Below are 72,089 nucleotides of genomic sequence, written 5' to 3'. Positions count from 1 at the left end.
TATGCACTTAGTAACACTCTTAGGAAAAACGTCCTTTGCCTTCACCTGATTGCCAAAAGAATCCACAATATAAAAAGATTAAGATCCCTGTCCTAAATCCATGTTATATCAACTTTTTTTTAGTTTATTGATTCAACATTTTTCAACTTTTTGATAAGAAGAAAAATTTTATTTGTCAGAAATTTTATTGTCAAACTAGAGGTTGGACCAGCTGATGTCTTGGATTCATCCCAGCCCTGAGAATCTATGATTCTATGAAAATCCTTTGGGAAAATGAGGGGTGAAAAGTTTTTCCCCAGAAATTTTCCAGGCCTTCACATCTCTTCCTCCTGTGTGTGACCTTCACCTCATTAGTCAGCACCCCATTCTAGCCAACTTGCTAACTGAGCTAACTTGCCATGAAATAAATAGAATGTAGAAGCAGGGAGGGACATTTGAGGGCAAAGGTGCAGAGATGCTTGCCTTTTGCTGACCACTCTAAAAGCACATAATGAACCTATATTTAACCAAAAAAATACAAAGAACAAAACACACAAACGATACAAAAGTAAGCACAAAAAGTCAGCCACAGGAATCCAAAAAGCAAAACATGCAAAATGAAAGGGGGGAAGGAGGGAGAGAGAGAGAGAGGGAGGGAGGGAGAAAGAGAGAGAGATAGGGAGGTAGGGAGAGGGGGGGAAGAGAGAGAGAGAGAAAAAGAGAGAGAGAGAGAGAAAAAGAGAGAGAGAGAGAGAGAGAGAGAGAGAGAGAGAGAATGAATGAATGAATGAATGAGATACAGTCCCATTTTGTCTTCCCCTGTCAGAATCTTTCTTCAAGACTGGCTCAGGTAACATTTCCTAGATGCCCTCAGGGTATTTGTGCTCTTTCTCCCTCCTGAGTTTACCTTGTATTATACTTTTTGGGGGCACATGTTGGGTCCCCATAGTAGGAAGTGACCTCCAAAAAAGAAAGTGAACTCCTTGAAGACAGGGGCTGAGGGCAAATTCTTAATTTGCATGCTTGTTAAATTTTTCAAGGGAAAAGGAGGGGTGGGGGTGGGGAACTTGTGTCCTCGAAGCCACATGTGGTCTTCTAGGTCATCAAGTGCAGCCCTTTGACTGGATCCAAACTTCACAGAACAAATCCCCTTAATAAAATGATTTGCTCTATAAAACTTGGACTCAGTCAAAAGGCCACACCCAAGGACCTAGAAGCCTTGAGGCTGCAGGTTCCCCACCCCTGACAGGATCATAAGAAACATGGGGGAAACTTTTAGCTGGGGGTATGAGAGTGGCTTAAGGAAGGCTTCATGGAAGAGGTGGCACTTAAGCTGGGAAAAAAGGGTTGAGTTCCAAATATGGTAGATGACTTGGCAGTATACAAAAATGAGAGAGGATGGGATTGGCTTGAGAAACATCTAGTCATCTAATTTGGCTAGAACATATAGAATTCATGAAAGGAGAGTAGAATAAAATGAGATTAGGAAGATAAGTTGGCGCCACATTGTTAATCTTAAATGCCAGGCAAAGGAGTTTGTATTTCATGTTGTAGGCAATGGGGAGTCACTGAAGCCTTTTGAGCAGTAACCAGGAAGTTTTTGAGGAGTGATGTACTTAGGCCTGCATATTAGGACTATTAATTTAGCACCTGGCTGAAGAATTGATTGGAGAGAGATGGGAGAAAAAAAGAGTCTAGTTAAGAGGCTATCTAATATTTAAAGCAAGAGGTAGTAAAGATGTGAAGTAGAATGGTAGCAGTGAGAATTGGAAGGAAGGAATGGTTACAACAGTATTGTGGAAGTAGAATCAATAGGACTTGGCAACTGTTTGAATATTAGAAGTATAATAGAAAAAAAAACAGTGGAGTAGTGGGTAGTACTGGCCTTGGAATCAGGAAGATCTGAGTTCAGATCTAGCCTCAGACACTTACTACCTATGTGACCCTGGGCAAGTCACTTAACCCTACTTACCTTAGTTCTTCATCTGTAAAATGAACTAGAGAGGGAAATGACAAACCACTCCAGCATTTCTGTGAAGAAAAGCCCAAATGGGGTCCTGTAAAGAGTCGGACTCAACTGAAATGATGGAACAACAACAATACGAAAAAAAACAAAAAAAATCAGAGCAATGAATGTGGCATGAAATCCATCACTCAACTGACAGAGAACTAACTAAAAGTTCAATCCAGTTTCATCTGATCAGATTCAGATCTTCTGAGTCAGCCTAGCGTCAACAGAAGTGCACATGCATAACCATTCTTATCACCAAATGAAACCATCTTATTAGTTCCAAATAATTCATGCATCACTGTATGTGTTTGTGTGGTTCTAATCTTACATAGTCATGTTTGAATTTCAGATTCACAACTATAAATAAATATAAACATACAAATATATAATACAAATACATAAAGAAAACAAAGGTCTTATCTCATTCCTACTTCCTTGTGTCTTCTGAAGTCCCAAAGCAGACTCCTACAGTGACTCATGCTTCAAGTGTGATACAGTCAGAAGACAGCTCCCAACTGAACCATGATAACACCTCCTTAAAGCCTATAATCAAAAATGATTAATTATTATGAGCAGTAGTTAGATCATAGATCTTCATTTGGGGCCTGCTGAGCAGCTCAAGGATGCCCTTGATGGCAGCACCAAGGTTGGGGGCAAAGGACGAGCTGGAACCTGGAAAGAGGTTATCAGCGTGAATTGATCGGCAAAGAGGACCATAACTATATTCCTTCTAACTACTGGATTGGGATTTGTATCTTTCTTTATTTGAAAGGTAAAAGGGATAACTTACTATTAGAATGACAGTAATTTGTAATTATATTCTTCTCTCTTCTACATTAGTAATTACATTTTTCTTAAGAACAATGACAACATCGTAGTATTTACAAAACTAGAGAAACTGCCCACTCCTGAGATGGAAATCTACCATCACACCTCAGGTGAAGTCAATGGTTCTCAAAAATTTAAGTTTATACACTTTTCCAAATTCAACAGTAATTCAACTCTACTTACTCCCCTTTCAAAGAACCCAAAGTCTTAAAAAAATCACACCAACATTTTCATTGATTCATGAACTCTTTTATTTGAAATGCTACAAAAGCTAGGCGATTCTTATTCTTTACTATCAGTTCCATCAGTCTGTTGCCTGCAGCATGAACCCAGAGAAGTTTCAGCTACAATATAAAGTTGTGCAAAACATAAAATACTCTGGCAAACCTTCTGTTTGCCAAGCATTTGCTACTTCTGGATCCTTCCTTGTAATATGCCCATAGGTTTCTGTGTCTTTCGCCTTGAAGCCAGCTCACAGCAGCAGGTGAACCAGGGAAAAGTGGAAAGGATACTTCTTAAGCAGGGTCAGGCAGTAAATCTGGTTAGTCTGACATTTCCTTAAAGAAAAAAAAGGCCAATCCATGGTACATAAAGGAACCAGGACCTAGGCTGTGTGCCCAGGTGTGTCCAGATGCTTGAGCATTTTTTTTTATTTTCCCCCTTAAGCAAATTCTGCCATTGGATTGGTGGGAAGGCAGTCAGGAAGAAATGTGGGAACACAGATTTAGAAGTGGAACGGACCCTAGAGGCTACCAAGCCCAACTTCTTTATTTTACAATTGAGAAAAATGAAGCACAGAGAGGTACAGTAGCTTGCCCACGCTCACACAGAAAGTGTCTGAAATTGGATTTGAACTCAGGTAGAAAGGCCTGGATTAAAGCTATATCTCTGACATATATTGAGTGTATGAACCTGAGCATGTTTCTTAACCTCTCAGTGTCACCCAAAACTATGGGACTGTAAGTTGCACACTTGTTGAAATTTTCGTTCATTTGTGGAGAGAATCTCCCTATTGGGAGTTTCCAATACTAATAAAATGGTAGGTCTGGACAAAAAAAAAAACCCAAACCCAACTCCAACTTCAAACCTATAGGTAATGATTAAGGAATAATTGTTACTAGGTAAATATGAAGTCTCTCTAGATCTCTTTTAGGCATGCCCTCTTGAAACTCTAGTGTTCCATGCTTGTAGTCCAGGTAGCTGCTACCAGCTGAGGTGGTAGTCTAGAAATTGGGCTTTTTTTCAGATATAAAGAGAATGGACATTGAATTAAATTCAATAAGCATATTTTAATACCTACTATGTGGCAGGCACTGTGCCAAGTCATGAGGTTACAAAAAAAAAAGATGAGACATAAACCAAAATGCCTTTTTGTCATGGGAAGGTCTCAAGCCATTTTGGCTCGGAGGAATCTGGAAGTATCTGTATTTCTGGGCTTGCTTCATCTCTGCCTACATTTGTTGCCAGCACCAGAGAGGCATGAACACTTACCAGTCTACTTTCTCCTGATACCAGATCTTTAATTGAGTATTTATCCTCTCACCTTAGCTAAAACCTCATCTGCTTAGTCCTCTAAGTTCTCAAGGGATGTGAAGTCCCCAAGGAGATAACTTTACATGGCTTCCTTCTCTGAGCTAAACTAAACTAAGCTGAACTAAAACCTCCCACCCAGAGGAGATTGTGCAGCATCAGACTATCATTTTTTCTCTCTGCCGTTTTCATCATCCTTTCTTTCTATCTGGTAACCTCCCTTTAGCTACTGGCTTGTTCCCTGCTGCCTTCAAACATACCCAGCTCTGATACTGCTTACCTGGCTTCCATTTCCTGACTCTACCTTGATTACTGAATTCTGGGTACTCTCTTCAGGTTGAACCAGTCGCTCATATGCCCTTCTCTTCTCCTCTCCTAGACTCATTGTGGCTTCTAGCTTTGGCAGGATGACACAAAGGATGAAAGAGACATCTTTGCCACTGTCAGAGGAGGTGGGGGGAGACATTAAGGCATGCCATAGTCCATGAGCTCTTTTGCATGTCTTTGTGCTTGGACTTAGATTCCAACCCCATGGCATCAGGCTACTGAGAAATGAATGACTGAAATCTCCATGTCTGATCTTTCAATATCTCTTCATAAAATGCTTCTCCTGGTGAACAGAATTGAGCGTTGCCACCCATTGACGTCATGGTCATGTATCTTTGTCCAGACATAAATAATCTGGGATTTCATCCATGTGGGAACTTCCCCTACTGTCCCAGATCCCAAACTATCTATAATTTAGAAAGTAGCCTGAGACTCAGAGACTCTGTGACTTCTCTAATAGTCATGTACTTTTGAAATGTGAGGTGTGGGATTTGAACCCAGTTCTCTCTGAACTCAGGTCTAGGTGATATCTGCTGTATTCACTAAACCATACTGTCTCTCACAGTGTATATTTGTACTTTGATGTAATGCCATAGCTTCATCCATCAGTGAAATCACCTATGACCTCAGTGATAGCATCTGGTAGAAAGTACTGTAAGATATTAGATGTAGAGCTGGAAGGACTACAAGAAGTCCTCTGTTCAACTCATTGTACATATGAGGAAATGGAGGCTCAGAGTTTTAACCTTCCTAATCTATTCAGTTGCTAAGTCTCATGGGCTCTACCTCCTTAGCCCCTTTCTCTCCACTTACATAGCCACTCCTCTACTTTATGCCCTCTCCTCTTGCCTAGCCTCTTTCAATAGCTTATTAATTAGTATCCCCAACCTAAAGTCTTTCTCCATTCCAATCCACCCTCCTTATAGTGGCCATATTGATATGACTAAAGAGCAAGTCTGACCATTTTGCTGCTTGTGGCTTTTCTTTGTCTTTAGGTTAAAATTCAAATTCCTTTGACATTTAAAACCCTTTATAATCTGATTCCAGTCTATCTTTCCAGACTGATTTCACATTTTTCCCCTTCATGTGATCTTCACTGCAGCCAAACTACCCTACCCGAAACTCCCCCAACGTGAAATTCCCATCTCTCTTCGTGCCTTTTACAGGGACTCTCCTCCCTGCTTGGAATGAATGCACTCTCTCCTCACTCCTGCCTCTTGGAATGCCCAGTTCCCTCCAAGGCTAAGTTTGATGGCCACCTTCTTCAAGATGCCTTCTAATTCCCTAAGTTATTGATACCATCCCCATCTCTTTGCATTTCTTTTCTGCATATTCTTTATATACTTACGTGCAAAAATCTTGCATCCCTTCAGTAGAATGGAAACTCCTTGAGGGCAGGGACTGCCTCATTTTGTGTGTGTGTGTGTGTGTGTGTGTGTGTGTGTCTGTCTGTCTGTCTGTCTGTCCTGCACCTAGCATAAACAACTGATAAATACTTGTTGACTGACTGATTGAAACAAGTTGCCAAGGTCATGCAGATAGCGTGAGAAGAAATCAGAACTTAAACCCAGATCTTAAACCAGAACTTAAATCAGAACTTAAACCATTCCCAGTCCAGTTCAGATTAAGTCAGTGATAGGAACAAGATGGTCAGCTAGGTGGTACAGTGGATACAGTGCCAGGCCTGGAGTCACAAGACCTGAGTTGAAATGTGGCCTCAAACACTTAATAGTTGTGTGACCCTGGGCAAGTTGATTAACCCTTTCTATCTCTGTTTCCTCATCTGTAAAATGAGCTGGAGAAAGAAATGACAAACCACTCTAATATCTTTTCCAAGAAAACCACAAAAGAGGTCACAAAGAGTCAACAGGGATGGAAAAAAAAATTATAAGGAACAACAACAACAAGGAATGAGATGAATGAGAATCAGTGAAGTAGTGCCATTATGAGGGTGAAAATAATTCCTACCTGAAACATCATGCCCGACTAACTCAGCTTTCAAAATGTAAATAAGTTCAAAAAGGATCAGGTCATCCAGGGATAATACATCTATAAGTTATTTATATCTGTAACTTGTGAGGACATCGTGGGGGAAAACTTCCACAGTATCCCACAAAACCACCTTTGGTTGTTTCTATCTGAAACAGAATGCTAAACAGTATGGACCATGGTTCCAAGCCCAGAACTGCATTTCTCATCTTTTTTTTTTTTTTTCACATTTCTGCCTCCTAGGTGATAAGATGGTGATGAGCTGTTCTTTTTTCTCCCTTCCTTATTCATTTGGCAGAGAGAAAAAGAAACTGTTATTTAGTGGGCTGGTCCTTTTAAGAGCCAGTAGAAAAATGTTAAGTGTTGAGGGGGTGGACTTTAGCTCTAAGGTCCCTTTCAGGGCAAAAGTTCTATGATTCTGATTCTGTGATAGGTATTTATTCCTTCTTTAAGTGGTATTTATTTAAATGCAGATATTCTGATTTCCTGTGCAGAGCTTTTAAGCTACACTTTTCAATTTAAATGTTAATACGAGGGTAAACTCCAAAATCGAAATTTTTCCATAAGGAAGAACTGACTTTTCTGATTCTAATGTCTTTCCTTTCTCTACCCTTCCCCATGAACTTCTCTTTTCAGCTCATTTTCCTCTTCTTTCCTAAATAGTCTCCTTTTGGGGAAAAAAAGGATTAAGAACAATACATTTTTTTAACTCTAAAATTAAAATGTTTAATGTTGGCACTCATGAAAGAAAGATGTGGAGCCAAATCCAGGAATTGATCAGCTAGGAGTTCATGCCTTTGTTTCCAGCTTTTGCTAGCCCAGCCAAAGTCATCATTCTCAATTGCTTAGTGAGGGAGTTATTCTTATAATAATTCTATGGTTACCATACATAGTAATCCTACCAGAGCCAGGGAGCTGGATTTTTTTTTTCTAAAATGAGAAGATTTTTTGACTCTTCAATATGCATACATGTTGGCCATAACATAGAATCTTCAATATATAAATGGATCTCTGTTCTTATTTATGTGGGTACCCTTAACCATAGTGAAGATCAAAACCCATCCATATACATCATTCTGAGTGACTCCTGTCCACATCTTACTATTTTTCTTGTATAGAGGATCTGTGCCAGAGTGGCATAAGACCTACCCAAGGTTACCTCTCCTTCTGACTGAATGACCAACCCATTTCCCTTTTCTAATCATACATCTCTCTGATGACAGCTTGTATGCCACTTCATTTACATCAATTCATTTTTTGTGATATGTTCTAGTCTATCTACACTGCCTAGGAGCCTCTTAAAGTAGCCTCAGAGGTTGAATCCTTAGAGTCTATGGTATTATACGTGTTGTGGCCATATAGTCTCAACCAAAGATCATTGAGATTAAAAAGATGGAATTTTGTTTCAGCAAGAAGCTTAGGGTGATTATCAAGAAAGTACTACAGGACTTCTAATGCCAAGAGGGCGGAGTGAGGAAGGAACCCTCTGAAGCCGGCTGAAATTCCCCTCCAAACAACTAGAAAAACACCTCAGAATTGATCTAGGAACAGGAAAGCAGCTTAGTAGCAAGCAGGAAAGGTTGGTCTCACTGGAGTAGGAGGGGAGAGAGGTCCCAGAGCAGCAGCAGCCACAGACAGCCTCACAGCAGAGAACCTGCAGCAAGGGCCCAAGACCTGCCCTCCTGTAAATCAGCAGCCTCCTAGGCAAGTGAGCAGTCTGAGCAGTATAGCAAGGCTCCACCCCAGTGATGCCACCCCCAGCACAAACTACCAGCAAGGCCCTAACCCCATTGCTGACCAGTAGTGAAGCCCCCACCCCAGGGCCGGCCACCCCTGGGGCCTGCCAGGAGAGAGACCCTGTTTCTATAGCAACCCAGCAGAAAGGCCCCATCTCTGAGGCAGGCCTGCAGTTAAACCCCACACCTGGGGAAGCCAACAGGGAGGCTCCACCCCCAATATAAGCAAAAAGGGTAATCTACCCTCCTATGAAAGCAAGCAGCTAAGCCTTGAAGTCCAGTGAGAGCCAGCAGTAAGACTGTGAGATCTAGTACAAAAAGCCTGGGACAGTGCAGGACCAGAGCCCAACTCTCACATAAAAACACCAAGTCACAAAAATGGTTAAAAAAATGAGCAAAAAAAACAAAAAAAAAAAGAACTTGGCTGTAGAAAATTATTAAAGTGACAGTGAGGATCAAGGCATAAGCTTAAGAGAGAACAATAGTGTCAAAATGGCTGCGTGTGAAGGCTCAAAGAAAAATGCAATTTGGTCTCAAGCCCAAAAAAAATGTTGGAAAAGCTTAAAAAGGATTTTAAACAGCAAATTAGAAAAGTAGAAGAAAAATTGGGAAAAGAAATGAGAGTAAAGCAAGATAATCTTGAAAAAAAAGTCAAAAGCAAAGGAAAAGATATGCAGAAATTTACCAAGGAAAATAACTCCCTAAAAAATAGAATTACCAAAAGGAAAAAGAAATACAAAAGTTCACCGAAGAAAATAATTCTTTAAAAATTAGAATTGAGCAAGTGCAAGCTAATTACTATATGAGATATCAAGAGACAATAAAACAAAATTTTAAAAGTAAAAATAATAGAAGAAAATGTGAAATTTTTCATTGAAAAACAACTGACCTAGAGAATAGATCCAGGAGAGATAATATACAAATTATTGGATTACCTAAAAGCCATGAAAAAAAGAAAAAGCCTGGACAAATCTTTCAAGAAATTATCAAAGAAAACTGCCCTGATATATTAGAACCAGAGGGCAAAAAAGTAATTGAAAGAATGAATCCACCAATTGCTGCCTGAAAGAGATCCCAAAATGAAAATTCCCAGGAACATCATAGCCAAATTCCAGATTTCACAGATCAAGAAGAAAGTACTGCAAGCAGCCAAAAAGAAAAAATTCAGATATTGTGGAGCTACAGTCAGGATTACACAGTATTTGGCAGTTTACACATTAAAGAACCAGAGAGCTTGGAATATGATATACCAGAAGGCAAAGGAGTTAGGATTACAATCAAGAATTACCAACTCAGCAAAATTGAATATAATCTTTCAGGGGAGAAAACAAATATTTAATGAAATAGAGGACTTTCAAGCATTCCCAATTAAAAAACCAGAGCTGAAAAAAAATTTGACCTCCAAATACAAGACTCAAGAGAAACACTAAAAAAGTAAAAAAAAGAAACAAGAAAGAGAAAATATAAGAAATTCAGTACGGTTAAACTGTTTATATTTCTACATGGCATGATAATATTTGTAATTCTTAAGAACTTTATTACTGTAAGAGCAATTAGAAGGATTATATATAGACAGAGGGTGTGGATATAAGGTAACTTTGATGGGGTGATACCCCCCCAAAAATAAAGGGGTGAGAAAAAATGCACTGGAAGAAAGAGGAGGGAAATTAAATAAGGTAAATTATCTGACATAAAAAAGGCATGAATGAGATATTGTAGTAGAGGGGTAATGGAGAAGCTTAAAGTTTACTCTCATCAAAATTGTCTTAAAGAAGGAATAGCATACATGCTCAGTTGGATACAGAAATCTACCTTACCCTATAAGGAAGTAAAAAGGGACAGAGGGGGAAGGAGGAACGGATACATGTGAATGGGATGAAGTTACCCTTAAAATGGAAGCAGATAACAGAATGGATTAAAAACCAGAATCCTACAATATTTTGTTTACAAGAAACACATTTGAGGCAGAGAGAGACACACAGGATAAAGGTAAGGGGCTGGAGCAGAATTTATTATGCTTTAGCTGAAGCAAAGAAAGCAGGGTCAGCAATCATTGATCTCAGACAAAGCAGAAGCAAAAGTAGATCTAAATAAAAGAAAAGGAAGGAAACTATATCTTGTTGAAAAGTTATATAGACAATGAAGTCATAGTAATACTAAACATATATGTACCAAATGTGATAGCATCAATTTTTTTGAAGAAGAAGTTGAATGAGTTACAGGAGGAAATAGATAATAAAACTACACCAGTGGGGGACCTCAACTTTCCCCTCTCAGAACTAGATAAATCTAACCAAAAAATAAACAAGAAAAAAGTTAAGGAAGTGAGTAAAATTCTGAAAAGTTTACATATGGTAGATCTCTGGAGAAAATTGAATGGGAATAGAAAGAAATATACCTTTTCCACAGCAATACATGGCACCTATACAAAAATTGACCATGCATTAGGACATAAAAACCTCAAAGCCAAATGCAGAAAAGCAGAAATAGTAAATGCGTCCTTTTCAGATCATAATGCAATAAATATTATATTCAATAATGGACAATGGAAAGAGAGATTAAAATTTAATTGGGAATTAAATAATCTAATCCTAAAAAATAAGTGGGTCAAAGAACAAATCATAGAAACAATCAATAATTTCATTAAACAAAATAACAACGAGACAACATACCAAAATTTGTGAGATGCTGGCAGAGCAATACTTAGGGGAAATTTTATATCTCTGATTGCTTACATCAATAAAATAGAGAAAAAACAGATCAATGAATTGGACAAGCAACTAAAAAAACTCAAAAAAGAACAAATTAAAAATCCCCAATGAAACACCAAATTGGAAATCCTGAAAGTCAAAGGAAAGATTAATAAAATTGAAAGTAAGAAAAGCATTGAACTAATAAAGAAAACTAGAAGCTGGTTTTATGGGAGGAAAACCCCAATAAAATAGATAAACCATTGGTTAATTTCATTTTCAAAAAAAGAAAGAGGAAAACCAAAGTACTAGTTTCAAAAATGAAAGGGGCAAATTCACCACCAATGGAGAAGAAATTAAGACAATTTTAGGAGCTATTTTGCCCAATTATATGTCAATAAATTTGACAGTCTAAATGAAATGGATTAATATTTACAAAAAAATAAATTGCCCACATTAACAGAAGACAAAATAAAACACTTAGCCTAATCTTAGAAAAAGAAATTGAACAAGCCATCAATGAACTTCCTAAGAAAAAATCCCCAAGACCAGATGGATTCACAAGTGAATTCTATCAAACATTTAAAGAACAATTAATCCCAATACTATATAAACTATTTGGGAAAAAAAGGCAAAGGAGTCCTACTAAATTTTTTTGACAACACAAATATGGTGCTGATACCTAAACCAGGAAGAGCCAAAACTTTTGGCTCTTGGCTTGGAAAATTATCGACCAACTCCCCTAATGAATATTGATGCAAAAACTTTAAATAAAATACTAGCAGAGAAAGTACAGCAGTATGTCACAAAGATCATACACTATTATCAGGTGGGATTTATACCAGGAATGCAGGACTGGTTCAATATTAGGAAAACTATCAGCATAGTTGAGTACATCAACAGCAAAACCAACAGAAATCATATAATTATCTCAATTGATGTAGAAAAAGCCTTTGACAAAACAGGAGAGAGGATGGGAATAAATAGATCTTTCTTTAAAATGATAAGTAATATATATCTAAAACCATCAGCAAGCATTGTCTGTAAAGAGGAGAAGCTAGAAGCCTTCCCAATACAATCAGGAGTGAAGCAAGGATGCTCATTATCACCTCTATCATTTAATATTGTACTAGAAATGTTAGCTATAGCAATAAGAGAAAAAACAAATTAAAGCAATTAGAATAAGCAATGAGGAAACAAAACTATCACTTTTTGCAGATGATATGATGCTATACTTAGAAAATCCTAGAGAATCAACTAAAAAACTACTTGAAATTACTAATGATTTTAGCAAAGTTGCAGGATATAAAATAAACCCACATAAATAATCAGCATTTCTATATATTATCAACAAAGTCCAGTAATGAGAGATAAAAAGAGAAATTCCATTTAAAATAACTGTAGACAATATAAAAAGCTTGGGAGTCTACCTGCCAAGACAAACCCAGGAACTATATAAACACAACTATAAAACTTTTCACACAAATTAAGTCAGCTCTAAACAATTGGAAAAATATTAATTGCTCATGGGTAGGGCAAGCCATATAATGAAAATGACAATTATACCTAAATTAATCTATTTATTCAGTGTCATACCAATCAAACTATCAAAAAATTATTTTATAGAACTAGAAAAAATAATAAAAATTTTATTTGGAAGAACAAAAGCTCAAGGATATCAAGGGAATCAATAGGGGAAAAAGTGCAAAAGAAAGTGGCCTAGCCATACTACATTTCAAATTGTATTATAAAGTGGTAATTACTAAAACAATCTGGTACAGGCTAAGAAATAGAGTGGTACATTGGTGGAATAGATTAGGTACAAATTACGTTATAGTAAATAACCACAGTAATCTATTATATGATAAACCCAAAGACCCAAGCTTTTGAAACAGAAACTCATTTTTTTTGACAAAAACTGCTGGGAAATTGGAAGACAGTATGGCAGAAACTAGGTATAGACCAACATTTCACACTTTATACCAAGGTAAGGTCAAAATGGGAACATAATTTACACTTACAGGGTGATATCATAAGCAAATTAAGAGAGCATGCACTAGTTTGTCACATTTATGGATAAGGGAAGAATTTAGGCCCAAAGAAGATATGGAGAGCATTATAAAATGTAAAACAAATAATTTTGATTATATAAAATTAAAAATGTTTGCACAATCAAAACCAATGCAACCAAAATTATAAGGAAAGCAGAAAATTGGGGGGGAGGTGGAATTTGCAACAAGTATCTCTGATAAAGACCTCATTTCTCAAATATATAGAAAACTGAGTCAAATTTCTAAAAATACAAGTCATTCCCCAATTGATAAATGGTCAAAGGATATGAACATGTGGTTTTCAGACAAAGAAATCAAAGCTATCTATAGTCATATGAAAAAAATGCTCTAAATCACTATTGATTAGAGAAATAAAAATTAAAACAACTCTGAGGTACCACCTCACACCTATCAGATTGGCTAATATGACAAAAAAGGAAAATGTTGGATGTTGGAAGGAATACAGGAAAACTGGGATACTAATGCACTGTTGGTGGAGTTGTGAACTGATCCAACCATTCTGGAAAGCAATTTGGAACTATGTCCAAGGGGCTATAAAACTGTGCATACCTTTTGATCTAGGAATACCACTGCTAGGTCAGTATCCCAAAGACATCCAAAAAGGGGGAAAGGACCTATTTATACAAAAACATTTATAATAGCTCTTCTTGTGGTGGCTAAGAATTGGAAATCAAGGGGATGCCTATCAATTGAGGAATGGCTAAGCAAGTTGTGGTATATGATTGTAATGGAATATTATTGTGCAATAAGAAATGGCAAGCAGGATAATTTCAGAAAAACCTGGAAAGAACTGACGCATAGTGAAGTGAACAGAACCAGGAGAACACTGTACATAGTAACAATAATATTGTTCGATGAAGAACTGTGAATGACTTAACTATTCTCAGCAATACAATGATTTAATACAATCCCAAAGGACTCATGGTGAAGCATACTATCTGCCTCCAGAGAAAGAACTGATATTATTTGAATACAGACAGAAGCATGCTTTAAAAAAAAAACTAACACACAATTCTTCAAATGCAATCCAGACCTTTCTTCCACATATTCAATTCTGGTCCCAGTTCATTGCCCATCTTCAGTTTTTGGTCCAGGATGTGTGTGTGTGTGTGTGTGTGTGTGTGTGTGTGTATTCTTGGACCAGCTCTAGAACTAGCTATTCATCTAAGTCTATACCATATGACTCTTTATTCAGTTGGTTTTTCCTGTGTGGACAGTTTGACTGAACCCTTTAGAATGATTTTGTATCTAATATAGGAGGTTCTGCAGTACTTTGGAGCCTGATGCAATCAATACAATAGCATCTACGAACAACCATCTGGAGGATACAACAACAACTGGTATTTATGTAGAGAACAATTGTGAAGGGGCTATGAGGTAATAAAAGATAATTGCGTTAAAGTGTATGTATGATACCATAGATATTCACTGAAGCCCAAAGTCCTACTAAGAGTATCTCTTAATTTCATTTAGTGTCTTAAGTAGAAGGTTAAGTTCAAATAGGAGCTTGTTACATGCCCAGTCTGCTTCATGTTCCATGCCATGTTATGTGCCTAGTCTGCTTCGATGCTGACCAGCTTTTCTTGCAGTAGAGCTGCTCCAATGATATCTACTGTCCTCCTCTCTGCTGAGTTCTTTCTGCTTGGCCCATTGCTACAGACTCCAATTTTGTCTCTGCTCCTCCCTACTGCCTTCAGGTCCATAATAGAATGGACACAGATTCAGGACACTGGGATTCTAGTTTTCGTTCTGCCGCTTACTAGCTGTCTGACTTGAATTACTCATTTCACTTGTTTAGGCTTCCTTTTCCTCATTTGTAAAATGAGATGGGATTAAAGTCTAAAATTTTATTTTTTATTGCTATCTTTTTTTTTACAGCACCATTTCTGAAAGTATACCCTCCCCTCACCTACCCCATAGGCCATCCTTTGTAGTAATAAATAAATGAATGAATGAATGAATGAATGAATGAATGTAAATGAAATAATTCAGCAAAACCAGCACATCAGAGTCTGACAGCTTATGCCAGATTCTCCACTCGTAGTCCCCCATGTCTTCAAAGTAGGGAGGCAGGGGCATATTTTCATCTTTCTTCAGGGCCAAGCTTGCTGTGGGGTTGGGCCCTAGATGACCTCTAAGATTCTTTCCAGTTCTAAAATTCTGCAATTCTGCTTTCTGGGTCAGTGATTTCTTAGTTCACATCTACTGCTTCTAATTCCATTTCTTAGTCTATCGCCTCACAGGAAAACTTTGGAAATCCTTCTGACAAGACAGGGATTAGTTATTTTTTGAGAAGTCTTTTTCCTCTCACAAAGTTGCCATCACAAATGATTTTACACTTCCTGATCTTAGCCCCATGGTCGGGGCCATACCTAGGGCATAGAGCCCTCAGAAGCTGGGGCAATGGAATATCCTCACACATGGAAGTACCTTCCTTTTCTTTGAAGTTGCACTTCTACCCTATGCTTCAGAGTATTCAGCTCCATATTCAGAAGGGGTAACTGACATTTCACCCAGTCTTTCCAACCTTCCCAGGTTGGGCACCCTTTAACCCGGGAACTCTACCTGAGCTATTCAAAGGCTGACAAGGTACACAGGCCTTTCCTTAGTTTACTTAATTTAGTCTGTAGATACCCATAACAAAGACCTGTGACTCTCTCCCTCCCCAAGTAAAGCTGTAATACATAGGAGCTGCGGCTAATGTGCATATGACTTAAGGCTTGCCTTGAGTTCTACCTATGACCTTTGGGGTGAGGAAGCAAAATGGAGTACAGAATTCAAGAACAGTCTAACAGAATGCACCAATATTATTAACAAATGTTATGTTTTTTATATTATGTTAAATAAGAGAAAACTGTACTTTTGTTAGGAAAAACAACATTGCTGGTGGGAAAGCATTTTTTATTTTCTATGCTTCACTTAAAAATACATGTGGAAAGCCCCAGTCAGACAGGTAGAGTAATGAATAGATTTCTGGGCTTGGAGCCAGGAAGACGTGAGTTTGAATTGAGCTTCAGACACTTATCAGCTGTGAGTCCCTGGGCAAGTCACTTAACTTCTGTTAGCCTCAATTTCCCCATCTGTAAAATGACAATAATAATAGAACCTTCCTCACAAGATGAGGATGAAATGAGATAACTTAGAACACTATGTAAAGGCTACTTTATCATCATTTGTGTCAATCGTCATCGTCACCATTGTCATCATTGCCATTAGGTCTGGCTGTTTGAACCTCGAGGCAGAAGTCCAGGCACCGCTTCTCTATGTGGTGGCAGTAAACCCAAACTGCAAGTCAGACACCTGGGAAATAAACAACCTCATGAAAGCCTCACAAATCCCAACCTTTAAAGTGACTGCACGCATCCCAGAGGGTCGATGACTTTATAATAGGATGACAAGACTGATTCTCATCCTTCTTCCTCACTCAGAGACTTAATACAGGGTCTTCAGCTGCTGCTGGCAAAACCCTTGACATGAGATCAGGTCTGTGGCTAATACATGTTAAACTACAAGTGACCCAATCAGGCCTTTGTACAACAACCTTTTTAATGTCTGTCTCAGAAAATCTCTGGGAGATTCATCTTTCTCCCCAGGTCCCAGCCTGACTTTCGACCTCTAAATAACTGACTTTACTCTCTTTCCCTACTACGGACATTTTCTCATTTGTGGTTTTGTATTTTTCTCTTTGTTTCATGACTGGGAACACTTTCCTTTCTCTCTCTACATGTATCCCTACCCAGCCAAGGTGAGCCAAGGACATCACCCACCCTAATGAACTCCTTGTTAGGCCCCCAGTGTATTCTGAGGAAGGAGGTCATAAGACCTCTACCAAGAGAAGTGACTCATTTAAGGAGGCTTGGCCTCCACCCAAGAGGGAACATGAGATAGTACATAGAGATCTGGACTTGAAGACAGTGTGACCCAGCTGTGAAGTCCAGCCTGGGACATATACTAGCTATATGACCCAGGCTAAGTCTTTTAACCTCTCAGTGCCCATAGATAAATATAACACTATGAATTTTAGAGCACTTACTCATTTACCATTCCTGGAGAAGAAAATTCTCAAGGGGAGTTCCTTCCATTTATGAAATTGTAGATTTCCCCCAGCCCACTGTTATAGTTAGTGTTAATACAATGTTTTAAGGTTGGTCCAGTGCTTACAAATTTGGTCCTTTCAACAACTTTGAAAAGTAGGTACTATTGTTATCTCGATCTTATAGATAAGGAAATTCAGGCAGTGGAGGTCAAGTGACTTGCCCAGGGTCACATAACTAATAAATGTCTGAGTCAAGATCTGAACTCACGTCCTTCTGACTGTGAGTACTGTCCACTATCCACTTTGTTATCTAATTATCACAGGTTTTTGTCAAGGTTTTGGTGGCGAAGTTTGGAATGGTCTCAATAAGGCAGATTCTACACTAGAGCAGGATTCTCAATCAAGGATCCATGAACAGATTTCATGGTGTCTATGAACTTGGATGGAAGAAAAATTATATTTTTATTTTCACTAACTTGTAACTGAAATTGAGTGTTTCCTTCAATTGTAAATTTTAAAAAATTAGCCTGGGAAGGGATCCATAGACTTCCCCAGACTACCAAAGAGTTCCATGATACACATATGATAAAGGTTAAGAGCCTTTGTCATCCTAGAAGGATTATCTCAGATTTTGTGTAGTGTGTCAGCATTTCCTCTGTGAACTCCTATGAATTTTGCAGGATATCGCCTAGTGGTCTGATAAGACCACAGGATCATAACTCTAGAGCTGGAACAGGCCTCAGAGGTCACCTGGTCCAACCACCCATTTTACAGATGAGGCAATTGAAGCCTAGGGAAGTTGTAATTTGGTTGATATCCCAATGTTGTAAACATCAGAGGCACAATTTGAACCCCATTCCTCAGCAGTATAATGGAACTCCTTAACTTTGGAGACCCTTTAATATCACATCCCTCCAATCCCGATAACATCATCTCTTTGCTCTCTGCTTCAGTGAAGAGTGAAGTGGAATTATCAACTAGAAGTCTCCCAAAGCCTGGAACCATTCCACATTTGGACTTAGGTGCCTGTTTTTATACAGCTCCACCCTGGAGTCATTCCAGGGCTATAGACCTGGTAAATCAAAATGACAAACTGCTGGACTTTTAGATTCAAACATGGAGTAATTGAAAGGACACTAGCTTTGGAGTCAGACAGACCTGGATTCACATCTTGCTTAGACATTAGCTGTATGATTCTGGAAAGGTCACTTAACCCCCTGGGCATCCAAAAACCTAGATAGCTAATCCTGGTCTGTCTGTCTTGTCTCTGTCTCTGTCTGTCTTTCTCTGTATCTCTCTCTTTGTCTCTCTCTGTTTCTTTCTCTTTCTTTCCTTCAGTTCTGCATTTATATCTGTAAAATAAGGAAGTTGTTCTCAATGATGTGTAAGGTCCATTCTAGCTCTAAATCTATGACTTTATATGGTAGTAGAAAAAGATGGAGACCAAATGTCTGGATACTCTATTGTACAATAAGCAGTTGGGGAAGGATTGTGGTGACATCTACAGAAAGAAGGCAGTTTATGGGCGGAGCTAGGGTGGGAGGAGAATATGAATTCATTTTGGATGTGTAGTTTCATGTCCTAGAGCTATCTTATGTAAATGTAGAACTGGAGCTTTGGGTGAGAGATTGGAGTTGGCTATATAGGTTTGGGAGTTATCTTCATAGAGGTGATAATTCAAACTATGATATTTGGAAGCTAGAGAAAAATTATAGGTGCATAGGAAGTTGGGTGAAAAATGACTTGGCAGCACTATTCCTTCTAATAGAGTTAAGCAGTAAATGGATAACTATGCAACACAAGGAACAAACTAGGAAGACTGAGCAAATGTGTAGAGAGCTTTGGATTATAGTGAAAACTTAAAACAAATTTAATGTGAGTTCATAACAGAGACCAGGAACTGTCAGTGGTCCTGAACCTGACAGAGTAGCATGACTACATTTGCTGAGAGTTGTCTTTGCCTCAGTGGGACCGTTGCTGTGTGCTTATCCAGATGAGGCTGGAGGACTTAGAAACTGGTCAAGATACCACCAGGGTGATGAGAATAGATCTCAGGCTAGCCTTCAGAAAGGCTGAGGATCCACCCACCTCTACCAATAGAGGGATCAGCCTGGAGAGGGGAAAGAACCTGTCACAAATGATATAAATAATTGTTATTGTGCCGCATGGTAATTAGGAATAAATAGCAAGCAGTTCATGTAAATGACTGTAATTAGCATTACTTTTACACAGCCAAACCAAGCATTTTTGGGATTAGTTTGTGGGAGGGGAGAGGGAACTGTGTTCAACAGGAAGTAACCCTGACTCCTCTGCAAAGCCTGCATGTACAAACTAGGCAGATGAGCCTCGCTCTTTCTCTTATGTGGGAATCTACAGTCAGAGTATTTCAGGAGCTGAACCCCAATTTTTTCCTTTTTCTCTCCTCTCTCCTACCAGGTCGACCCATCAACCTACTCCCTTGATGGAGGGAGAGCCATTAGCCACTGCTCCATCAGCCCCTCCCCTTTTCTCTTCCTGCCTTGCCCCTCTGAGGGATTCCTTGAATTGGCATTCAGCATTCAATGAAGCAGGGCATGATTCCCACAGGAGCAGTGTGGAGGACAGATGGAGATGGGTGGGGAGAGAGATCTTCTGCCATAAGCTTAGTGCTGATGGCACTTGAGCCAAGTGTGCCCTCCCCTATCTCTGACTCTGGTATTAAAAGATCTCAACTTTGAGGTCATTAATTTTACAGACGAGGAAATGGGGGTTCAGAAATTTGAAATGATTTGCCAAAGTTCGTAGGGATATTATTGCTGATTTGGTATGCAAACTCAGGTCCTCTAACTCCAAACCCAGCACTCTTCCCACTGGAAAAAGCAGCATATGCCCTGTATGCATGGTATTTATGGAGGTCAGGGACCTCCATAGGGCAGCATGGCAATATTTGCAAAATTGTATAGTGTTCATATAACTCCTTTTGTGTCCCATCCTGGGACATAGGAGGGCAGTAGCTGGAAGCCAGTGAGTTGCAGGCTGCCCTAAATGGATTTGCTTCTATTGGCAATGGACTGTGTTTGCAGGTGCATGTATTCTGGATGAAGGGGGATAAATTCTGGGTTGTGGTGACCAGGAATCGGTGGGGGTAAAGCGAGGGAAGTTTAGAGGAGGGGGGAAAAGGGATGGGAATGTGGTTAATGGTGAAAGGAGCAGGTGAGTGAAGGAATACTGCTGGTAGTGCCAACATGCCCCGAAGCATAAAAGTACAGATAAGGTGACCCAGAAGGAACCAGAGCACAATGCTGAGTGTAACAGAGAAGTGGTATCCATTCTGCCCTTCTCCATCTGGTGATGATGCCACAGCCAGACGATGTCCCCCCCTCATCTGCACCCAAACAAGAAGGTTGCCTAGGGTTCAATATCCCAGTCGCGTACAGGAGGGTTGGCTGAGCAATCATGCCAAACCCGCCACACTTCTGGTCAGTGAGGTGTGGAGTGGAGCTGTCTCTACATTTGATGGAGAGAAGGGGAGTTTATGGGTCATTTGGGTGGTCACAATGACAGATGGGCTGTTGTGTGCATGAGAGAGAAGGGCAGTTAGAAAGGACCGTCGAGTGAGAAAAGGAAATATGCTTACCCGCAAACAATATACATGCATACCAAGGGGCTGGCCATATTACTGAAAAGCCCTCAGGAGATGTTATAAGTTCATAGAATTTAGAGCTTAGAAATCATCTAATCCAGCATCCTCATTTGACAAATGAGGAAACTGAAACCCAGAAAGGTTAAATGATTTGCCTGGGTTCACCTAGCTAGCAAATAGAAAGACCCAGACTAGAATTCAGTATAAAAAGGAGTTTTCCCAAAACTTTTATGAGACCTCCATCAGAGCTCAGTTGGGATCTCCAGTCAGACCTCCATAATGCTATCATGATGTTTTTGTCAATGAAGGACAGTATGTATCTGTCTGAAATGGACAGAATGGATATGTTCTGGATGAAGGGAGAGCATCTCCCATCTAGTCCCTATACCTGCCATCTGACCTCCAAGCAGCATGGATCCCCCAAAGCAAAGCATAGCTTTGTGCTTCTCTCTGTGCACCTTAAGGTTTTGGTTCTGATTCTTGGTTGCATATTTTTCTGCTCCAGATCTGCGCAGAATGACGGCTGGCTTCATGGGCATGGCAGTGGCGATCATCCTCTTTGGCTGGATCATTGGGGTGCTGGGCTGCTGCTGGGACCGAGGCCTTATGCAGTATGTGGCAGGGCTTCTCTTCCTCATGGGAGGTAAGGCTTATTGTTTGAAGAAATGAGGTCCATGTTTTTTTCTGTTGATAATAATCATAGCTAATAGCTATATAAAACACTTCAAAACTTGCAAAGCATTTTAAATATGTTATCTTATTTAATCCTTACAACTCTAGGGAATAAAGGCTATTGCCAACCCCATTTTACAGATAAGGAAATTGAACCTGAGAAGGTTAAATGACTTGTCCCTGTCACACACCTACCAAGTGTCTGAGGGAGGATTTGAAGTTATGTCTTCCTGACTTCAAATTCAGTGTTCTGTTCACACCATCTAGTTGCATATAGAATACCCCCCCCATTTGGGAAGAATCTTTAGATCTCCATTAGCTTGACTCTGGGAAATGTAACTGGATGTCATGCTGGATACTATGACCTGAATCAAACCTTTCTCTGGTTATTGTTTATCCTTTGAGTGAGGGTAGGCCTCCTATAACCAAGGTCCAGAGAAAGCCTTTTGACCCCCTTTTCCATTCATATTTGTTCTGTCATAGTTGGCTAAATAGATGTAGGATTGGATTGGGGACAATAACCCAGCCCTAGTCGATATTCTTAACAGATGTGTAGAAGCTGGTGCAAGAAATACAGCTGAACAGGTCCACTTGGGGACCAGGACAGGATCTTTTTCCTGACTATGCATAGCTAAGTTTCTGTATAACTCTGTTTAGTCTAGGAACTACCATATTGGGACTTCTATGACAGGCCTACTGGGCTCCCACTGTTCCTTCAGTTCCCAGGGAGGCCAGGTGAGACTTCTTCCAGGAGGAGGTAGGGAGACTTTACATGGGGTCCAAGTCCTAAGTCATGTCACAGGATGGAAGTATTCAAGGGGAAAGGTGCAGAGTACCTTCTCCTGCTCAAACAACCCTACAACCCTTTTCATCCACCATGGCTATGTCTTTGTCCCCAACTTCTCAGTTCCTCTAACAGTGTCATTACAGTTTCACTATCTAGCCCTCGAATCTTGCTCTAAGTCCAAATGCTATAGGATGAGAAGACAACTTGAAATACGAATGAATGAAATAGCAAAATCCCCCAAATGAATTCTGAGCTCTCCCCAAACCGCCTCGATGCTCCTATGCTCATGTCAAAGCAGAGATACAATCTCATACAACCTCCTGCAATAGCTCAAGTGACAATGACAACTCGCCTTGGTGGTATGCTTTGTAGTTTCAAAGTCGTTTCATGTATATGATCTCACTTCAAGTATATATTTAGAACCAGATGACAGAGGTCATCTGGTCCAGTCTTCTCATTTTATGGATTAAAAAAAAACAAAACCAAGAAGGGACTCAGAGAACATCTGTGGTTTTGCCCAGTTGTCAGAGCAAGGTTTTGAACGTAGATCCTCTGAGCCCAAATCTAGCACTTCCCTTTGATCCAACAACCTTGTGAAGTAAATAGTGTCCATAATATTATCCACATTTCCCAGGCAGGGAAACTGAGGTTCAGAGAAGTTAGTGACTCTCCCATGATCGCACAGTGAGTAAGTAGAAGAGCCAGAATTTGAACCTTAGGCCGTAAGATCATAGATTTAGAACTGGCATGGACCTGACAGGTCAAGCACAACCCCTTCATTTTACAGAGAGAGAAACTGAGACCTAGAAAAGGGAAATGATTTGCCAAAAGTCATAGGAGGCATAGCTGAGGTTTGGACTAAGTGGACTCCAAATCCAAGGGTCTTTTCACCATGTGCTAAAATCTATAAACACTTAAATGGTCATGTCCAAGTTGCTGTTCTGTCCATGTATGGTTGGGTGATACAGGGGTAATGATTTCTTCCTTGCCTCCAAGGAGATTTCACCCAGATAAAATGAGATAATAAATCTTAAAGTGCTAGGTAAATATTTATTAACTATACACTTAAATGAAGAGATCTGGTGCTTAGTGTATTGCTGGTTTAGCACACAGTAGGTACTCAACAAATGCTTGTTGACTATCCACGTTGGCCAGAGAAACAATTAGCTTTTAAAGTTTAAAGTCCACCAGCACCGAAAGCATAGGCCTATGAAAATCCTAAATACTTTATATTTATAGTTCTATACCCACTGTCTAACTTCACCGAACTAACCAGCAGTCAACATTTAAGTGCCTTCTGTTTGCCCAGTACTCTACCAGGCACTAGGTATAAAAATATAAAGATGAAAATCCTTGCCTTCCAAAGAGCTTACATTCAACTAAGAAGATACCACCTTACTAAAATAAGTAAATTCAAAATATGTACAAATAATATATAGTGACTGAAAACTCACAAGGGGGTCATCAAGAAGGGCCTCTTGAAGGAGGTATCATTTCAGCTAAGCCTTGAATGAATTAGGGGGTTACATAAGGCAGGGATGAGAAGGGAGAACATTTATTTAATATTTAGAATACCAAATAAATGTTGGTAAGTACACAAGAGCTACAAATAAAGTGCTATGGGAGTTCACAGGAAGGAAGCCCAATTTGGGGCATGAGTTGGCCAAGAGGGTCCCATCTAGTCACATTTATCCCATCCAACCAACAGTCAACCATCAACTTTTCCTCAGATCCTATGATAGAGAGAGGTACTACCAGCAAAAGGACTTGGGCTGAAGAATGAGGTAAACAGTTGGAATGAGTCACAGCCAATGGGGAAAGGAGAATGCATCCCACCATCTATTTGTACTGTTCCTCTTCTCTTCCTGCCGTACCACATTCTGCTTTTTGGCCCTCTGAATTGGATGAAATTCAGAAACTGATGCGAATGAATGTGTTATACCCATCACCATGGAGTCCTCCACAGAAGACAAAGACAGAGGCATTATCTAGTTAGGGGGTGAGTGGAGCTTGAAACAAGGAAGAGAGAGGAGGATAGGGTTGGGAATGTTTTTGGAAAACAAGAAGTCCTGGATGTGGGGATAGGTGTTAGACCCTATATCTGCTGGATCAAGAGTTGGTTCTCTGTGATATTAAATGTACACTATGCAGAATCTGCATCCCATCCCAGCTGCCCTGCCCAGGCTTGGGGGCCTCAGGAAAAGAATGGCTTAGCCCCCTAGGCAGCAAAAGTGTTTCCTGGGGGCAGTGGATTACATCTGAGATTACATTCTGTAAAATGGATCTTGCAGAATTGAATTTATGTTGTTCTTTCAGTATCTTATTTCCCAGACCAAGTTTTAAATAGAATTTAAGCTAATACCACTGAAACAAAGCTGTTTTGGATAGCACCCAAGGATGACATTAGAGAGTATGACCCAACCAGAGGCCAGACCTATCTCCGTCTCTAGAAACTCCTTTTTATCCAGACTGAAGGTGTCTGTCTTCTTATTAGGGTAGCTAGGTGGCGCAGTGGATAGAGTGCCCGGCCTGGAGTTAGGAAGTCATATTCCTAAATTCAAATCTGGCCTCAGATACTTACTAGCTGTGTGACCCTGGGCAAGTCACTTCACCCTGTTTGCCTCAGTTTCCTCATCTGTAAAATGAGCTGGAGAAGGAAATGGCAAACCACTCCAGTATATTGGTCAAGAAATCCCCAAATGGGGTCACAAAAAGTCAGACACCACTGAAACAACTGAATGACAACAACAAAATCTTATTTCTCCTGGTAGCCATCCCATGTCGTTTAATATACAAATTGTTTATCAATGACCTGCAGGATTCCCACCATGCCAAGAGTGATCACTGAGCTGGCCTTTCTTTGGCTGGATTCCCACCCGATCATATGACCTTGCTAATGCAAGGGTAAAATAGTCAGCTGAGGACAGATGGCCCTAAAACGAAGGAAAGATGCAGGCAATTCTAGGACACAATGTACTTCATGATCCTCTGGTGGGCGTAGGAGCTTCAGTTTGGAACTGGAAGGGATTTTGCTGTTCATGTACTCAAATCCTTGAATAACTTGCCCAAGGTCATTCGGGTAAGATGGGACACAAGCAGTCCACTGACTGACAATTTCACCCCTCTTTCCACTCTAACCCGAGGGCGTCCTCTTCTTATGTGGGTCTTATTGTCCCTATTTAGGTACAGTTAGCAATATGGTAGAATGGAAATGACAATAGACTTGGAGTTAGAAAGCCTTTACACTTTCACTGACTACCTGTGTAAACATTAGCAATTCCCTTTGACTAACTAGTGGATAAATGCTAGGCCAGGAGTCAGTGAGATCTGAATTCAAATCTTGTTACTTACTAGCTGTGTAACCCTGGGCAAATCACTTAAGCTCTGTTTGACTCAGTTTCCTCAACTGTAAAATAGGAACATGATAGCACCTACTTCCCAGGGTTGCTGTGAGGAATAAATGAGGTCATATTTGTGAATATTATTTTATATATATATATATATATATATATATGTATATATATATGTATATATATATATTATATGCTAGGCACTCCCCAGGTACCCACAGCAGTAGCTGCAGAATACTAATGGTAAAAACCGGTCCTATCCTCCAGTATTCAGCTGTGTCCAACTCTCCATGACCCCATTTGGGGTTTTTCTTTACAAAGATACTGGAGTGAGTTGCCATTTTCCTTCTCCAGCTCATTTTACAGATGAGGAAACTGAGGCAAACAGAGATAAGTGACTTGCCCAGGTCACACAGCTAGTAAGCATCTGAGGCCATATTTGAACCCAGGGAGATGAGTCTTCCTGACTCCAAGCCCAGCGTTTTATCCACTGTACCACCTCACTGAGATAAAATGAGTCACTGGATGATCAGACATAGTCAGGTTGGAATATACATCTCAGATTTCATTATACCATCTTCCCCTGAATCTCTCTGCTCTTCTGAACTTCCCTGTTTCTCTCAAAGGCACCGCCATTTTTTTCCATTCACCCAGATTCACAGCCTCAGTGTCACCTTCAATTCCTCACTTATTCTTATACCACATAACCAACAGTTGTCACATCTTCTCATTCACACATCCATACCACCTTTTGTATACTTCCCTTTCTCTCAGCTAACACAGTCGTCATGCTAGTCCAGACCCTCATCATCTCTTGGTTTGCCTGTTGTAATAGTCTCCATATTGGTCTCTCAGTCTTAAGTGTATCCCCTCTCCAAATTCCTCCACACCGCTATCAAAATAATTTGCCTGAAGTACAGTTCTGACCATAGTAAACCCAGTGGCTTTTCTATTATTCATCTTCATTTCATTCCTTTTTTAAGTTTCTCTTTTTATATCAATTTCGTGATACATAGAATTATTTGTACAGTAGGGCCTGTATATAATTTACAAATAAGTAAATATATATTGGGATAGAAGTACAAAAGATTTTTACTTATCGGGTTTTATGGTCAAAAATGTTTTGAAACCACTGGCCTAATGGACCATAGGAAGATCTTAGAGGTAGCAGGACCCTTAGAGGCCAACTAATCCAGCCCCATCATTTTACAGATGAACTTGTCATGTATCAATCACAGTCTCCCTTGTGGTGTAGTTATTTCTGTACATGTCATCTCTCCCTGACAGTATTGGAAGCTCATTGAGGGCAGGAAAATTGTCTCACTCTTCTTTGTCACCTCCCTCAACTCCTAACATATACCTTACAACGTCATAGGTGCTCAATAAAAGTTTATAGAATAAATGAATGAATTTATAGCAATGTGCCTGAAATGGTTTGATACTTGCCTCCCTAAAAATCTGATCTGTAATTGAATGTTATCACTTCTTATCCGGTATCTAGACTGCTGGGGTCTCTATAGACCGATAAAATGAGAACTAGATGGGAATTAGAACTCCCCTCACTTTACAGATGAGGAAATTAAAACCCAGAAGATTAAGTGACTTTCTAAGATCACACAGACATAAGTAAAATGAACCCAATTGCTCACCTAGAAAAATATTAAATTATGAATCCTTGAAATATTGAAGTATATTTTCCTAAAACTAAAGATCTCTAAGGTTTTTACCAACTCTAAATCTTAAGAACTTTTACTCAGCTGGCCCTATCCTCAGAGTAAAATTTAGTAGGTCTTAAAGAACCAAAAATCATTAGAGCAAACCCAGTTTTCATGGGAGTGAAGGATCCTCTTCATCCATTCAACTACATATGTACATTTCTAAAGCAAATTTGGGGCTCAGTCAAGGCATTTATATTGTCTATGGTCTTTATGGAATGAATGAATTTAAAAAGCAAGCACTGGGGTTACAAGTAGAAAAAAACAAGAAAGTCCCTCCTCTCAAGGAATTCACCTTATTATTGAGAAGACAACACAAAAAAGGAAGGTCAGCTGCAGGGCAGATGCAGAGGACTAGAAATCCTAAGCAGGGCTGCAGTGGTGGAGATGACAAAATCTAGGGGGTCTGTAGGAGATGACAAGACCAAGAAAGTCTGTAGGTCACATAAGCTACAGTCTCCATTAATAACCACAGTCATTCAGAGTTATTTGGAATATGCAAGTGTCCAGTGTGAAAGTGATAAAACCAGATAAGACCTGGAGTTACTCATTCTTCTTTCATATAGACACAGCTTGAGGTCTAACCATAGGTGGAAGGGGGTGGATGGGGGTGGGATGGGGAATTATGGAAGAATAGGTTGGGAAAAGACAACCCTGAAAACCAAAGGGCTCTGAGCAACTGCTGTCTTCTTGTATGAGGGTTCGATGTAATTGAGAATCAGGGAGTGAACTTGTTGAAAAGTCCTGATCTACTGACACCTGTCTTTGCAGTGTGAACAGCAACACTTAGAGATAATTAGTTAAACTGCTCTACTTAAGTTAAGAGGCTTTGAGTGCCAGTTCAGAGATTGACACACAGGATTCCTGTGGGGCTAGCAGCAGTGACATTTCCATGTTTGAAAGAATAGATGCATTTAAGGGAAAAGAATGGCTGTTACCATTATCTATTCACCTAAAAGACAAGACATCCATTGCTACACAAGCTATAATTTTACAATGCCATGTCCCCCACTGAGTGAGGGAACTACATTTGTTTAGCCCAAAGAAGAAGAGACCTAGGCAGGACATAGTAGTTATCTTCAAATATCTGGAGGATATAGAAGAGGATTCAGTCATGTTCTACTTGACCCTGGAATGAAGAATGAGGAGGAAAAAGTAGAAGCCATAAAAAGAGAGATTTCAGTTTGATATAAGAAAAAACACCACAATAATTTGTTGTATCCAAAAATATACTGAGTTGTCTTGGAAGAGTGAAACTGGTTGGTTATGCTGTAGAGAGGATCCTTCTTCAGTGATAGATTGTTCTGAAGAGCTTCAGAAGACCCCTCTGACTATGAGAATTTGGGATGTGTATGTGTGTATGTATATAAATATACATGCATATATTATAAATAGCATCATATTCTATGTTACATCATAATTATTAATAATAATTATATTATATATATGCATGTATCATATATAATATTGTATAATATACGTATATATTTACTACATTAGGATATTACTGAGAGGTAGCAAGGTGGAAGGAGAACCACCCTTTAAAAAAAGTAAGCTCTGGGTTCAAGTTCTAACACATACTTGCTGTGAAACACTGGGCAAGTCACTCAACCTTTCAATGTCTTCAGCAACAACTGTCTAAGACAAAAGTTATAGAGGAATTACTGATCTGTATTAATGGAGGGAACTGGGAGTCTCCCACACAATGAAATCAGAGTTCTACCCTGCTACATGTTCCCATTACCAGTCCTGAATATGTACTGATGATAGTTCCCACAATCTAAAGTTGAAAATAAAGGGAGAAAGTATGACTGGAGAAAATCAGAGGGCCCGAATATTCTGTCAAGGGAGAGCCAGAATTATAGTACTGGGCCAACCATGGAGGTGCCAGTAAATTGACAAGAGAAGGATACAATCTCTGTTTCCTCATGGACTAAATTTTCTCAAAGGTCCTTTGCAGCTCTTAATAATCCATGGTTCTAAGTGGAAATGAAAAGGTAAATTTGGGGTCAAGGACCTGAAGACTGCAAGTGGCACTTGGCTTAAGATTTAACCAACAATGCCAAGATAAAAACAGAAGGAATTCTGTTCACAACTTTGCCGCCCTTCTGGTATGAAAGAGAAGTTGCCAGAGCTACCTTTATTCTGTTCCAGGTTTTACCACTTCCCTGGTTTGGCAAGTGGGTAGCTGAGCCCTATCAAATAACCAACAACAAATTATTTAATTAACACTCAACCTGAATCTCAAATAGGGGATTAATTAGACAAGGTAGCTCGATGAGGCCAGGAGGGCTGGGGGTAGGGTGGGGTAAGGAATTGGATGCCATCCCCATTTTGGCTGAGCCCTCAGGGGAAAATCTAGCCCAGACTGGCATAGTACAGCCCTGGTGCCAATACAGCTACCAGAGCCAAGTGCCTTCTGATGACTCATCAGTACTATCCAGGAGCCCAGGGAACAGAATGGCGCAGAAGGAAAGATATCACAGAGTACTTCTGAATTTGGGAACTCCCAGTAATTCACTAGTTGGGTGTGCATCAGTGCCACCTAATGGACACAGGTGTATGTATGTACTGAATGAAAATAATCTCATTGCTCCCCCTTCTTCCCTCTGCAGATACCCATAGGCACAGGCATAGACAAAGCTGCCGTGGGGATAATTTGAAGAGTGGCTAAGGTACCATCTTGAGAAGGTATTTTAGTTTAGTGGAGCAGGAATTCTTGGAGCTTTCGAAAGTCTTTTCATGTCTAAGTGGATTCTTTTTATAGCAGTCCTAGTACTGAAAACTCCTTTAAACTTCTCTGTAGGTAGCATCACTCTCTATACTGATGGTACCACATTTCTGTCCTTGGTGACTTGAATTCTCCTTTCCAACTTTTCAGTAGGTTCCAGCTACTCCATAATATTCTTCTTACTATCCTTCCACTCTTTTTTTCTTTCCTTCCAACATTCCTCTCCTTTTCTTCTCCTCTTCACCACCTCCCTTCCAAAACCTGAAGAATGGCGAATGGGTGAGGGTCATGATCAGATTTGGAGGCTTGAGCAGCATTGGTTGATTGATAACTGCTTCAGACCAATGCTGAAAGCCTGAAGGGTAGCGGCACTTTGTGTCAAATAAGGATTTCCCTGAAGGCCAAGTCATATTAAGGATATTTCTCTGGTGTAAAATAGAAAGATGGAGTGCAGGATTTTTGCCAAGGAAGATCTAGGAAGCATTGCTGGGAAACTGAAGGCAGGTATCAGGTACTGGAGAAATCAATGATACAGAAGCCAAATAGAAAGCTATCATAACCGGTGGCTAAATTTACAAACTTGAGGTTGTGTTATTCTTATTATTGTGTTATTATTCTTATTAGAAGAATAGGTTATTCTTCTATATAGGTCCTACTTTGGGGCCTATTCAGATGTCTGTCAACATTAAGATTCTTGGTTGTCAGGGAGGCCTAGACAGAAATTGTTACATTTTCTTTTCTTCCTATTGTCCCAGTCATGTTGGGACTAGAGGGTTACTCAAGGAACAGTGACTAACTAAACCATCCCATTGCTAAATGATTTACCAACTAATGTGGCCAGAATGTCTCAGACTACACTCAGCCTTCTTTCAGCTACCAGCGTGGAAGCCAAAGGTCCTGGAACAATAGTGAGATCTCCTATGATCCTCCTTAGAGCTGAAAGAAACCTTAGAGGTCATCTAGTCCAATACCCTCATTTTACAGATGAATAAACTGTGACCACCAGAGGGAGGTTAAGTGATTTACCCAAAGAAACACAATTAATACAGCAAAGCCAGTATTTGAACCCGGGTCATTTCATTCCAAATTCTACAGTTCCATACTGAGATACTTTGCACATCATTCCTGCTTGTTTGAATTTATTTATTTTACGTTTTATTTATAGGGGTGGCAAAACCAGCAACTTATACCTACCTAGGAGCAATGCTTGAAAAGACTGAAGAGGCAGTATGTTTTTTGCATAGAAAAGTCTTTAAAGGAAGTAGAAATGGTTTCAGGCCTTCTTGGAAAATAGGATGACAGCCCATCTTATCTATCACCTACTCTTTCTCTTCCCTAAAGCACTAGTGAGAAACAGGTCCAGAAATGCTTCAGATTCCTCTCACGTACTAGATTCAGGTTTGAATTTGTGGGAAAGAGTAGAAGTAAACAGAATATCTATAGAATATATATAGAATAGAATATGTGTGTATGTATAAAAATGTAAATATACATATGCATATCTATATCTGTGTGTATGTATATATATGTGTGTCATTATATGTGTGTATATATGTACGTGTGTGTATGTGTATAGTTTGTGACATCCTCCATACACAAAAACACACAACTAGATGTTTGGTATTAGCAAATATAAAATACCAGTCACCCCAGAAACAGAGTTGATTGAGAATTACATCAAAAGCCAACTAAGATTAGCTCTGGCTGACATCTCCTCTTTATAAATATATTCAGTTACATTCGGCTAGAATTTTCTGCCACTTGACCTTTTGATTTATAAGCTTATTTTCAAGAACTAATTAGGATGTTCCATCTCTAATGGACAGCATGACATACTGGATAGAGAACTGGCCTCAAGTAAGGAAGAGCTGGCTTTAAGACTCACCTCACCTATATACTGGCTGAATGATAACTGGCCAAGTCACTTAATCTATCAGTGTCCAGGGTGGGCAACTTTCTAAGACTGTATCAAGTCAACAGGTATTTATTAAGTGCTTACTCTGTGTCAGATACCATGCTAAGCACTGGCCATAGAAGGAAAGGCAAAATCAGTCCTTGCCTTTAAGGAGCTTACATTCTAATGGAGAAGACAGCAGGAAAATAACTAGCTGCATACAAGATGGATTTAGATAGATACATATCTATCTATCCATATCTCCAACCACTTTGACCCTTTCCCTCCCTGCAAGAGCATTGTTCCTCCATTGTTCCTAGATGGGGTATGTCAATCTACCCCCCTATGATCTCACTGAACATCCCTATAACTTTCTAGAACAAAGTGCCCCTCCTTGGCTACCACTACCCTAAGAGTGTTTTTTTTTTATTTTACCCATTATAATATAAGCTCCTTGAGGGCAGAGACTTTCTTCATTTTTTTATTTGTATCCCCAGTGCTAAGCACAATCCTTGTCACATAGTAGGCACTTAATGGATGTGTTTTTTCTTCATTTTTTTCCACCTCTGTCCAAACACATTTGCATACATATGGTACACACATGAATCTCATCCAAAGCCAACAGGACATCAGGCAGGGAAGGGAGGGAAGGAAGCAAAATGGGTGTCTTTCTGAATTAATTTGTGTGTGTATATATGTATGTAAGCATACACACACACATATATACATGCATACATGTGTATGAATCCACAAATATAATACACACACACACACACATATATATATATATAAAGTACCTACTATGTGCTGGTAAAGGTACAAAGATAGGGGTCCCTGCTCTCATAGAACTTACCATCTAGTAAGTAAAAAGAATACCACACACACAAGAAATCATACCATAAAATAACTAAAATAGAAAACTTTCCTGTTTCCTAGCATAGAAGTCAATCATGATCACCAAGCACATGTTCTTATTGCCACTGCTACACTGATATCAGATCCCTCACTAACTCTTCGGACCCCTGAGGGCTTCAGATAGAAAAAAGGTTTAAAGGGAAAGGACAAGATATAACAGGAAATTGAAGTGAGGAAGGAGGGTAGTTTGACTCAAGGAACCTTTCTGCTATTAGAATGGGCGTTACCCTGCGGATCATGAATTTCTCTGCAGGTTTTCTTCTGACTATAGGTTGGAAGCAGAAAGTCTCTGAATGAGTCGGTGATTTGATTAGTATTTGATCTCCATGGAAACTTAGACGATCTCAGAAGCAACTTCAAACGCCTTCCTCCCTATAGTTTTTTCTGGGCTGTTCCTAGAGAGACTTTCATGCTTTAGAGAAAGGAAAGCTGTCAAGGTAAGCTTCTAGGCCCTCGAAGCAAGTCCCTAAACACCAGAAGAAAACGGTGGTGTCTTTGGGAAAGAGGAAAGCCTTTGCTTTAGTAGGGTTGATAGCTGTTCCCAGGAGATAATCAAGAGGAACAGGGGGCGCAAGTGTGAGAAATACTTTTGCATATCCTGTGGTATGTGTGTGTGTGTGTGTGTGTGTGTCTGTGTGTGTGTGTGTGTGCTCGCGCACGCGCTCGAGCTCGAGTGAGCACATGTGTGCACATGAGCACTCAGGGAGAAGGAATGGAAGATGAGAGGCAGATTCTGGTTATATAGGTCAGTTAGATGCTAAAATGCTTCTGCTACTCATAAGTCACCCAAGCTAATCTCATCATGACCTGCTTCAGGTAATAGTGAGACAAGGCTGGTCAGGGCAATGTAGCATTAGAACCAGGACCAGAACTAGGGTAGATCAACAGAACATGCCAGATAATGAACCTAGAAGAAAAAGATGACAACCAGGCAACCCATTTTTATAGTCTGAAGGGACATGCAATATGGTAGGATGAGAAGGAGAGAGAGAGAGAGTGAGGGAGGGAGAAAAGAAGGGAGAGAGGGAGGGAGGAAGAATGAGAGAGAGAAAAAGAGACAGAGAGAGAGAGAGAGAGCCAGAGAGCACTGTGAACTTAGAGTTAGAAGACCTGAGTTGACCCACTTTTGCTATTAACTATCTGTGTGCCGATAGGTGAATAATTTAACCTATTCCAGCTGCATCTTCCCCATCTGCAAAATGGGGGTTATTGTATTTGCACTACCTACATCACAGGGTTTTAAAAGGCTTGAATGAGCTGTCAGTCAATTAGAAGTCATCAAGTACCTCCTACGTGCAGGGACTGGGGATACAGACAGAAGTGACTGGCCTCAAGGAGCTTACATTCTATTGTTCTACTGGAGAAGACATAACACAGATAAGTAAATACCAGATCTATGAGAAATGAATACAAAGTGAAACTGGAGAAATTGGGAAAGCTTTCTTGAAGGGAATGGCCCCTTAGTTGAGCATTGGAGGGGGCTAGAAATTCTAGGAAGCAAAGGTAAGAAGGGAGAACATTCACAAAATCATAAAAGTTGGGCTCTGTAAGGGAGGAAGGACAGCCTGTGCAAAGATGGAAGGTCAAGCTTGAGGAACAGCAAGCAGACCAGTTAGGCTAAAACATGGAGTGCATGAAGGGTAGTGTTAGAAATACATTTGACACTGAAATTCAGGTATCAAGGGCAATTTATTATTATTGAGGAATCCAAAGGAATTGGTAAATGTTCCTGGCCAGGAGCAGACTCCGCCCTTCTTTAGGAAGAGGGAGTACTGCTTACAAAAATGAGATCAGCTGGGGCAGCTGGTGGTGCAGTGAGTAGAGCACCGGCCCTGGAGTCAAGAGGACCTGAGTTCAAATCTGACCTCAGACACTTGACACACTTACTAGCTGTGTGACCTTGGGTGAGTCACTTAACTCCAATTGCCCTGCCTTCCCCCCTCAAAAAAAATGATATCAGCTTTGTAGTGTTAGAGTGACACAAATTGATGCACCGTCAACTCAGTACCTTCCCTTCAGAGAGCAGATTTGTCCGCTCCACTCTTCCTGATACACCTCTTCATATGTTCTCTCCTTGATATGTGTAAGCATGTCCCCCTCCCCTCATGATATGTCCCATGTTCAAAAATGGCAGAAAACTCCTCCCTGTAGGTGTGTAAGGTAACATTCAATTAGCCAATTAAGCATGTGTGGTAGCCATTTGACCCAGTTCTCTCTTCAACTCTGACTGTTATCTGGCCGGTTTAGACCAGTTTTCCTAACATACTGAATCCGTGGTTTTCGGAAAGCCACTAGCTATTCTCTCATTAGCTGGGTCCATCTACCTTAGTTAATTTTTATTCCCTTCTTTGTTCAAGCTGACACTTCATTAATTATTCTGTGGAACTTAATTAACTCTTGTGTGGAAACTTAACTTTCCCTAACTTTTACCAATCTCTCACAGTAGTCATATATAATCAGCCTAGAAAGGCTGAGGCCAGATCATAAAAAGCTTTAAGTGCCAAGCAGATAAGTTTGTATTTTATCCCAGAAGCTTATTGAGCAGGGGTGTGACATGATCATATCTGAGCTTTAGGAACATCAATCTGGAAGCTGCTTAGAGGATAGAGAAGGAGGGGACTGGATGTGGGCAGCCAAATTAGGAGGTTGTTGCGCTAATCTAAGGGATTCAGGGTTAAGGAACCTGCAGTCTCGAGGCCACATGTGGCCCTCTAGGTCCTCAAATGTGGCCCTTTGACTGACTCCAAGCTTCACAGAACAAATCCCCTTAATAAAAGGATTTGTTCTGTAAAACTTGGACTCAGTCAAAAGGCTGTACCCAAGGACCTAGAAGGCCACTTGTGGCCTCAAGGCCGTAGGTTCCCCACCCCCGGGATAGGTGATAAAAGCCTGAATCAGATTGGTGGCCATCAGAGTAAAGAGAAGGGGACAATTCAAGAGATGTTAAGGAAATAGAATCTATGCCACTTGGGAACTGTTTGGGTATGGGGAATAAATGAGTAAAGAGTTATGGAAGATTTCTAGGTGGTCAAACAAGATGACGAGAAGAACAATGTTGTTCTGGTCATGAATAGAGAAATTAAGAGGAGATATGGGTTTATAACTAAAGATTCATTCAGTTTAGGACAGTCTGAGTTTGAGATGCCAGTGGAGACAGATGGAGATGTCCAGCAGGCAGGAGAACTAGAACTTGGGAGAGAGTTCTTGGATGGATATGTAGAGTTGGGAGTCTTCTGCAGAACTGATAATAATTGAACCCATGAAGGCTAATGATTTCACCGAGAGGGGTTGTAGATACAGAGTGAACAGAACAAAGAAATGAGAAGAGGGTCCAGGATAGAGCCCTGGAATATACCCACACATAGGGAGTACAAGATGAATTATTATCCTCTTGAGAAGACTGAGAAGAAATCAGACTGATAACAAGAGAAAAACAATAGAGCAGGGTCACAAAAATCCATGGAGGAGAGCATATCTAGGAGAGGATAGTTGATGGTGCTAGATGCCACAGAGAGGTCAGGATAGATGAGAACTGAGAAAAAACCATTGAGTTTAGCCAAAGATCGCTGGCTACCTTGGAGAGAGCAGCTTCACTTGAGTGGTAGGCATGGAAACCACAATACAAGGCTGAAAATTGAGAAAATGGAGCCCATCGGTATAGACAACTTTTGATAAGAGTTTGTTAATGAAAAGAGGAAAGATGTAGACTGTTAGCTTAAGGGTAGAATCAAGTAAAGGGTTGTTGTTGTTTTTTAAGAATATGGGAGATGAGAACATGTTTGTGGCAGAGAAGGAACCATGTCATAAGGAAGGGTAGATAATTAGGGAGAGAAAGGGGTAGCTGAAAGGACAAGTTTGTGGAAGAAACAGGAGGAAAAGATATAAAGGGTGCAAATAGAAGGATTGGCATTGGCAAAAAGAAAGGCCACACCCTCTCTTAAGCCCAGAGCGTAGGAGGGAAGAATGGGAAATGGTGTTGAGATGATTTGAAATGTTTTATTGAGGAGGAAAAAGAGCATATAATGATGGCTTCAATTTTTTTCAGTCAGACAGCAGGTGAGGAGCTCTGTTGAGAGGAATAGGGGAGAAGGTATAAAAGATAGTTGGAGGAGACAAGAGGTTTGGAACAGACACTGTGGAGAATTTGATAGAGTCAAACAGGAAAGAGTAAAATCCTTGGCATGAAGCAATAACAACCCAACTGAGAGTGGATAGCATAAATTTGTCATGGATCCAGTCAGCGGGTAGTGTTCCTCTAGGGGTGTTTAGAAGCACATGAGTAGGCACACAGGAGGCAGATTGTGGAAGTAATCCTGGATCAGGATTTGGAAAGCCATAAGTGGAAATGGGACTATGAGGCAAGGGATTCAGGAGTAGAAGAAGATTGAGTGGAAATTTGAACTGACCAAATATAGGCCCAGATTTTGAAGAAAGAAAAGTGACACCAGAAAAGGGAGGAGTGGCAGCTATGATAAGAACAGAGGATGAGTTTCAGAAGCAGATAAATGGAAGGACAAAAGGTTATGGTTTGAGGAATTTCAGAGTGACGAGTTTGAAGGTAGAACTCGTGTAACTGATAAGATTAAAGTGTGACCATTCTTCTATGTGGTAGAATGAAGGAATATATCATGTATACGAAATCTCAGTTTCCCCATCTGTCAAGTGGGGTAATTATACTTGCACTACCTACCTCACAAGGTTCTTGAGAGGCTTGAATGAAATATCAATCAAAGAAAATTCTTTAAGTGCCTACTGAGCTGAACTCCTATATGACTCAGTTTGTACTATTACAAAAGTACTTACCATACGCTGCTTCAAGTCCCAGGTATTTGTGAAAATATCTTCTGACTCTAGGCTGAGTCCAACAAGAATTTGTGCACCCACTGTTCAAGGAAGATTGGGGGGTGGGGTAAAGCTCTGCCCTCAAAGGTCTTCTAATTGATTAAAGAACCTAGGATCTATACAAACTCTTATTTTTATTTTGAAATTATAAGGAGACCTATTGGTCTAGATTCTGAAAAAAAAGATGTAGAAATTACCTACATAAATATAAATTAATAAAGATGCAATCTAATGATCCAATAATAGAGTGAAGGTCTTGCAGAGCACTAGGAAATGGGTCTTCATTTACAAGAAAAGGCTAGACCAGGCAAGCAAAAAGTGTTAAAAAAATACATATATAAGCCAAATCCCCTGTTAATGAGCATGGTGTTGACTTGGATCAGATTAGGCGGGAGCCAGAAAGATTCCTTTCAGGAACCAATTTCCTTCAGGCACTTAAACAGCTGGGGCCCCAATCCCTCTAGGATTGAAGTAAAGGTAATTTAGAACTGAGCCTCATATGCACAATGGCACCAAATAATGGCATCTAATGGGCTCTCCAAGCAACAGAGCTGTGCTCTGGGAAGGTGAGGAGCAACCAGCAAAACATCTTTCTCAGGCTTTCATGTTGTACTTTTCCCTAAAAAGTTCCCTTGTATTTATTTTGCAAATATTATGTGTGTGTTTGCAGTGGGGGGTAGGGGTTGTGTGTGGCTGTGTGTGTTTTCTCCCTGATAGAAGGTAAATTCCTTCGGGTCATAGATTATTCCACTTTTGTCTTTGAATCTCAGGGGCCTAACAGTGTCTAGACATACAGAAGGCATTTATCAATGCTTACTGATTGCTTGATTCAACAAGAAGGGTAAAAAATGCCATAGATTTAGTGAGACAGAAATATAATAATTGCTCAGTCCAACACTTAGTATCATAGAGTAGGAAAGGACTAGAGTGTGATGCTAGATTTTTTCTTCTAGCACTCTCATTGTAGAGAGGAGCAAACTTAAAGCTACAAAGGTTAAATAATAATAATAATAATTAATAAGTCACATTTGTCAAGCATTTTATGGTTACAAAGTACTTTGCACACATTATATTACTTGATGCTCAGAATAACCCTCTGAAGTAGGAGATGCAAGTGATGCTTCAGTGATTCATTGGTTCCATGATCTCATCCATGTAGGCAATCCCTCAGCTCTTGAGCTATGCACTATCATGCCATGTTCTTGTTTCATGACCAGTCAAACAATTTTTTCATCACTTGTCTCCTGAGTGATATCTTTTATGTGACTTCTTGCTTGCAAGCGATAAGCTGAAGCTCACTTTTATCCACCGCGTTGTCCCCATTTCACAGATGAGGAAAGTGAGACTCAGAGGCATTTAGTAATTTTTCTCTTTTGTGAACTACAGTGGTGTGCAAATTGCCTGAAACAATGAATAATTTTGAAATTTGTGACATGTGTGTTTCTCCTTATCCTAGGCTGACTCACAATGTCTGACTTTGACTAGATAAAACTAGATTAAGTTGGCTTCCTACCTCAATTAGTTCTGTCAGTCGAGTAATAAATTTCATGCTCTACATGTTTTTATTGTTGTTTTAATTTTGTAGTTTTTAAGAATGGATATTATTATAATATAATTGTAGAGTTTTAAATCCCAAAGAACATACTTTAATGACTGTTGGGTATATTTTAATTGTATAGTACTATTAATTTTAGATGTTATAACAAAGTCAAGTGTTTCAGAATCATTCAAGTCTACTGTGAAATAAGATCAGTCACATTGAAGCATAAAGGAAAACAAAGTTTAAAAAAACATAAAATAAACAATGTCAAGAACTGACAAACTATAGCTATAAAACAGATTAATTAATCTTTAGAAAACAAGCAAAGACCTTCAGAGAAACCTGGATATCAGATGGGTTGCTAGTGATATCTCAACATTGTGCAGATTTTTCGAAGTCAAAAAACAGTGAAGAAACTAATAAAAAAGGAAAGAGGGAGGCAGGGAGGGAGGGAAGGAAGGAAGGAAAGGAAGGAAAGGAAAGGAAAGGAAAGGAAAGGAAAGGAAAGGAAAGGAAAGGAAAGGAAAGGAAAGGAAAGGAAAGGAAAGGAAAGGAAAGGAAAGGAAAGGAAAGGAAAGGAAAGGAAAGGAAAGGAAAGGAAAGGAAAGGAAAGGAAAGGAAAGGAAAGGAAAGGAAAGGAAAGGAAAGGAAAGGAAGGAAGGGAGGAAGGAAGAACACCTGTTAAACATGCTATGAAGAAAAAAATTGTCATGGACAAGACAGTACAAATATTGAACTACATAGTTTCAACGGAGTGGTGAGGTCAGAAACTAGTGTACAAGGGAATGAAAAGAAAGCAGAATGTGAGGAAGTGGAAACACTGAGTTTAGATGGCCTTTTTTAGGAGTTTGGCTATGAAAGTGAGAAGATATATCTAAGATAAACAATGAAATGTCTAGAGTGATCAATATTACTCAAAGATTTTTTCTGGTTTCTGTCCATAATAATAATTCCACATGCAATATATGCATATTGATGTATCAACAGATATTTCTGTATATATACAGTTTATATGTATGTGTGTCTATGAATTTTAAGCTTTAACAGCTTATTAAATTATTTTAAATTATTCAAAAAATTAAAATATTAAACTGCAATATCCTGTATGTTGATTATGTGTGGATTTGTATATATATATAAACATATATATCTATATATATATGTGTGTATGTATCTATGTATATATATGTATATGTATGTACATATAGGCATGCATATAGATATACACATATGTGTGTACATGTATATGCATATAATCTGTGCATATATTGCATGGTCTGGAGAGCTGCTGTGGCACTGAGAGGTTATTGATGTATGTGAATACACATATGTGAGTGTATGGTATATATGTATATACTCATGTATATGTCCATACATTTGTATTAAATTCAGAATGACTGTTACAAATGTATGTCAACCTGGAAAAAAAAGACTTGAATAGATTCTTAACCTTTTTTGTGTCCTGGACTCCTTTGGCAGTCTTGTGAAGCTAATAGAATCCTCAGAATGTTTTTAAATAACTGAAGGAAATGCTCAATTTTAATTAGAAGTTAGTGAAAATAAAGATTTATTTCACATCCAAGTTATGGACCTGCTAAAGTCTATCTACATACTCTTTGGACATCAATGAACCCCAGGTTAAGAACCCCTGACTTAGAGGGGACATGACAGATGTCTTCAAGTATTTGAAAAATTGGCACATGGAGGAGGGATTAGTCTTTTTTTTTTTTGCTTGATCTGAAAGGATAGACTTGGGGAACCTGGGCTTAGGTTCCATATGAGGAAAAACTTAATGATTAGAACTGTCCAAATAGAGGCAATGGGTTCCCCATCCCTGGATCTTTAAATGGAGAATGCAGAACTACTTGCCAGTAATGTCACAGGAGGATTCCTGCTTCAGGCATGAGTCCCTTGCAACTTTGAGAATCTGGGATTCTGTGATGCTAGTTTCTTATGTTATTTAACTAGCACCAGCAGAACCATCCAGGAAATGGCACTACTGCTGCCTAAGTATGGCTCAGTTGCAGAAATAGGCCCCACGGTGTATTTCTGTATCCCACGGTGCTATGGCAGCATTAGGAGCACAGGCCTCTGGTGCCCAATAAGATATGTAGTCCAAGTCCCACCAGCGACAGTGTCTTTGCACGCACTCTTTACCATAGTTCCTGAAGAAGGGGCCCATTGCCTCTCAGTAAACTTCCTTCCTTGCACCTATCCAAGCTGTTTCCTCAGGGTGAGCTAGAGGCAAACCCTGTGACCTGCCTTGTGCCTGGTAGATGATGTAATGGTGCATAATTAAACAGTAATTTATATTCCGTGCAGGTTTGTACAAAACCATAAAGTACTCTTGAGAGCTAAGTGCTGCTGAGGCATTTAATCTGAGCGCTTGGAGGGTTTCATGCAAATCTGCATTCCCAGAATGGAATTGGTCATTGCTGAGCTGGGAGGGACTCATTTTCTGTTTGTTCATTGGTAGTTTTTTTCAAGATGGGGAAAGATTTAAAGGAGCAATTTCTTGATCAGGGGTCAGGCTTCTTCTTCTTTTTTTTTTTTTTTAAGCCATCCCAAACACAGTATGGAACAAGGTCTTGTGAACTGGATTTGGAGTAAAAAAGCCTGAGTCAAAGCCTGGATCTTCAACTTGTGACTTTGGGTCTCATTGCTTGACCTTTCTGGGCCTTAGTTTCTTCAAATGTAAAAATAGGGTTTTAGATTAGATTACTTCAAAGGTCTTTTCTTTCTCTGAACCTACCACACCACTGGCCCAATAGAACAAGCAAATGCCACGTGTCTGCATGCAGTTATTTCTTCCCAGGGTGATTTTTCACTCCAACTTATGCTACAGTAAGAAAAAATGGTCTGGCCTCTGAGGAAGCTGCCCTCCAACAGGTTGTGCTGTTCCCTGTGACCCCATCTGATGGGGGCAGGACCATTCAGAGACAAAAACTGATAGTCCTCCATAGTGAAGAACACATTAGTTAATGAAGAACTATGAGAAAGTAGTGAATCATTCAGAGAAAAGGGAGTCCCAGAGAAAAGAGAGTCAGTGACCAGAATACATATCCAAGGAAATGGATAAAAGTCAAGTGGCACAATCCGAGTCTAATTCAACACTGATCATACAGTCCTGATAGCCTTCCAGAGAAAAACGAGACAATACGGCCAGGAAACCAGCTGTTCAAGCAAGAGGGAGCTTGTACGAAGAATTCATATACAATATGACCTGTTCAAAACAATGAATAAACCCGAATCCTATTGAGCACCAGATTCCATGTTCCACTCCACCCTCACCCTCTACCTTATTGCTCTCTGAATAAACCTTCACAGCAGATGACTCCTTTGTAGATGGGCAACAGCTCACCGGGAGGTATGGGCATGTGAGAAGTGGTGGGTGTCACCCTGCCATTCTAGGGGGCTGCAAGCTTCACATAAGCAAATTGAAAAGCTGTTTTCCTATGAGACCTTCTGGTTTTGTACCAACTAACATCTTGTACATGAGAAATGTGTGCTTATGGGACTCTTTCTGAACCTAATATTCACCTGTCCTGAGGGTACAGCTTTTAGAATCCTGTTAAGGACCTTGGTTTCCTTAGGAATGGTTTCTTCTTGTGCTAGAGGCAACTTGGTGAAGTGTTGTAAGAGAATTTCTAATAATCTGGAGACCTAAGTTTGAGGCCCAAGACCAATATTAAGTAGTTCCCAGAAAAGTCATTTAACTTCTCTGCTACTCAATTTCTATCTTTTTTAAATGGGGGTAATAATTTTTGTTATTATCTTTTATATATATATATATGTGTGTGTATATATAATCTACTAAAATTATATATAATATATAAGCATACCTTGGAGATATTGCAGGTTCAGTTCCAGACCACTGTAACAAAGCAAATATCACAATAAAGCAAGTCACATGAATTTTTTTTTGTTTCCCAGCACATATAAAAGTTATGTTTACACTGTACTGTATATAGTCTATTAAGCGTGCAATAGTATTATGTCTAAAAAATGTCCATACTTTAATTTCAAAGTACTTTATTGCTAAAAAGTGCTAATCATCGTCTGAACCTTCAGCAAGTTGTAATCTTTTTTGCTGGTAGAGGGTCTTGCCTTGATATGAATGGCTGCTGACTGATCAGGGTGGTGGTTGCTGAAGGCTGGGATGGCTGTGGCAATTTTTACAAACAAGACAACGATGAAGTTTGCCTCATTGATTGACTCTTCCTTTCACTTGAACACTAGGAGGCCATGGTAGGATTATTAATCGGCCTAATTTCAATATTATTGTGTCTCAGGGAATGGTGAGGCCTGAAGGGAGGGAGAGAGAGAGACTGGGAATGGCAGGTCAATGGAGCAGGAAGAACACGTTCAACATTTATCGATTAAGCGCACCATCTTACATGGGCACGGTTTGTGGTGCCTCAAAAACAATTATATTTTATTACATAATAATAATACTTTGCTCTTCGTACCTCACTGGATTGATACAAACTACAAAATGCTATAGTAATGTGAATTATTGTTACCGATCCTGATATTGACTAAACTGAGACTAAACTGGCTCAAGGCTACTATCATTCAGGACTCATAGCTATCATTTCCTCTGCTGCTTCCCTGGCAAAGAGTGAGTCAACTAACTTATTTGGAATGGAAAACACAATTGTCTGTGCATGCTAATATAACAATAATTAAGAGGGTAGGTGTACCATCTTGCCTGGGGTGTTGTAGACCTAGACATCAGATATCCACATCTGCCAAAGCTTAATCATCACAAGTGGCAAGATGCTGATATTTCTCTGTGGGAATTAGCACAGAAATCTAGGACTCTCTGTCTCTCAGCCAGTTAGACAAGAATATAGAACTGGCTCTAAAAGCATGCATTTAGACTCCCTTCCTCCCTCGAACTCACTCCCAGATTTTCTATTCAGGTACTTGACTGATACCTCATTCTCTTCCTCTCCCAAAGACTCAGCAACTGTTCCATACTCAATGCACCAACAGGCCTGATATTTCCACTATGCCAAACCAAGGAATACTCTTTACATAGTACAGGGAGATAATTCATGATTGCCAACAGCCTCAGGAATACTGAATCTTCCCACACACAACTATCTGTTTTTCCCTAGGGAATTTCAACCTCAATGCTGAATAGCTTAAACTAATAGACCTAATAATGTTACAAAAAGGAGACAGTAAGAGTTAGCCCTCAAAAGCAGGTTGATGGATTAGCACCGTAAGTGCTTACATCGATATTTCACTATATCTATGATCTCATTTGTGTGGATGAGATGACGTCACTGTTACAGATGGCAACCTCTCCACTCCTTATTTTCCCAGATTCTTGTCCATACCCTGACATAAGTCCTCCATGGAGAATTTACCCAACACAGGCTTTCCTCTGGTTCTTTTACTGTTTGGGGAATACCAATGCATTACTCAAACTATCCACTTATGACCCCTCACTCTTGTGATATGACCAATTCATCTCTTTCTCCAGGCACGAATGTTCTTGCTGATATATTTTACCCTGTTATTGGCATACGAGTCCTGTTAGTAATATATGGTAACCAACATAGACCCAGTAGAGGACTTTTGGATCACCTGCAATAGTGAGCCCCCTGAGATTGTAGTGAACCATTTTTCTCATTTAATAGTAATAATAGTACATCAATAACTAGTATTTATGTAGTACTTTAAGATTTACAAAGGATATTACATTTGTTATCTCATTTATTCTCACAAAAACCCTTTGAGTTAGATGCAATTATTATCCTTGGTTTTTTTGTGTGTTTTTTTTTCTTTTTTTTATAGATGAAGAAACTGAAACTGAGAAAAGTCTAGTGAATTGAACAGGGTCACAGTAAGTGTCTGAGGCAAAATTCAAGTACTGGTCTTGCTGACTTTGGGTCCAGAACTCTATTCAGTACATGACCAAACTGCCTACATAGGATGAACATGAGAATTGGGGGTGGGGAAATAGAGGAGTGGTCTCGACCTGGGATTTATTTCATTGATATAGGAAGTTCCCACTAAGGAAATTCCCTCCACTAATTCAGATTAGCATCTGTACTGTAACTTCTAGCCTTAGAGGATTGCCAGGAAGGGAGAGAAGAGAGGGCACCAAGGGGTTAATTGTTTTTCTCAGAGTCCCATAGTCAATAAAGTCAAGAGACAGAAACTTGAACCCAGATTCTTCTTACTCTGCAACCAGTATTCGATCCATCAAGCCGTGTAATCAGCAGAGTATCTGATGCTTTAAAAAAAAAAGTTGAGAGTAATTAACAATCATAGAGAGCCCTCAGTATGTTTCCTGACTACCAGGGAGTTGTCTGTCTTCCCCGTGGATCCCCAGACTTTATGGATAGACTAATAATTGAGACCTTGGTTCCTGGCCACCCTGACTTTATGCTGCTTTGTGCCTCCTTTGTGATGAGCACTCTGGATACTGAATGAGAAACCCACAAAGTACATGCTTAACACCAAAGGGGGTTATTCCTATTGTTATTGCATTTTAAAGAGAGTTAATATGTGGAGGATGTTTCATTTTAAAAAAAATTCATTAAAAATATTCATTCTAATTAAAAACAAAAACCACAGGAATGAAATAGAAAATTAAAGAGACAATAGAAAAAATTTTTTAAATTAATGAATATGAGAGCAAATTGCAGAGAAACCCAAAGCCATGGTGTAAAGAGAAAAACAAATGCTAGAACACAGCATCATTAACTCTATGGTAGCTTAATAATCATACAGTGGTAATGGGAGTAATGATTATAAAGGTATTATGGCATTCAGGGGTGTGCTTGTACTGACTTGAGAGCCAAGTGTTAAATTTTCAGTGTGACCTTTATACCTTGGAATGCTATAAGTCAGGGCTTGGTTTATGGTCCTATTGATTGTCTAGAATTAAGAAAATGTTAATAATGCACGTTAAACTTTAAAATGTGCCATGCATTTTCTGAATTCATATTGTTCAACATTTATCTGCTCACCACTGGGTTTGGTAAAAAAAAATTTAGACTTGGAATCACTAAAATTTGGATTCAAAGACCAAGTTACTTAACCTCCCAGTCTCAGCTTTCTCATCTGTAAATCTGTAGTATTTGCCCACCTGTCTATTACAATCACTCAAAAGATTTTAGCCTATCTGTCCAGGAAAAACCAAGTGGAATAAGAATGTCAAATATCCAATCTATAACATACATGAAGCTCATCGCCATGTATATCTTGTACAGATACCATAAATGGACAGTGAGCTAGGCGCAGAACCAAGAAGAAGGACAAGAGTGAAATGAATTATATTTGGGTAGTTCTGATGCACTTTCTGTGACCTCAAGCTTCTTCCTGAAACAAAGGTCCATCTTTTTAGCATGAATATCCCTCTGGAGATACTCAAATGGCTACAAGTCATGGAATGCCATGATCTCTAAAGGCATGAAGTTGTGGGTCACCCAAAGGGCAATGGAGAGGCACACAGTAGACATGAATAAGTCGCAGTATAATGTCAGCAAAAAATTATATAGAAGTAACAGAGAAGGCACCATCAAAGAGATGCAGGACTGGGAAAAAAAAGATGGGTTAGTCATAGTGACAAGAGTGAAGGAGAGCTGATGGCCACCCACATGCAGTTATCATCCATTATCTCCATTATCATCCATGCAACGACCAGAAATCTAGAGGAAAGCCCTCAGCATTTTGGGTGGGTCTCAGTTCTAGGCCAAGATGGCCAAGATCCAAACAGGATGTGATCTACACCACTGAATAGAGTTAATAAGATCAAAGGTCCATAAAAATACCAAAGAAGTACCTACCTCACAGGTTTGCTGGGAAGATCTGATGAGATAATACATACATCCAACACATTCTTTAAACATCAAAGTGTAAAACATTGTACTATGAGACAGAAGAGATTGAGAAGTTACTTGTTTGGGAGCCAGAAAGATGGTCCAACTATCCTGGCTGAAAACAGTTTCTTTTTCTTCCTCTCACCCTGACCTCAGTTGCCCTGAGGACACTGGAGACCACAGTCACTCCCTCCTTACTTTGTATAGGAACCTAGTACAGTAGATAGATAATACTTTTCTGTCAGCTAGGTAATACAATAGATAGAGTGTTAGCCTTGGAATCAGAAAGACCTGTGTTTGTATCCTGCCTCAGATACTCATTGGCGGTTTGCCTCTGGACTTCTCAGCCTCATTTTCTTGACCTATAAAACGGGTATAATAATAGCACCTATCTTATATGGTTGGTAAGAATAAAATGAGATAACTTATGTGACATGCTTTACAAACCTTACAGCTGTTAAAATATAACTGCTATTAGCTATCATGATTCTTACCTTCCACATAGTAGGTTCTTAATGTCTAGTGAATCTGGTGGATGATACTGCTATGGAGAAGTGGGAGAGAGGGGAGAATTAGTGGGAAAAGAGAGGACCAACAATAATAGGTCAGCAAGAGGAAAGATGACAGCATGTATATCTCTTCTTGTCAGTGCATTTATCAGAGAATGAAGTGCATCTGGGAGGGAAATAGATGCTCTGTGTGAAGCTCAAAGAGATATTTAACAGTTATTTAATTTTTTTATTGGCTCTAACCCTCCCCCCCACAGGTGAAGTTTATAAACTAGGGGATCTATTCTTTAGGGGGGATTTCTTTTTTTGTTTTAATTTATAATACTCAGTTCCACAAGTTTTTCCAAATTTTCTCCTCTTCCTTCTCCTCCCCCCTTCCCCACAAGACGGCATGTAATCCGATATAGATTCTACATGTACCTTCACATTGAACTTATTTACACAATAGTCTAAACTGGGGGATCTATTAAAGTGGCTAGGAAGAAACAGCTAGGAAGAGGACTTTGAGGGATGTCTCCTTTCTTGTGTTCATATTCCCAGTGCTTAGTACAATTCCTAGTGCACGGTAAACACTTAAAAATGTTAACATGCATTCATTTATTCATTCATTTGTTCACTCCTATTGTCTCCATAAATACCAACAGTTGGTACTACTATCAGTTCAACCAGTCTGTTGCCTGTGGTGATTATTTCTAACTCCCTCATTGATCTTCCCAGGCTAGGCTGGTCCATGAATCAGATCTAAGAGTCTCTCAGGGGGACATTAGCTATGTGATTCTCTTTTCCAAAATGGGAAGCCCAAGGAATGAATCATCGCAAGGGCCCCTATGAACTTGATTAATGTCATGGCTTTAGACCCACATTTCTAGAACCTGAGTATTGCTGATGTGACCACCTCCCATTTTTCTGATGACATCCAACTTCACAAAATTTAGTAAGGCCTATTCAAACTTATTCAAGAAGTTAAGTGCCTTGCTCATCAGCACAAAGCTAGAAAGTATCTGAGGCATTGTTCAAATCCATGTCTCCTGTCTCTATATCATATCTATTCACTATATCTAGCTCTCATTCCAAAGATGAGGAAATGTTTTACCACATGTTATCTTTGCTTTCCCTTTTATGTGGTCCTTTGTTCAATGTTGTTGGAATGTTTGTAATTTCTAAGAGCAAAAAACCTTATTCCCAGCATACCTCAAGCTTCAGTTTCTGTCATCTATCTAGACTTGGATTCACCCTAACATAACATTCATCCCAAGAAAGATGCTGTGGGTATAACACAAATATTATTGAATCCTTCTCTACCATATATCCATATCCATGTATGGATCTGAAGATCCTTGGGCAAGAGGGAAATAAAAACACATTATTTTCAAGAGCATCACCCAGAATCTCTTATCTACTTTTCCCTCCCCATTTTCTGCCCTAACCCATTTGTCATTTCTTTCCCTATCACTCTCTCTTTCTGTCCTTTTACACTTTATCTCTTCTTGGGCCCTCTTTTCCAAGAAGTCATAAAAGGAAGCATCTTTCATTAACTCCCTTTGGTTGACCAAACAGGCTCACACAAATTGTTCAACTTTGTCTGTGAATGAACGTTATAAGCACCTCACCTGGGATGACTCAAGGAAAATTAGAAATTAATCTCTCTCTCTCTCTCTCTCTCTCTCTCTCTCTCCCTCTCTTTCTTCTCCTTACCCACCCATACCATAATTATCAGAACCTTGTCCTTTAAAGCAAGACATCATCCCCAAATGAGCTCCATCTTTTGGTTTTGTAAGTAAAGATGATGTCTACAATGGTGAGATGACACAGCTTGGGTCATGAATATGTTGGGAAGAAATCAATCAGCAAGCATTATTAAGAGTCTGCAGTATCAGACACTGTGCTAAACAGGGAGGATACCAAGAAAAGGCAAAGACATTAAGGGCCTCGAGGAGCTTACACTCTCTTGGGGGCGACAACATGTATATAAATAGAGCACACAAGATAGATTCAGAGGATGTGGAAGGTAGCCTTAGGGGGGACAGCACTAGCAGTTGGGGAGAGGAGAGAAACCAGCAAAGGTCTCATGCAGAAGATGGCATTTGAGTAGGGTCTTGAAGGAAGTCAAGCATTCCACAAGGTGGAGGGGAAGAAAGAGAGCATTCCAGGCATGGGGGACACTCATTATAAAGGCACCGAGACAAGAGATGAGGTGTCATGTGTGAAGACCAGCGAGTTGGCCAGTACACCATAGAGTTTGTGAAGGGGCATAGTGTGGAAAAAGTGACCAAGTTATGGGAGCTTTCAATGCCAAAGGAGTTTATGTTTGATCTACAGATAATAAGAGACCACTGGAGCTTATTGAGTGGAGGTTGGTGGACAGGTGTCCTGGTCAGACTACTGCCATAGGCAATTCACTTTTGACAGCTGTTTAGAGGATAGATTGATATGGGGAGAGATATGAAGCAGAGAGACCAGGTAGAAGGCAATTGTGATAATCCATGTGGAGGGCTCAATGACAAAATCTGACAACTGGTTGAATATATGCAGTGAGTGAGAGGGAGGAATCAAGGACAAAACCAGAGTTTCAAACTTGAGTGACTGGGAGGTTGGTGCTACTCTTTGACAGTAATAAAGATGTGCAGATGGGGAGTAGCACTGACAAGGGACAAAATGAGTTCTCTTTTGGTTGTATTTAGTTTTACATAGAAACATGGAAAGAAAAAAGATAAATTAGTAGCTAGTGTTTATATTATGCTTTATGTTAATTATCTCGAAGGACTTTAGAAATTATCTCTTGAATCTCTTCATTTTACATATAAGGAAAGTGAGGGTGAGAGAAGTCATGACTTTTCCAAGGTCACACAATAAGGTAAGTGAGCCATGATTCAACCCTGGTCCTCTTCTCCCAAATCAAAGCCTCTTTGAAGTACACTGTTCTGCCTCCATCAATCAACAAGCCTCTTTTAAGCACATATTATGTGCCAGGCACAAAGATAGACCCTGGAATTTCAAGACGCAAATGAAATAAATCCTACTCTAAAGGAACTCATATTTCTTGAGGAGACAGCATGCACATTAGAAGTGTGTTTAAAATATATACAAGAAAACTTAAGCAAAAGGAGATACTTGCACTTGGGGGACATCAAGCTTTACTAGAATTATAGTAATGTTAATAATGACTGATAGTTACATAGTGCTTTAAGGTTCTCAAAGTGCTGTACACATATTATCTAATTCACTTGTTAGCATCAATAGGTCAGGGGCCATGTCATATTTATATTTATATCTTCCAGAGGGTCTAGCACCGTTCTTTGAATGTCATGAGCATTGATTAATATTTGAGAAAGGATGGGGAGGAAAGAGAATAAGATTAGAGAAGGAGGAAAACAGATAGAAATGGGTTAAAAGTTAGGACAGATAACCTGCATTTTCCAGAAAGAAACTTCACAGCCACTAAGATAGCCTACAAAATATTTAGCGTGGGAGTAGGCTTTTGAACCTTCTGGAACTCAGAAGGTGGTATTTCCCATCAAAGTGTGTGGTCTATGTATTTTGGTAGGGAGATGATTCTGCAGCCCTGTCTTTCCATGACTCTCTAAAGGATATCCTTAGCTGGGATGTTACCTATGCAGACTTCTGAAGTATTTGACAGGCACCCAAGGAAAGGGGCCAATGTTAAGAATGTCAGTATCATGCAATGACAGAAAAGAAAGCAAAAGCATGGATTAAACCAGTGTTTGTGGTAGGTGTGCTTACTATGCCCAACACTATGCTAGGTTCTGTGGAAGATATGGGAAATATAACAAGTAATCCCCAAAGTCAAGAACTTAGTTTCATTAGGGAGACAAAACAAATGCTAATGAAATGATTCATGACAACACAAGGCAGTAGACCTAGCATATGCTATTATAACAGATAACTTTTTCAATTAAAAAAAGCCGTGAAAATACATTTGCTCTGAAAATCACCAACGATTTTCTGTTATGTCTCTCTACAATTTCTCCTTGTTCAGGTCATACATATAGTACCAAGACCCGTCCCTTTCTTAGTCTTCTTTCAGGATTCTCTACTCTCAGTATTTATGTTTGCTATTAATACAGGTATGTGATTTTGAACAAGCTCATATACTTGATATATAAAATAAATTGTATGGGGCCTATAGGGAAATGACAAGTTTCATTACAAATAGAAAATGTAATATATCTCTTTCCCTTACTACTCCCTCACCACACACACACACACACACACACACACACACACACACACACACAGACACAAACATGCATGCACACGCACAAGCACATGCACACACACACACGTTATCCTAACTCATCTTCCTCCTATCTATCCAGCTCTGATGTCAAGGGCGCCTGGTATTATGGTTCCTTAAGCTACCATTGTTCTCTGGAATCAGAGATGTCAGCATCTTGAGTTCTTCACAGTCAAGATATGAATGCCCCGTGGGAGGTAAACAAGTCCATTCTTAGTTGGTAAAAATCACACCCACTATGTAATCATAGGCTGTAGTAGTTTTGCTTTACAAGAGATAGAAAGAATGTGAGCATGTCAGTAGGTATATGGCTGTAATCACTTGGGTCAAATGACTCGAGCTATCTTCCCAGCCACTGTCCCTTTTGGAAGTAATTAATGTTAACTTGTGAAAACTGTAAGAAATATCCCTGATCCTAAAGGTCTAATTCTGGTAGCAGCTCTCAGTCTCTGTAAAATATCCCTATGTGTTAATAGATTAAAAGAACCTCACACAAAAAACCACATTCATAATGACAGAAGTTGATGTTTTATCACCATATAGAGAAGAACTCTCAAATTAGTGACAGCTTTTTGGAGATTGGTTTGAAGATAAACACAATATAATGTAGGACTTGATGTGTACGGGAACAGGAAAAAGCATGGGAATGGTTTCCCAAGTGGGGAACACAAAGCAGATGGGCTTACTGAGTCGTTTCATCTTCTCTAAAAGCAGTGAAATATGGAAACTTCAAACCCTCCAAAAGAGGAAAAGGATGTTGTTTTGCCTCACTCCATCTTACCTTATGCCCGATGAAGTATCACTTATTTTGTGTTTTCTCCAAGGTATAGTTTCTGATTCTGTCTCTGCCTGAGGGGAGAGTGGATGAGAGTGGGAGTGGTATTCCACAATCTCCTCCTCCTCAGGAAATATTTCCAGTGACTGCTCTTGTTGACCCACATTTCATGGTATCTTTTCCCACCTGAGAAAGTTACAACAACAACAAAAAACCACTTGGTAACATTCACCTCTTTCTTTTTTTCTTTCTCCCTCCCCTTCTCTTTCCTATTCCTTCCCTTCTTTCCTTATCCCTAATCCCACCCCACCTTGTCCTCTAGGAACCTTCTGCATCATTTCACTGTGCACCTGTGTGGCTGGGATCAACTTCGAGTTATCACGCTACCCACGCTACCTGTATGGACTACCTGACGATATTAGCCATGGCTATGGATGGTCCATGTTCTGTGCGTGGGGCGGCCTGGGCCTCACGCTTATCTCGGGCTTCTTCTGCACCTTGGCCCCTTCTGTCCAACCTGTCCCCAGGACCAACTGCCCCAAAACCAGACCTGAAAATGGGACAGTGTGCTAAAAAACAAAAACAAAACCCCCATATATATATATAAATATATATATATATATAATATACATATATAAAACAGAAACTAAAGCAAGATGGTGCCAGTGCCAAGAGAGCATTGAGTTGGCTCAGGCACCCATGTCTTCACAGAACTTTGTGTTGCTTCATCCTTTCTCACTAAGATGGGGAAAACTTTGTTGTCATATGGCTCTTCCATCAATTCTTAACTTATGGCTTCATGATTTTTTGAAGGTTGAGTGAACATGCTCACTTGCAGTTGAATCACACTTACTGCTACTAGTGAGGATGGGTTGGTGAGCTGGGAAGGGACAGTGGCAAATGTTTGAAGCAGCACAGGAAGTAAGGAATACATGCCATCAATTGGACCAACAAGAGAAGAACCCACCACCCACCAATATTAATGAGAAGAAACAAAACCCTTAGTTCACCTGTAGAATGTAACCAACTCTTCAAGGCCATTTTCAAAACCATCTCTTCTCCCAATGCTCCAGATCTTATTCCCCAACCGCCCCACCAGCTACACACAAGAATTGGAAGAGAAAACAAACTGAGATGGAAGTTTTCTCTTTGCTTGCCAAACTTTTGGATGAACAGAAGAGGGGAGGGGAAAGGGGAAGAGACCAACAACCCTGAGAGATGATATTTGCATCAATACGAGGACACTTCTGTGGATGCTCAGACAACCCAGTCTTATCTTCCAGCTGCCTTACATCCAGGTTAAACAGAGGCTGCCCTGCCCCCACCCCCATCTTTTGGGCAGACAGGGGCCTTTCAGAAATGCTGTGATACATGTGTGTGTATACTTTTTCTGATGGTTTTTTTCTTTTCAAACTGAAATATTGCAGTACGACTGTTGTCTATAAACTGTGCTGATATCTTGGCCCAGGCACAAAGACCTGGAAAAAGTAGAGAGAAGGTGAGACTGTATGGGTGCCAATTCTGCAACTGTCAATTATTGGAATGTGTGTGTATGTGTGTGTGTGTGTGTGTGTGTGTGTGTGAGAGAGAGAGAGAGAGAGAGAGAGAGAGAGAGAGAGGGAGAATGTGTATGTGTGTATGTATTACTGAGGTGTTACCAGTTGATTTCAGTTTTTCTATTATTTTAAAAACAGCTCAAAATTCCAGATGGCAGAATCAAAAGAACCATTCAGATAGGGGACCCTATGGTTCTGCGCATTACTGGGGACTATGTGGAAGTAGTCCTCTTAATTTTGGAAGTTCAAGACACAGCTGGGCAACAAGCCATTACAGAAGGAGAAAAGGGAACAAAGTTTGGGAGGGAGAAAGAACGGAACCTTTAGTTGATGTATGCTAAACAGGACCTTTCTACTCCCCATCAGTGGTAACTCCTGTTTTATTGGGTGTCTCCTCCTTCTGTATCAGTTCACTGTCTGAAAAGATGAAAGAAGATAGGTCATGTGCAGAGAAAGAGAATCCATTTTCCATGGGCTCAAGTTTGTATGATATTGTTGTAAATCAACTCGGAACTTTTTACTCTTTCCATCTTTCCCTCTCTCCCTCTCCCTTTCTCCCTCTTCCTCCTTTTCTTTCCAATTTCAAGGTCGTGTATCCCAGAGTAGCTGACTTGGCTGCTTATACCCAAGTGCAAGAAGGAAATACCCACCACAGTATCTTGGGATTTATTTGAGCTAACTGACGCTGAGGTAGCTGGAGGAGCCAGGAAGTGAACAAGGCAGGCATAAAGCCATGAGATTAGGAGTCTGCCAAAAGTAGGAAAGGAGCACTTACCAGAGCCCACCAGGTATAGAGTGCTATGCTGTGCCATGCTATCGGACAGCCATGAGATAAATAAGAGAAGCCCCGAGACAGGGTTGCTGCATAGCAAGTATGAAGTAAATAGCAGATCTATGTAAATGTAATGTATTGCTAAATCAACATGCTGTGGATCACTCGCCAACCAATAAGCCTCTCCTCTATCCATTTATATTCTCTTATTCACCTACCTACTCCCCTGTCAGCTTTCAAGCTTTCACCTTCTTTCAGCTTCCTGACTGTTCATTCAATCCACCAAGTCACGTATCCTCTCACCTCTCCCAAAACATGCTATTTTTTAAGCATGTGTGTGTATGAGGTTAACTGTGTGATATCCTGGTGTGCATTGATTGATCTGTGGGAATGTACACCTGAATGTATGTATCTATGTATGTGGAGTGTGTATGTATATATGTATGTATCCAGGTACAGATGTGAGTGTGTCTATGTCAGGGCTTCTCCAAATTACCATCATAGAGGTACAGCTGGAAGGGACCCCAGAAATCATCTACTGCAACTGCTTCATTTTACAGATGAGGAAACTGAGGCCCAGAGAGGTTGAGTGACTGGGGACAGATGTCAGCATGTATAAAGGGGGTCTTTGTAGTTATATGAATATGGGGGGGATGGGGAGAGGTGTCTATGTATAACCATGACTGTTATTAGCATATAACCGGAGTAAGAATTATTTTTTAAATGGTGGATTTATTCTACGGGAAAGAGAAACAGCTATCAGGAAAACCTGCAGTTTTTAGAACTATAGGGAAATGCCCTTATTTTTTTTTATTTGAAAAGTATGATTTCCTCCTAGGGGGAAAGGCAGAAATGCCTCTTTGGGCATGAGGAGGAGTAAAGAGAAGTATCTCAGATTGAGAGCCATTTTGCCTTCATTCCCCTCTTGGGGAAGAAATGTTTGTCTGAGTTGGTGGGCAAATGGCCATATCTACAAGTATGCTTGGAAGCCTTCCTTTGGGGAAGGAGGTTGCCTGTGCCTAAAGAGTTTCTGAAGCCAAACTCCAGCTCCTTGAGTAAGTGGAAATTTTCCAGATGGTGGCAAGTTGGCACAGGTAATTCATTACATTTATTTTAAAAGTCACCAAATGCTGGGTTCTGGCCCCTAGTTGCACCATTGTTTTCCCTTCTTATTTATTCTATACTACCACTAATTGCTTTTCTACTTTATTAAAATGCTTTCTGGAGGCTGGTGGAAGATTGGGGCATAGGAATGTTGTTTTTTTTATTTTACCTTAGCCCCTGAGCTTTAGACTTTTCAAGACTTGAATGCTTCTCAAATGTATTATAGGCTCCTAGGGACCAGGGAACTAGACTCTTCTGGGTAGTTCTCTCCACTTATGCAGTCCTATATAGACAAGGCTACCTCTGACCTCCAGCCAGGAAGACATGTGTATTGAGTTGCTTTTTCAAACACGGGTATGAATTTGCCCTGATTCATCTGATGGCTCTCTTACCTGAATCTGCTTGGGACAGCACTCTTACAGTCAGGATTAGCAGAGAAGTCTGTTGTCATGGAACAGAGCAAATGTAACTGGCCCACAGGAGGATTAAATGACCAAGCGCCAGCCAGTTGAACTAAACACTGTAGTTCTTCATATGGAAACATCCATAACTAGGCCAGTCACTTATATCTTTGGGATTTGTAAGAGCAATCTCAAACCTAGTCAGATTAGCATGTATTTTGAATTGCATCTTGGGACCAGAATCTCTTTCCTCCCAATTCTTAATCTAAGACCCTACCTTCCCAAGGAGATTCAGGGTCAATATCCTCTCCACCATCCCCACAGGTAAAGTACAGCCCCAAATCCTTTGCAGTTGTGTGACTTTGAGTGAACATGAAGTACATCTGTGTTTGTATACTACGAGATGCTGGTGCAGTATAGGAACCCCTTTAACTCCTGTTCCTATACTTCCTAGAATTTTTCTGACAACGTTCCCACATAAGGGGATTAAAGGAGCTATTTTGACTGTTTTGACCCTGTTTCTTCCTTGCCTTTCCTCCTTTCTCAGTTTTGGTAGGAAAAGTTTCCCTTCCCAATTTGCTTCCCCCAATCTGTCCCTAATTCTAGCCAGTGCATGGTGTTTCCCAACAGGATCAGTCATTAATCATTTATTGAACCCTCCTTAAGAAGGCCAAAGAAGCCAATTTATCCCCTAAGAAACAATGAAGCAATTCCATTTGTTTCCCTCACCCAACACAATGCTGACTTTTTAAAGGAAAATGCTCTACAAAAAATAAAATGTGCCTATCTCCTGGCCAACCCTACCAAATCACCAATTCACCTGACAGATATGTTACTGTTTCAGTTCACTAAATGTCAACATAAATCCTCGGACAAGGTAGTTACCATACAGGGGCTTCCATGGGGCACCTCTATCTAGGGTACCCAACCGCAGCTGGAAACCCTCTATTACTACCACTCCATTTACCTATGTTTTTATGTTGTCCCAGAACTATTTCTAGGGCCCCCATTAATTACCCAAGTGTTACATGTGGCCCTGCTGAGGGATTATTGAAAATTAGCAGATATTTTATCTGCAAGAAATTGTACTCTGTAGAATCAACTGCTTCTCTTAGGAATGGGTAGATTTACATTCTCTTCATACAAATCAGTTGTCCAGTTATTAGGAGATTTTCAGATCTCTTGGGGGAAGGAGTAAAAGAAGTCACTTGGGTCATCCTTTTGTGAAATTCTGATATCCTTCTTGGTTTGTTTTGGAAGCCAAGGTGAAATTGCATTTCCACAGAAATTCCCAGTGGTCCATGGAACTTAGGTTTCTCAATGGTCACCATCAAAGGCTGGTGTTGAAATCGAGAAGTGATTATGGTACAGATTGGAATTGTTGATCTATACCTTCCACGTTCCTCACCACCCCCCCAAAATGGAATGCCTCTTTCCCATCTAGGTAATATGGGGGATGAGAGTATAAAATACAATGAATATTTTTAACTAATTGACCAGAAACTTAAAAATCCAAAGAGTGCTATTCCATTCAAAATAACAGCCTTAGAAGGCTATGTGAACTAGCCCCAGTGGCGGTGCCATTGCTCAAAGCATTTTAGAATGCCTTCTTTGGAATGGTTTTTAGGAGCCTGTGTCACATTTTTTTTTAGTATTCTCGAATAGTGACAAATCTTCATTCATCCTTTGAGAATATATATGTTATTTTTAAAAGAAGCTGCAAAAAGTCATTTGCAGTCAAGTCAAGTGAATAAGGTAGGTGATCAAGCTGTGTAAAGACAGGACGATCCAAAACAAAGTATAGCTATAAAAGTAAGGGGACTAATTCTGTGTGTATTTGTAAGTTATTCCAAAGGACTCCCAGAACTGTTTGTGAACAATGGGAGCATTATTGGAATCAATGTCAATACCATGACTCCCACTTCCTATGCCTGAGGGGCCACAGAATGGTTAAGTGAGTTGCCCATGGACATTTCAGCTATTAAATGGCAGAGTGAATGGAAGCCAAAGTGAAATTACATTTCCATAGAAATTCCCATGGGTCCACGGACTTAGGTGTCTCAATGGTCATACAAAGCCTTCACCATCAAGGGCCTGTGATGAGACTGAGAAGGGATTATGATATAAATTGGAATAGTTGATCCATACCTTCCATGCTCCTCCCAAATAGAATGCTTCTTTCTCATCCAGGTAATATTGGAGATATGACTATAAAGTAAGATGAATAATTTTTAAACAAATAGACCAGAAATGTAAATTGTTTTGAACCTACATCTCCATGATTCTAATCCCAGTACTCTATCCTCCTTCATACTTCCTTTCCACTGGAATACTTGTAGGGGCTCCTAAATATGTTCTGAAGGGGAGAGCATCCATTTCTGGATACACATATTTCAGTATGTTTGCTTTAAAATGTGGTTATGCTTTTCCCCCATTGAATACATATTGAAATCCAAAGGCAAGAAAATCATTTCTTTCTATTCCTGATGATGCTATTATTTCTTTCCCTCCCTCCCTCTCCCCCCAAGAGTTCTTGGAAAACTCCTTCGACTTCAGAGAATCTACAAGGAATCAGTTCTCTGGAAGGTATCTGATGGCTTCCTTAATGTCATGTATAAGGGAAGATGGGCTAGGCACCTTGGAAGGAAGGCAGTGGATAGAGAGAAGCAATGGAAAGGTTAGAAGAAGCCAAGAACAAGAAGAAAGGAGAGTTCTTATGTTTCAGGGGTTTTTTTTCCAATTGCAGCATGTCAGAGATGTTTCACATTTGTTCCCAAAGGAGTCACTTAGAATACCTAACTCTAGACAAAGCACACAGATGGTTAGAGAAGGCTGACTATTTTTATTCAGCTTTGTCTGGGATGAACAACCCAGAGATGTGCTCATCTGAAAAAAATTTCTGCTTGCTGTAAGGATACATACCAGCAGCAGCAGCAGCAGCAGCAGCAGCAGCAGCAGCAGAAAAGGGTGTGAAATCTAAGGAGACTTAGCAACAAGACCTACCTTATTAGAAGAAAGAGCAGTTCATCACCTCGGGAATGGGCTTTCAGAAACTCCAGAAAGGTTCCTAACCTTGAATGATCTTTCCTATTTATGGGTGCCCTGAATTTCACTCATTAGAACCACCTGAGAAAGGCAGCCCATTAGGCTGTTATCAGTCATTTATACCTTAGTGCAACCAGGGATCTGAGAGCAGATTTGGACAACAGAGACACAGAGGGAGTAGACCTATATTAGATTTGACCCTTCAGGTGCAGAAAGAGTACAGGTGGCAAGCTTGCTTCATAGTTTTGTCTAGGTAGGTCTGGCCATGTCGTATTCTCCATATAATATCACCTCGTCTAGAAAATAGTCAAGAGGCATAAACTCTAAGGTTACCTTATAAAAGAACTATCCATATTTTAAAGGCTGATACTACATGAGTAAACTAGTAAAATTATAAAACACCAGGTCTGGAAGACACCTTAGAGATCATCTAGTCCCGCTCCCTAATTTTACGAATGGGAAAACTGAATCCCAGAAATGTGAAGTGACTTGTTCAAGGTCACTCAGGTTTCTAGCTAAAGAACCTGCCCTAGAACCCATGTTTCTCTCCACACTTAACCCAGTATTCTTGTTACTACCATATAATGTCTCCCAGAGTCTTCGAGGCTGTTCTTTGACATCATCACTTAAGTCACTTCGATGATGGCTCCGTGTTAACTTCCCTATAAGATAGATAGTGAATCAGTTTCTGCGGGTTGCTTTTTGCAGATGTCACCACTAACTTCTTGGTTTTTAAAATTATTTTTTTCCAATAATAGGTATGACTTATGCTGGTCTTCTCCAGGCTCTAGTTTTTTCACGTAAAATTAGAGTGTCGAACCAAATAACCTCTAAGGTATTTTCTGACCCTAAATTCCTGCAGTCACTCCATACTCCCTGACTCTATGAATAGCATACTCTAGGTTAGAACCCAAGTTAAGAATACATTCTATAATTATGGAACAAAGGAAAACTAACTGAAACCCACTGTAAAGCAGTACAGTGTACTGCTTTGTAAAGAGAGAGCGCTGTATTTGAAGACAGAAAACTTGGGCTCAAATCTTATCTTTTCTGCTTATTTATCTGCGTTACCTTGGGCAAATCATTTATCCTCTCTGACCTTGGTTTCCTCATCCGTAAAATGAGAGAATCAGACTTGATGAAATAGGCCCTACCAGTATTAGATCCTGTAATACCATTCTTTCCCATAATTTTGACATCATCAGCATAGTGCTTGAATCAAATGAGCAAGTTGAACCAGAGACAAATGACCACTGAGACACCAAGAGGCTCAGTGTCTGGCCAGCGACGCAACTGGAAGAAAGCTTTATGAACCTTCTTCTGGGTTCTCTTTTTTGGTGGCATCTTAGTCTAATTATAGATGTGAGGGCACCGAGGTCAGAGTGACCCGCTAATTAAACAACACAGGGAATCTATACTTGAACTTTGGCTGGCTTACTCTCCCCTTTCCATCTTTAAGCTTCCTTATCTCTAAAAGAGGGATAAAATTCCATTTTAGTTCATGGTATTACAAGGATGACAGAGAAGGAAAAATGAGAGTAAAGCAACTTGCAAATATAAAGTGTCATCCCAATGATGCATTGTCCCATTCATCCTGAGACAGGAAAACCTCATGTCATCACTCTTCCCCTCTAGTTATTGCAAAGCCCTACTAAATCCCTTTGATTTCAGTGATCTTGGGAACTGCCAGATGAGGAAACTCCCTCTGTGAATTCAGGTCAGCACCTCCTTGACAAATTATCCTAGAATTGTCTGGGGGCACTGAGAGGACAAATGATGAGCCCAGGGTCACACAGCCCCTATTTCTCAGTGGTGGTGCTTGAACCTAGATCTTCGTGGTTTTGAGTTTAGGCTTCTATCCCCTTCACTATACGATCTTTCTCTGAGTACACATAATACAACAATTTACAAGGGTCCTGGAATCTGAATCTGAGATTGAATCCCTTCCTAGCAGGTACCCCCATATTGTAGTTTCAGTAAAAACTACACGAGTATTCTGGGCAGAGAAAAATATATTCTATTTTTAAATCCCTCCAGAGAAGGAGATTCCATAACCTTCAGTCAACTGCTCTGGGGTTTTTTCCCTTATTTCTAATGCCAGCTCTGCATAGGTCAATTTGAGTAACTTTCCTCTTATTTGTCCCCAGAGACGGTAGAATAGAGCTGACCATATGGGGCAATTAGCATATACGAGCTAGAACAATTAGCTATTAACAGAGCCACGTAGTGTCCATTCTGTATTCACCTCCCTTCCCTCCAATCCTCCCCAGTTTGCTGCACATGAGAAGAAAAATACAATATTCTAGACAATTTTCCTTAATTCCTATTTCATCCTTGAGAAAAGATGTTTCAAGGAATCGTACATTTAGTTTTAAGCTGTCGTGGGGATTTCCAGCAGGTGGGTTTGTCTGTGGAGAATTACATGTTGGAGAAGAGGGGATCCTCATAGAGAGTCCATGGCAGCTTTGGGGAAAGTGTATTCACTGTAATAAATTAAGGATACAGCTTCTTCCAGAAGACTGAACAGGACACTGGTGTCCTTAAGAAATATGAGCCTTTGACTCTCTGCTTTGTAACAGCTTTGGGGTCCAGTATAATGGCATTACTTTACTATCATATTGAGGGATGCCTAGGTTGTAAAACTCAGCTGAAAATAGGGAAACTATTTCCCTCCTGGTAGCATAGTTGTTCAGTGTCAATAGCCAAGACACAGGCTTCACTAGGAATTGAACACAAGAGTCTCAAAAACCATTCTGCTAACTCTTTGGCAGACAGTGATCTTGGTGAAATTCAGCTAAGACATTTAGTTCCAAAGGACTGGGTGCTGCATCTTCAGATGCTCTATGCCCCCTTCTCCTCCCTCTCTCCCATTTCCCCTCTTTCTCATTCCAACTAAGCTTTTCTTTTTCTTTTAGAGGTCAACTGTAGACCCCTTCTAGCCTTGTGTGTTTCTGTGTGTATGTTTTCATGTGAGCGTGTTGGCATGTTTCCTGTAAAGAGAAGAGTTTTCATTAATTCATTTTCATCCTGCTCCTTGCCCCCATCCACAGTGTGACTATTTTACTATCCAAAGTATCTGTAAAAAATGTGCAAAATAAAAATCAACTAGAATTTGAAAAAGAGAATAAAGCGTAAGTAAGTAGAGAATCAGTTAAACATAAAGACAACCTTCAGGTTTCTGGAGAAGTGTAGGGACTACCCTGAAATCATGTCACTAGTTTCTTATTTTCCTTTTTTCTGTCTCTATCTCATGTCAGATTAAAGGGAGGGAGAAGTCACCGGTCCCTATGTCATTAAAATCATGGGGTTATAGACTTAGGAGAGACCTTGGAAATCATATAATTCAAGTTCTTCATTTTATAGATTGGGAAACTAAGACCCCAGACTATGAGACAAAGTCCCACATCACATAGTTAGTGGAAGAGTCAAGACTAAAACCCAGGTCTATAGGCCAGGTCTCTATCCACTATGCCACAATGCCTTTCTATTTCTCTTCTGGCTGCTCTTGTAGATACTAGTCATCAGCTGTGAAACTCTGTCCCAAAGGGTTCTTGTTTAAAAGTCAAACCCATTTTCTGAAAGGCAAAACCAACCCAACCCAGCAGGATAAGATTTAGGTTAGTAGACTGGAAATTAAGCTTTGGGGATTCCATGTATAGCTTCATCAGGAACTTTGGACGAGTCACTTTACCTCACCATGCCTCAGTTTCCCTCTCTGCTATATAGACTTGCAGGGCACTGTGAAATACTAAGTATGCAGTATAGTATAGTTCCTGCTATCTACCATGTTGTTCTTCCTAGGTGAGATGCTACTAGCCTGTACTGATATTTCTTCATGGCACTCAATTTAATCCAGTGTTACCCTTGCCTCCATCTCACTTCCTAGTCTCATCGCCCTGGTCAACAACCTCAAGTTAGCAGCCAGTTTATACTCTAGGTCCAAAGCCTCTTATCTACCTTTTCATTCTCAGATGCCTTTCCCCACCTACTTTTATGGTTTTTCCAAAGGCACATTTCTGTTCTAGAATAGGAGAGAATACAGTGGTCTAAATAAAACAAGAAGCTCAGTAAATAATGTTATCCAAATAGGACCCATTCCCTAATGCATGCCCATGAAAAGGGGTTTGGGATGAGGGCAGGTAGCTCTACCAACTGCAGTTTGGGTTGAGGTGGGGAGGCATGAACCAAAACAGGGAACCATTAAAAGAGTGTCAGTTTTGGGGGCTGCTGGAAAAGGAGTAATTAGAATAGGGAAGGGGCTCATCCTTGCTTGAGCCACTATTTAGCAGTAGCAGAGGAGAAAAGTTGGTAAAAGGGGAGACCTGTTAGGCACCAATAAATGTTGGGGATTGGGTGAGACACAGAGAATCTAAGTTGGCAGTGACCATCTGAAGACTGGAGAGAAGACAAGTGGCCCTAGGGCATGGGGAAGTGAGGAAGAGGAGTATATAACTAGCTTGGCAAGCAACCCAAACTTGTCTACATTTGCAAACTCATTCCTTCACAATCTTTCACTTTAAAGACATTCAGTTTCAATGAGTCCTCAGCCGACAGGCTATGTATGGATTCTCCTGAAAATCTGTCTTGACTTTCTTTTTCAACTGATGAGTATTCTCACCCTAGCTGAGTCACTCTGTATTCATCACAGCTGGCTAAGGAAAGAGGTAAACACATCCTTGGATTTAGGAGTGAAGTCTGGGCCACCACCACATACGTCTTCTGTGGTGGCTGAAATTTCAGGCGTGCTCCTCATCTTAGCCAGCAGTATGGGGATGGAGGCTCATTCCCACTGCAAGAAGGGAAGTGATTAGACTTCACTTTCTCCCTTCACTCCCAATGACAGCCTGTAGCCATCACCCTTGGCCATCTACTCAACAGGACTCTAAAGGCCAAAGGGTGTTTCCTTAACCAGAGTAGCATCACTCACCACTCTTTCCTAAGTTTGTGTCCTGTTACATATGGGAAAATAAGCCACCCCTTGAGCAAATTTTTAGAATCTGGTCCAACCAAGCCCTGCTGCCACCATCTCTACCAACAACTTCAAAACTGAGGCTGTTTACTCAATCCTTGATACCCCCAGTCTGTTAGGCTCAGGACTTTTGCCTTAAATTCAGATGGTAAAAGGAGATGGTTAGGGATGGGGGGAGTTATTTGTGGTTTGTGTTTTCTGGGCTCTGACAACAGCTTTGCAACTATTATCTACATATTAAATATTTACAGTGGGCCTCAGTCTCCTCACCTATCTCCCCACTATGCATGGAGACCCTCCTTCTGATGGGAGACTCCAATGTTCAGGGAAAAGATAAGTTGGGAGGTCAGCCCAAGGATGGGGAATAAAATCTATGTAACTACTTGAGTGTTCCCAAAGCATTTCAAAGAGGCAGTTTGAGAAGGTACAATTTAAAACATATTATTCTATACCCTGTATTTCAGATAGGAAGAAAATGAGTGGGTTTGGTATTTTTTATACATTGTCATGAGACTGAAGCTATAACTGGCAAAACACTCAAACAACTGGAATATTTCTAGCCCACCAGAATATTGTTCAGCCAATACAAAATTACTTACATTTACTTTTATTTGCATAGTGCTTTCTGATTGGGTAGACAAGGAGTGGTGTGTCCTGCAGGATTCTAACATCTCTGCTATCCTTGGAGATAGCAAATTCCTGTGGTTATTGGTGCTAAAATAAGATTAAATATTATGTTAATTTGTTCTGATATGATGTGAATAATTGTGTTGTTTAATCCTACCAAGAATGCAACATCTTATCAGATCTATTGTACTGTCTGTTCCTTCTCGTAATTAATTACAGGAAAGATGATCAGAACCAGATTTTAAATTATTGTGATATTCTGAAAAGTAAAATTCACAGGGAAATGGGAGGGGGGAATGAAAAGGGAAATTGTCAGGTTCCTGCGACTTTGAAAGGACTGAGGAAGAAGAGAGCATTTTGGGACTTCACCGAAAAACTGACTGCATCTTGCAATTTTCTTTTTCAATTGGCAGAAATATTGTATTTTCATCGATTGAAGAAAAAAAGTGTCTGGTAATTAATTAAATGACTTGTTCATGGAAAAATAATAAATAATCTGTCAGTTGTGGAATGTAAACTGATTAAACAATTAAATAAAAAAGATTACGTTGTGTGTTTTAAGTGGATGTGTCTGCTTGTGTGGGGGGAATGGTTTGGGGCAGGAATATCGAAGGACATTCACTAGGGTTTGGAAGAAGGAAATGGTGCAGCTGAGGGATAAGGGAACCTAATGTTGATTTTCTCCTCTTAAAGAAAGCTAACAATAGAAAGAAAGAAAAAAGTACTTTATTAAATCTGTGCTTACTTCCCTGGAGCTCTCCTTTTCCGCTATTTACCTAGGCTTTCCCAGCCGGTTTAATCTTCCCCCTCACTCCCATCTATACACTCTTTTTTTCCACTTAACAAACCAAATAACCTTTCCTCTATCTCCTCTTTTGCTCTTTTGAGAGTATTTGTCTGGGAGTCTCTTGGTAGATATGCATTTATGTACAGTATGTGCTTATATCTTTGGTGGGGAAGCATAGCAGAGGATATAACTAGGCAAGGCAATGGAGAAGGGAAAGGGTGACCTAGAGCTTTCAGATAGAGAGAAATGTCATGTCCCTGGGGGAAAGGGGGAAAGGAAAGGAAGGGAATGTGTTTTTGTGTTTAAGTGGTGTTCCAATGGAAGAACAATACAATACACTTATGAGAAGGTACGTGACTATACCTATTAGGGATTTCTGGGTAAGAAAGCCACGTACAGTATCTCTTCTGCCTCTGAATCTGTGATCTGAAGGTGTATCTGTCATCATCATCATAATGAACTTATTACGTGGCTAACTGAATATCATAGCATTCAAAAAGAATGACTTAGATTTGGTGCCTGCCTCCTAGTAGCTTGTTGTCCAGTATAGGACATTGCACACGTCTGTGCAAGAATTTAGAAGCCCTATTATAGACAAAAGATTGGGAAACAGTAAACCTAAATATGAAGGAATAATAAATATTTAAATCAGTATACAATAGGAGAAGGAAGGCTGACCAATACCTAGGGAAGAAAGAAGTTAATGGGACAAATTAGGGAGCTGAGTGAGGCTCTCCCAGAATGTTCTCTAAGTTATAGAACTTTGGATCTGAGCCTTCACTTTAGTGAATGAAGGATGATGGGCCTTTCCCATTGCCTGTACCATACAGCAGCTCCATGAGGTCAGCTGCCAGGATTCTCTAGAGATAGTTCTAGGAAGAGGCCAGCATCATCCCAGCTGGAGGTAAAACTCTGGAAGATAAATATAGCAGGTTCCATTTCCTTTTTTTCCCTTGGAGCCAGTGAGCAAGCTTTAACTCCTGTGATGAATCACAGTCTGCTACACAGAATTGTGTATACCTGCATCATGCCTAATTCCCCTTAGAGAATTTTTCTGTGAGATTGTTCAAATGATGGGACAGAGGAAGCTCAGGTGGCTTTTGAATTTTCTTTTTTTTAACCCCTACCCATTCTCAAATAAGGTGACGGGGGGGTAACTTGAAATGACAAATAAGATTTTACTCTCAAAAGTCTAAACCATTTCAACTCCTCTTCTTAGAATTCCACCCACCCCAACAAAAAACAATGCAGGACTCCTTTCCACATTCTTAATGCTGACACAATAAATAGTATTTCCTCCCCTTTCCACCATGGGCCAAATTAAAAATCATAGACCTATAGATATAGGGCTGGAAGAAGCCTCAGAGATCATCTAATCAATTCCTCTCATTTCACAGATGAAGAAACTGAGACCCAGGGAGGTTAAGGGACTTACACAGGGTCTATTGGTAATGTGTCATAAACAGAATTTAAAATGAGATCCTGGGGGCAGCTAGGTGGAACAGTGAGTAGACCACCAGCCCTGGAGTCAGGAGGATCTGAGTTCAAATCCGGCCTCAGACACTTGACACACTTACTAGCTGTATGACCTTGAGCAAGTCACTTAATCCCAATTGCCCTGCCTTCACTTCTTCAAAAAAATAAAGTAACTAAAATAAAATGAGATCCTTTGGGTCCTGAGGCAGCATTCTTTCCCATATATCTAAGCTCTTTCCTCCCTCTCCCTACAAAAAGAGCTGGCCTTTGAGCTCTCAGGCCAATTTGCTGAATGTTCCCTCCTTTGCCTAGTAGTCCCCATACACCTAGAATTGCTTTCTTCCCTCCACAGATTATCAAGCCATCTTTCTTTCATCATTCACACTTGTTGAAATCCTGCCTTCTCCCTGAAGCTTTTCTGGATTGAAGCCTGCTGGCCATGGGATTTGGACTTCCAATTATTTCTTATTCACAACTCTAAAACAGCACTTGCCCTGGTTGTCTATAAATAGAATAAAAACTCATAAGCCTCCTCTTCAACACTTATATTCAATGTATATTTATTTAGTGTATGAATCCTATGTCATGATGAGGTAGGAAATTATTTTCTAATGGCTTTAACCTAGGGAAGGGGAAAATCTGGGCTAAAAAAATTATCAAGCCTCTGTTCTTTTCCTGAAGAAAGAAGTAAGCATTGGGGACACTTATGCATGCCTGAGTTAGGCTAACGTATGCTTCGAATCTTCATTTTAAGCATATGACTAAGGACCCTTCTCTAAGAAGATGAGAGAAATGTGACTTAAATACAGAGCAGAGCCTGTTTTAAAGTCATTTTCAGTCTGTCCCCTGAGAAAGATTCTTCATACAGTAGCCTGACCTGGTTGGCAGGCTGAGAGTCAAGAAACCAAGAGGTATGAGTATGACTATGTCCTATTTCCACCCAGCGCCAGTCCTCAAAGAATAGCTGTTTTTGGCACAGAGCATTATTGACAAAAGTAGATTCATAGCCTTGGAAGAAATAGCCATTGACCTTGGCCCTGGTGTCCCAGGGAGCTTCAACTGTGAACCTAGGAGTAGAAAACCAAGAGGATCTTAGCCCAGAGAGAATACAGGGAAATAGAGGGCAGCCTATGAGGTCAAGCTGGAATAGAGTCCTTCCTCTCTAAAACTTAAGTATTCCTTTTCATTTCTTATTTTTTAGCCTAAGGGCAAAGTTTTAACTGGAGATATGTAGCTCCCTCCTGGCTGAAAAATCTGAATCAGAAAGTGGACACTTGAAACTAATTCTAGAGCAGAGATCCTTGAGAAGCTGGTATGATATTGTGTAAACACAGGACTTGGAGCTGGGGACCTGAGTTCAAATTCTACCTCTATTGTTTAGTACTTGTGGGATACTGGGCAAGTTATTTAACCTCTTTGGGCCTCAGTTTCCTCATCTGTAAAATGAGAAGGTTAGATTAGATGGCTTCTGAGGTCCCTTCCAGTTGTACATCATCTATCATCCTATATCCTTGACGACAAATGGAAAGCAAGGGGAGAAATGATTCTCTATGAGGTCATCCTTTACAGTATCTATCAGCGGATCATTCATTCAACACTTGTTAAATGCCTACCACATTCCAGGCACTAGGGGAATTATTTAAAGTAATAACAAAAATAGCTCACATTTCTTTATCACTTTTGGGTTTACAAAGTACTTTCCTCGTAACAACCCTGCAAAGATAGCTAACACAAGCATTATTATCCCATTTCTATAGTTGGAGAAACTGAGGCACAGAGCACATCACAGACGTGCCCAGGGGGTCACAACCAACAAGTGCTGGAATGGGTATTTCAGCCCTCTGATCGCTTTGCACTGTTCCAAGATGCTTTCTGCATAATAGAGTTGGACCTGTATCAGGAAGTTAGGTGTCTGGGAGGGGTTTTGCTTCCAAAAGCAGTTGTAACCTTCCCAAGTGGCAGGAGCTCCTACGATTTCTTCTGGGTCTCCTCTCCCCTTTGGTTTTTTGGATATTTTTCAGGTAAGAAAACAAAGACCTTGGATCCAAAGTTCCTTCCCTAATTCATCTGACCTGAGGTAGGACAATTGTGAGAATGCCTACCTCCTACCCCCACCTGCTGCCTGGGTTCCTTGTTCTCCCCCCTTACAAAAATGCTTTTGTAGTTTACTGGTGCTGTTATCATATAAAAGATAAGAAGCATTTTGTCAGTCACTGGTCCCTGATCTTCTTTTACTCAGTAACTTCAAGAATCTGTAATTTCATTGATGTGAGCACTCCCACCATGCACTCATTACAGCCCCTCATAACTTAGTGGAGGGGGGTAGAGAGGGGATAGTAGAGGGGGATAGAGTACTATCCCTGGAATAAGAAGGACCTGAGTTCAAATGTGACCTCAGACACTGATTAATAATTCACTTAATCCTAATTGTTCCCCCCCCCAAAAAAAATCTTAGTATAGATTTAGTCAGTCAGCAAGCATTTATTAAGCACCCGTTATTATGTGGGTACTACACTAAACACTGGCATTCAAGAATTGCTCTGGCTGAAAAAATTGCCACGTAGCCCATCTGGTAATGCTTGTAGAATCTTAGATCTAAAGCTGAAAGGGGCATCAGAAGCCAACAAGGCCAAAGATCTCATTTTGTAGATCTCTGCAAACTAAGCTAGGCTGGTCCACCAACATGCAGTCTATCAATAGGCCCTTACCCAAAGCCGTTCTAGTTTAATAGTGCCTGCTAGAGCTCACACTCCACTGATAAAGCCGGTTCACTCCAGTGTCACCTCCATACCACAAGGATTCATCAGAATGCGACTTTAGTAGAGGACCGCTGACCGACAAAAATATCATTAACAAATTAATCGAGGAACATATATAAGTGAAAAGCAACTTAATTTAGCTTATTGTCCAATACAAAACACTCAACATTCAACTTTCTTTTAAATATCATGAATCCAATTTTTATAAATCAACGAATGTTAGAAAATGTGTTTCTAGTCCATGTTATTTACTGACCACAAACTCATAATAATAAGAGCTGGTATTTATATGGTGCTTCAAGGTTTACTAAGCACATGACTTATTATCTCCTTTGATTTCCATGAAAATCTTGTGAGATGATGTCATGCAGATTATTATTCTTTTATTATCAATTCTTTGTATCCAGGCTTCTGCTGCCACTAGTGTGCTGAAACAATGCTCTTTAAAGTCACCAGTGTCATCCTAATAGCCAGGTCTAATAGTTTTTTCCCCTTAGTTTTTATCTTCCTTGACTCCTCTGTAGCTTTTGACACTGTTGCTCAACCAATCAACTACCAAGAAAGCACCCCATTCTGGGCCCTGCCTGACTCATGCTGGTCTGATGGTTCAGGCCTGGTCATGGAATAAAATGAGACACTCATAGACCATTTAAGGGTTAGAAAAAAGGAAATTTACTTAACAGTACCATGAACAGACACTTGACACACTTACTAGCTGTGTGACCTTGGGCAAGTCACTTAACCCCAATTGCCCTGCCTTCCCCCTCCAAAAAAAAAACAAAAACAAAAACAAAAACAAAAACCCAGTAGCATGGAAACGATATTCAGCAAGGAAGCAATAGAGGTAGAAAAGACTCCCTTATTTCCACATGAGAATGCCTATTGCCAGAAGGGTATATTAACTGGCACAATCATAAGACATCTGTCAGGTATGAAGAGCAACAACTATTTGTGAATGGGGCTTTTTAACACCCTCAGCAACTGAACTTGGTCCATGTCTGTAACCCTAGTCTTCTGGACCAGTCAAGTCTCAGGGCTGGTTTCCCTGCCTTTTAAAGAAAAACTAGCCCAACTTGTATGGGATAGACTCTATTGGACATTACTCCTATCACACACCTACTACGTGTGAAACACTTAGTGCTAGGTACTAAGGGTGCAACTACACTCTCTCAGCCTGGCAAATTAGTAGGAACTTAATAAATGCTGAATGAATGATTGATGAATTGGATACTCTTTTGTTTTCAAAACTGCTACTTCCTCTTCCTATTTGGTTCTCTCTATCATTGCTCTTCATCATTTTCTTCACTAGCTCCTTATTCGTTTCCCAAATCCACAATGTAGATATTTCTCAAAGTTCTGTCTTCTGTCCTTGGTCCTATTCTCATACCTTTCTACACTTTCCTCTAAATCACATTCAATTCCAAGGCTTCAACTGTCGTTTCTGTGCAGATAACTTTCAGATCTATATCTATAGTTGTGACCTCTCTTCTTAGCTCCAGGCCCGTGTCTCCAACTGGATGTTCTCCAAGCACCTCAAAAGTCAACTTATTCAAAACTAAGCTAGTAATCTTTTCACCTAAGCCATTCCTTCTTCTGACATTATTTCTAGCAACGGCTCTGCTATTTACCCCATTCTGTAATGGCCGTGACCTTGGTTTATCTTTGATTCTTTGTTTTCTTTCATGTCTTTATCCAATAAGTTATAAGACCCTGTCATTTCTGGTCCAGAAACATCTTTTGTACCTGTTCTCATCCACTTAGATCAGGCCCTCATAGCCTAGACCTCTGGTCTCCATCATGGAGTGTGCTACTCTATGGAGTGCACAAGATAATCTATTGGAGTATATGAAGAAAATGTTAGAACTTCTATTCATATTTTCTAATTTCAAAAAAAGAAAACCATTAAGATGCACTAATATTTAATATACAGAGTCATACTGAAGTCCT

The 72,089-nt window shown here is 40.0% G+C and overlaps 1 protein-coding gene across 1 annotated transcript; it reads left to right on the top strand.

Annotated features, from left to right (window-relative positions):
• The first annotated feature begins 21,331 nt into the window (after positions 1-21,331).
• Positions 21,332-53,233, top strand: TMEM178B (transmembrane protein 178B). Its single transcript, XM_036758510.1, has 2 exons — positions 21,332-21,463; positions 52,969-53,233. Exons 1-2 carry the CDS (start codon positions 21,337-21,339, stop codon positions 53,217-53,219), a joined length of 378 nt encoding a protein of 125 aa, XP_036614405.1. The 5' UTR covers positions 21,332-21,336; the 3' UTR covers positions 53,220-53,233.
• Positions 53,234-72,089: the final 18,856 nt, after the last annotated feature.

Source organism: Trichosurus vulpecula, chromosome 5, assembly GCF_011100635.1.
Source record: "Trichosurus vulpecula isolate mTriVul1 chromosome 5, mTriVul1.pri, whole genome shotgun sequence".
NCBI lineage: Eukaryota > Metazoa > Chordata > Mammalia > Diprotodontia > Phalangeridae > Trichosurus > Trichosurus vulpecula.
Note: the sequence above shows the minus strand (reverse complement) of the source record. Positions and strands in the feature narration are given on the sequence as shown.

Bases quoted from the DNA above. Each gene is read 5' to 3' on its own strand.
- TMEM178B (XM_036758510.1), top strand. From the start codon at position 21,337: ATGACGGCTGGCTTCATGGGCATGGCAGTGGCGATCATCCTCTTTGGC. The intron at 21,464-52,968 runs GTAAGGCTTATT...CTTGTCCTCTAG, and splicing joins GCTTCTCTTCCTCATGGGAG to GAACCTTCTGCATCATTTCA.